The sequence below is a fragment of the Manduca sexta genome, chromosome 19 (assembly GCF_014839805.1).
Source record: "Manduca sexta isolate Smith_Timp_Sample1 chromosome 19, JHU_Msex_v1.0, whole genome shotgun sequence".
NCBI classification, from domain to species: domain Eukaryota; kingdom Metazoa; phylum Arthropoda; class Insecta; order Lepidoptera; family Sphingidae; genus Manduca; species Manduca sexta.
Window position 1 is genome coordinate 584,285 of NC_051133.1, and position 57,644 is coordinate 641,928.

The following is a 57,644-nucleotide window of genomic DNA, read 5'->3' on the forward strand; positions in this document are numbered from 1 at the left end:
ATTGCATTACCGAGGCACGTAAGAACATGGAACAGGTAAGTATGTTAAAAAAAACCGTGCCTATGTCGTCAAGGCTCATTACCGCATATAAGAAACCATATTACGTTAATTTGTTATAAGTAAGACCGCCAATTATGATCATAAGAGAACAAAACATTGTAAATCATGAATGGCGTTTCCTGCCACATTCGAAGATGTGTCACTCAGTGTCAAGGCTGGTTTTTGTTGCATATAGTTCAAAAGAGATGATTATATTTTTTGCTGTTATTAAGTCTTATTCATTTATTAAATAATTTTGTTCTTTTTATTATGCATGCCTTTCAACAAAGATCGAAGTTCCTTTAACGATAAGCGAGGAAACAGCAAGGAGTGAAGCGAAAGAGGTTGGTCGCGAGATGTATTCCTGTGGGGGATAAATTAAGATCTGCAAATGTTTCAGGTTCTCTGATTCCTAAAGTCTTTTTGTTATATGATCACGGCAAAGTAACTCCATAGCACCTAATGAAAGTAGAATGGGGTCCAATAGGATTTCGCCTGACGAGAGATTTTGTACAGCTGGTCCCCGCTTAGCTCGGACTTTGCCCTATCTTTTCCTGAAAACGAAAGCAAAATAGGAGACAGAACAATCAATGCCAAATTTTTTGCCAAATTTAATTACATTATTACTAACATTATTGGTAACTTACGGATATCGGGCCAAAGTTCATCGTTATATCAAAGACAAATATTCATAATAACTGTGGTTTTTTGAAATCTAAAAACTCATATGAATTTTAATTGTCCAACCCGGTAATCAGACCCAAAACGGATCCAAACTGCAGTATGCTGCAACTTGACAAGTAAATCAAAATTTTCAATTATTCAGGTCAGGTAGAAATAAAAAAAAAATCCAAAATCACACAATTATAATGAATAATTCACTAAATACAATCTTTAAGATTCCTCGTGATTTTTTTTATAAATCTAGTTTAAGACCAAAATATCACAAAGCTGCTACAACTTGACACATTGCTAAAACTGTAAATGGCATGAAAGGACAAGGGCCTACGTAAACAAAACCATCATATTACTCACTACGTGTACCGGAACGAGGAACCGGCACTTCTGTGAATGTTAAGGTTTAAGTGAAGTTTTATTTTAGTACACTTTAAGAGCAGACTTCCAAGACCTATCTGATCCTTCAGTCTACAGCAACCATTAAATAATTAATCTCTTTATATTGATGTCAGAATGATGGTTTCTAATAGTAAAATTTGTAGCATGGTAGCGGGACCAAAAAATAGCACGTAAGCAGTAAGCACTTTAAGGTAACGTATGTATATTTTGCCTAATTGAATCTATGATATGATATGATATAGATTAATATCTATTTATATATTATGATAGATTTAGGCCGTCGTAATAAATCCAGTGCTCTGTAATGTATAAATATTTAACATGGTCGTTTATTGTCATGTTTATTAAATGCATTTCTTTAGCAGTATTTTTTTTCATTTTTCAAAGATGACGGGCACAATTAATTTACCTATAGTTATAATATTTGCATATTTTAATTAACAAATCAGGTATTTATTGTTTTAGGTTGGTGACGGAAAATATTTATTTGAACCCTGCTTGAAATTTGATGCTAAATTAATTTCCAGCTAAATATTTAAAGAGATCCATTGTCATTATGCGATTAAGAATCCATGTTCAATAAACAAATAGAGATAACGCAGGTGATCCTAAATATACGTTTCTACGAAAGCGGAATATTTATATGAAGCTGAAGAGTTTGTTTGTTGAATATTGTGTAGTAAGTATATATGAACGCGCTAATCTCAGAATCTACTAAACCGTTTTATTTTTCTTTTTTGGGAAGCTATATTACTTCTGAGTGCTATAGCCTACTTTTTACTTCTTACTTTTTCAAACAAACAAACTCTTTAGCTTTATATATTAGTACACACAAGCAATGAATAGTGTCGACTACGCTTGACGAATCGAATGACTCGGCACGATTCGATTCTGTTCTAGTCGACGCCAGCCTCTACATTTACTGTCTTGTACCATATTAATATTATTTAATATTTATTTATTAGCGATGGTATAATGCAGCAAGTCCTGCATGACCTCCCATGAGAACCAACTGTTCTCTGAAACTATTTTCCTTATACTCCGTGGAGACAATTGCTAAGGTGATAATTTTATTGCAATAATCATAACCGGTCGTCGTTAACCGTTCAAAGAAACTATTTATATTAATCATGACACGCGCCGAGTTATTTTAAGATCCATCGATTATGATGGCGATTGAGCGAACTGGGACTAAGACTGTTCGCGTAAAAAATATCAGTTAGAAAAAGGAGGGCAACGAAAAGTTGAGAAACCTGATATTGACTTCCACTGCCGTAAACACCTAAGTGCAATGGACCAGGGCCGACTTTTTTGACGAGTATTCGGCATGCTCTCTCTTAGGCCCTGATTTGGATCCCACACCCCCCAGAAATCCCGGGTAAGGCGGTCCTGCAATGGACTCGTGGCGGTGTTACTGATTTAGGCAGAGATATCAAGATTGGAAAGCGTTTACCCTTAGTAGGTATTGTTTTTTTTATACGTTCTACTAATATAAAAGAGTAGCATATTTTTAGCTGATCAATTTAACGTTTATATATTATGTTTCTTTTGAACATCCAATGTCCTAATCTTCGTGGGGATGTACTTGCATTTTACATATTCCGAAATCATTTATTTTTACGATTGTCAAATATTGGTGCAACGCTTGCAAATGTACTAATATTTTTGTAGTGTTTACACAACGACATTTTATTTAGATATTATTTTGCACCAGCATAAACCTCGTGATGGAATTTTGTAATAATGGCTCAAACCTCACTGCATTAAAAAAGAACAGAATACCTACAGCAGTAGTAAGACAGCAAGATTCGCTTTTGAATGAAAGATGAGACAGGAAATTATTATTGAACGAATTTGAAAAACCAGATTTCTGAACTTCAAGGAAACTATCATCTACAAATAAAATTTATCAGTAGTGATGGCCAGGCTTGGTGCTTATCATCAGATAAAGGAACTGTTCGAATCAATTTCTTAAAAAACAACAATATTAAGCATAGCAGACGATGTATGTTTGTGAAAAATATTGGAGGCAAACAAACTGCTGCCTGCGGTGAAGGTGTCAATTGCGTAATTGCCGAGTTCTGTTTGATTCATTTATTCTCAGCTGTACCAAGTTCAAGATCGTCACGATAACATGGTGGGGGTCGAGTAGCTTATTTGGGTTTGGGTACGATGCTGGAATCCCTAATTCCTGCATCGGAAATATCAATATCTACCTCCCGTAGTGTAAAAAGTGAACAAAAGTGACAACTTTGCTGGATTGTGGAACAATTCTTTCGCTTTTTCCACATTCATCACACTTCTTATGCATTCCTGCCAGTTCTGTGTACTTTTGCCTTATCCTTTACTTTTGAATGTCAGATATCTGACATTGAAAAGTTTAGTCCGGTCAACCCCTACCAACTCTTCGACTTACAGCATCCACTCATAAAGTCCAAACCACCTTAACCCGATAATAATAATGTTTGCAAATATCTGATTGATCGTGGTTATATTATGTGCAGTCCATTACTTTTGACTACCCTTTCGGATATAAGGGTGTGATGATATACCTGTACGCCTTAATTCGGTAAAAATTGTAGTGTATATAAAAATGGTCAATAATATAATTCCGTATATAAATTGGTATTTTGAATTAGTCTTTTTTCATATCACTAATCGCTGCAATTTTCCGATCAAGTCATTGAATAAATAACATTCGTAATAGCATGAATAATTGTGAGACATTTCAATAAAATTAGATCTAAATTGAAAAAAAAAATATAATTGCGATATTATAGAATTTAAACTTTAAATGGAAAAATCCCAACACCCTACCCAACACGCGGAAAAGCTATGTTAAAGGGAAGTTATGCACGAAATTGTTCTTAGAGCCAGTAAATCTACGCTAGACGTCTTATATGCGGGAGTCAGTGCAACACTACTTTATTTATTTTTGTAGCCTAGCAGCAGTGAGTGGAAGTATGGTCATTTTTGAGAAAATGTTGTCTGTGTCATTACTTGAAACGTAAAATCTCTTGACTGAGAGTGACAAAGGCAGTGAATCATACAGTCATTTGGATTTCAAAGTCCTAGGTGTGGATAACTTACGATTGTCCTAAAACAACACTGACGGTAGACGAATCGATAGATGCTGTAGTGTGTAAGTATAGTGTGTACTATAGTGCTTTAGCCATCCTAGCTGCAGAATCCCTTAAACCGCCCAAGAATTATACAATTTTCTGAACTTACCGCCAGTTCTCGTTTTTTATTTGACAACCAAAGAAGCTGCTCCTTAAACCTTCGCAGAGGATCAGACAGCGCTTCACCTCAGTGTACATATAATGTGACGTCACAACGACGCCGCATATAAGCCCGTACTGTGGAGTTGCGCGTCACAACTACCGGTCACTCGCAACACACAACATGCTGCGATACGCCTGTTTCCTATCTGTGATACTAGCCGTAAGATCCGCTTCGGGTGAGTTCCAAATTTGAATTTGAAATTGTCTTCCATTTTTACATTTTTCTCCTTTTTTAATATCCAAGGATTAGGAACTGCATTTCGGAGATTCTTTTTTTTAATCGATCTGTCGTGTTTCTGTGTAATTAGAATATTTTTGCAGTTTTGTTGTTTTATATTTATCATTTTACTACAATGTTTATTAAAGTATTTTCCAAAGCCTAACATTATATTAGCACAATTAAGAATTATGCTATTTTTTTAATTTCTTTCTTCGCACATTTAAAATTATATTCAGAAATAAATTCATATAGATTAATATACTTTTTACCATAATTAGTATAGAATATAGGTACGTATTTATTGTGATACTTCATAACTGTTAACATGTTTGATTTATTATTAGCACCATTATGATTATTAAATTAGGACTGCAATAAATACAAACACTAGCCAATTTTCACTGGGCTTTGATCATTTTTTTACTGCTAGACACATTTCATTTGCACTTTAAATTTGTTAATGTATTTTGGCAGTTAAAATAAAAAAAAAACTCTTTTGTACTTTTGACATTTGCAAACACAATGCACGAATTGAACCCTCGACCTTATACTACCAATGCACTCTTCACGTAGGTCAATGTCACGTTGACATATACTGCAGGCTTTAACGAATAATTAACCTAAAGTACATTTTCGCGGTTTTTTCACTGTGCGATAGCTGTGCAGTATTTATATCTACACTAGATAGCGTTCACTACATTAATATCAGTGAATACCTCTAACTGTCGCTTATTACAAGTAATGAGATTTAGGTTCAGCTCTACATCTTTCGCCAATTGACTCTAGCTTCTATTATACTTTTTATTAAGTCCAGTGTACTTTAACAGTACTAGAATTAATATTATCTTGCTATCTAACTCAGTAAATATTTTCCTCTAGCCCCTTTTATCAAGCCGTGTAAGGACGCAGACAATGCCTGCACCCTTGCGTCGGCGCAGGCGGCGTTACCGCATTTCGCGCCAGGAATCCCTGAGCTAGGAGTGAAGTCCTTGGACCCATTGTATTTCGACGTCATCAAGGGCGACCAGGGAGGTCTCCAACTGACATTCAGAGACACAACAGTGACCGGCATGAAAGGATGCACGATTGAGGCTATCAAGTGAGTTTCGCAGTTATTTATTTATTGCGAGGGGCTTGGAAGGTAAGAGGTTATTATAAAGAATACCTGATAAATTTATTAGAAAAGATACTTTACATAAGAAACCAGTGAATGAATAGTATTCAAAAATGTGTTAAGCGGAAACCAAATTGTTACGTTTAATATGTAAATTAATAAGGTTCCAAATATGTAAATTAAAAAAGGCAATAAATAGTTTGACCAGTTTGAGGATCAAGAGAAAGACAGTTTTTCAGACACAATACACTGTCTTTATTGAAGCAATAAGTAAATTTTAAGCCCATCCAACTGTTTTGTAAGATAATGAAGTTACATACTTATTATGTCACTTCTTAATATTAAAATTAACAAATACGAAAGTTTGTTAAGATGTTTATATGTTCGTTAGAAGTAAGTAAGCGAAACTGTTCAACAGATTTAGATGAAATTTACCACATACAGAAGCTATTTTCTTACTGCCCCACCTTAGAATACACCCTGTATAGTCCACTTATCCCAGGAAAGAACGCAGTGGGAATTTTATATAAGGAAGAAAAGAGGTAGAGAGCTGTTTAAGAGATATTGTAAATATCATTTAGTTTATGTTAATATTATAACATACATTATATCATAGACAATTCTGGACATGATAAAAATGCGGAGAAAAAGCTGTTTATTAGATTGAAAAAGCTATATCAGTGATATAAAAAAACACACTATCATTAATAAAAAAACCGGCTAATGGCAAAAAAAATATTTCTATATTATTGTTGGTTAAATTCTAGAGTTACTCCCCTGTTCTTCTCTGGTGAGAACTGCTTTCCGAACTGGTGGTAGAGTTAATATTGACCGAACCTAAACAATGTATAACATTTTACGGATTCAAATAAATAATTTCATTTCATTTCGAATGCCTCAGTAGCGTAGTTGCAATGCGTAATGGGAAGGGGAAGGTCCATCGTATGAGCACCGAGCAGCACCCACTACCTAATATATTCTTTTCTATAATGCATGTTGTGGATGTCAGCAGTTAACATCTTATTTAACTATTATTACCTTTTTATGACAACTGGTTAAGTTTAATGGGCCATTGTTATGGTTGATGTTGTATTATCTTCATCGAGATTGACAATAATTTATGACATTCAGCGATTACTTGAGTCCTGGGTGAGAAAGGAGAGATCGTAAGTTCGATTCCTGTATTTTTTATGGTCCGCGATATATTTCGTGCATGGTGTGTGAGGCGAAAGTCCTTCGTAATTTGACACTAGATACTTAAAGTAGAGTCAGAGAAGTGTGAGTGCTGGTTCGGTTTATTAATGCATCCCTTTTGATCGGGTGAAATCCTTTTCTCGAAATAAAAGGTCTATAAGGCAATTTTATGGAAAAAAAGTAGTTTTTAATTTATAACTAACCTCGCGCCCCGACTTCTTACAGATGGCACATATACATAAGCCTACATGTTTCTTCTGTCACATAAAACATTAATTAATTAAACACATAAACCTTCCTTTTGAATCACTTTGTCCCTTGAAGAAACCGTATTAAAATCTGTTCGGTTTTTGAGTTTATTGCGTTCATACAGGCACGGCGGGGAGACTTTATTTTATCATATGTAAGAATATCTTTTTATTACAGCTTTATTCAATCTTTTTTATTACATGTACAAAAATACTTTTTTCAATTAAATTGGAAAACTTAATGTCCATGTGTCTGCCTACAATCTTAACTGCACTGCTTGGAGACAAATAGACGTACCTAACAAGTACCAAGTGTAGTAACTAGACCGTATATACGAGTCGAGATTAAGGACATCGTTTAGTGGGACAAGGGCATTATGTTTCTGTTAGTGTCACTAAGTGCAACGATGAGTTAGAATAATATTGCCATAGATTATAATACGGTAGGTAATGCTTATGTGTAATGTGTGTTATAAGTATTGTGTAAGATTAAAAATAAAGAGTTTTTATTATTTTTAGGCAGTTGACGATACTAGTCTCTCTTGTTTAGTGACAGAAGTTGGGTTCTGTTCGGTGAGGTCCTGAGTTCGTGTTTCAGGTCCGGTAAATATATAGGTTTTTTCTTAAAAAGCTTGACCTGCATTGAATCCTCCATATTCATAATGTTACAGATCTATCAATAGTATATACTGTGTGGTGGTACTGATTTTGTACTACCTTATCGTCTTGAAAATTCTATGCCAATATTAATATTAAATTAAAGATCACTGGCTCACAAATTTAAACCAAACATTATTGTATCTCTTTAACACTTAGCTTCAAGAGAAAATTCTTTGCGATCTCTAAATTTTGTAGCAGATAGACAATGGACAATTTCCATAGACAAATAATGAACAGAAAGAACGCTAACTTTATATCTAAACATCTGTGCAACTGTGACGTCAGGAATATGAATGTTGTTCTTAGGGAAATATTCCACACTTTTGCAACATGCGTTTACTGCTGATAGAACTGGTCTATGGTTTTTCATATGAATAATATTGTCTTATCTCACCCACCTTTATTTTTTTATTGATAATAGAAACAGCGACACATGGAAATTATAATAATGAATATTTATTTATTAGAGGAAACGATCAGAACAAATTATGACAAAAAATTAAAGAATGAAAATTAAGGTTCTTAATCCATCATAGTTTTCACTAAGAAGTAATACGTGTTTTTATTACTCTTATTATGTGTTTTCTTTTTCTTTTTTATTATGCACCTGCAACCATCCTCTCTACACCACCCCAAGGTTGACTGGGACAGAATGCCCATGGCATTAAGTCCGCCTGTATACCATGGGTACAAAGTGTAAATAAATAAGATATACATACATAGAAGAGAGTAAACGGAAATTAATTTGCAATATTACAAAAAAAAATGCATAAAAGAAACAAACAAACTCAATCAAATGTGATAAATATTATGATAAAGAAAATAAATGCGCAACTTACACCGTTCGTTATGCCATATTAGTTTACCGGGTACTATGAGACCGATTCTATGAATTTACTAATAAATATTGAAATTCTTTTTTGTTTCTGACTTTTTGCATAAGCCTACTAATTCAGTGATTCCCAAAGTGGCCTATATCGACCCCTAGGGGTCTATGACAACCTGCAAGGGGTCTACGTCAGCGAAAAAAAAATTTGGGGGTTCATGAAATGAAAATGGGGGTCCACGATAGTGGATCTCAACACATACACTGATAGTACCTATTTACTTACATAATACTATATTATAATATCAATACATATATATTATTTATAAAAATACCTATGAAGTAAAAAAAAAATATATATGTTTATAAAATTGTGTAAACTAAGTTGTAGGATGTTGGTATTCGCTTTGTGGTCGCAATACATTTTGAACTTGTGTGTCGCAGTCTCAGAGCTTCGCTAACTTGCACTGACTTGTTCAATTTGTCACTGTTACCAATCTCCTAACGAAAAAAAGAAACAGACTGGACATAATTAGCCGAGGAGATTTAAGATTAACCCTTACAAAATTGACGCCAAATGTTGATAATTTATTATTAAAGCATCAGGTTCATCCTTCTCACTAAAAATATTGACTTATTGCTTATGTTATTTTATTTATAGTTTATTTTATGTTTATTTAATGTTACGTATATTTTACATAACAGACACAAAAAATTATTTTGAATAGTTTTAATTTAAATTCAATTAATAAATGTATAAATTAACATGTGTTTTTACTTTAAGTTTTTAAAACTAAACTTCACTACAGTTAGAAATTTACAGGAAATCAATATCAGGTAAGTAGGGGGTCTACCCAACACGGAAAAACATGGCAGGGGGTCTACGACACAAAAAAGTTTGGGGAACTCTGCTACGATTGATAAAAATTGTAGTTTATTGATGTCATGTAATTATATCAGTTTAATCGATTTTCGAGTTTAACATGTTCAGACTGGCGTGGTAGGTGACTTTATTTTATAATAAGTATGAAAGGTCCAAATTCACGGTTAAAATAATTAAACAAGTTTTAAAATTTTTGGCCACAGAAATATAAAATTACCATTGAGCATAAGCTAGTAACTATTAATTTGACACAATTAAAGTAATTTCATGCATCCATGATACAATTTCCGGTGTATACATATTTTTTTTATAAAATGCCTTGGCAATTGTTAGTCGTTTGTGATGATTATGACATCATGACATTATTTGTCATTCCATATTTTTCACTGAACATACGAAACGTTACAAGATAATTGTTACCTACGTATTTTTAGTTTTCTGTTAGAGTCACTTACTTGTTGTTCGTTTTAAATATGCTTGAATGTTCGAGATGGCTGTAGATATAATTAATGGGTACCGTAAACCGTTTATACCAATTTGTTTTATTTTTATCAAGAAAAAAAAATATATTTTACAATAGGACCTCCAGTTTTTCCGTTTATTAAAATATTAATTAATTGAAGCTTTTTATACATCGTTATAATACACATGTAATTAAATAAAAGTAAATGAAATGATTGAATTTCTCACAATCGTTATGATTATGAGAAATTCTAACGTTAATAGAATCGCAATTAGGGTTCTGCATCCGAAAGGCAATGGCGTTTGATTATGGACAGTCACCTCATTTTTCGATAAAAAGTAACTTATGAACTCATCGTAGTAAACTATTGTAGTTATTGGACATGTCATAACTTAAATAGATTGTTTGACGGAGCAATGGTTTCATGATTTGTTTCGCTTTGTATGGCCGTAAGGTCAAAAGGTCGGAAGGGTTACTGCCGAGGACAATATGTAGGAAGCGGTGACAAACATTAATTATAATGTAGGTTATTTTTCCTTAAACGCGTGCCTTTGCGAGCATCATGGCCGCTTTTTATGACTTGAACTGTTTTTATTAATTAACGAGCAATCGGTTGCCACTACGTTCTCTTGGGTGCCTTTCCCGCTACAAAATTTGGTACAATACTATACGACGCCAGCGCTATCTAATAAAAGAGTCAGATAAAAAAAAATCATTATATCACATGGGGACAAATTACCAAGACAAAACGCAGATCTTTGTAAGGCCTCTTTACCCAATTATTGAAAAAGGCTTCTGATTTTTTAACTCCTTGCAAGATCTAGGTCTGGCAATAGCCAATTACCCCGTTCACCACCTCTTAAGGCCACCACTAACTATAAACTAAGTCAATAGATTAGGCTTGTGTTAATATAGGTTAATTGCTTCTATAAGAGGTAGCTAATATATTGCGCTATTTTAATGTTTCAGATCGGATCAGAGCAAAGGTAAGCAGCAGTTAGCCGTGAAGTGCTCGGTGGACCTGACCGGAGACTACAAGCTGGACGGACAGCTGCTCATCTTCCCTATCAAGGGTGAAGGGAAATACCACATCAACATCCGTAAGTGATTTACATTTTTGAAATATATAATATTGTAGCCACGTGCTTGTCATACATGAGTAGCCACAGAGATATGAATTGTGTCTTAAGTTGTAAGTTTTAAATATCATGAATTTCACCAACATTCGCCTCGGGCGGGATTGAACCAATGGCCTTTCGTTTTATAGATATCTCAAGGACCGCTATGGAATGAATCAAACTTTAAACTTATAAGTTACGTTCTATTTGACACTGAAAATATGATTAGATACTGTTTTATTTCTCGTAGTAATATTTATTTTCAACTACATGTAATCTATATTTTATATGATTTTTAGTCAGAATAGAAGTTAACCCAAGATATGGAAAAATATCTACTGTACCTACCTTTATTTTTGTTCGTGAATAGGAATGTTACATCTTCTTATACCGATGCATCCACACATTTTTTTTTCTAGGCGACATCATAATTAAGGCACACACGGATGTAGTTACGGTAACAGGAGCAGACGGCCAGCCACACTGGCACATCAAGGCATGGAAACACACGTACGAGACCAAGACTGGCGCTAAATTTAACTTTGACAATCTTTTCAACGGCAATAAGGTTCTAGGTAAGAAGGTTATAGGTGTAGTGATATGAATGTCGGTCTGCTTGGAGAATTAATAATTGTCATTGTTTATGGTAGTCTTGCTTAGTTATTGAATAACGAGGCGTCTGCGATACTCCTCTCATCATTCGAAGGCAATTAAAAAGGTCTTTTAGTAAATGCCATTAGAATGTGCGCCTCAGAACTATTCAATGAGAAAATGTATGTACTTACTGTGAAAATAAAAAATCATAACTGTTCGTAATGTACCAAATAATTTAGAAGATAATAATTCATTATGTCCTTATTTTGCACATTTTTAAACTAACATAAATATCTCTTGACTTTATTAATAAAAAATTATACAAAAGCGCATACACGAGTAAGTATACAAAATGTAACAATAAAGATATAAAATATTCTATTTTCATTTAGCTCAACCTGTGGAAGAATTTGTGAACAATAATTGGCAAGAGGTGATGAAAGAAGTCGCGCCGCCAATCGTCCACGCCATCGTATCCAGGGTGGTGGAAGCGGTGGAAGCGTTCTACAAGGCGATACCAGCTGACCAACTGTATATTCAATAAGTGCAATGTGATATAATATGAGGGTAGATATTATTAAAATGTGGTTTCGTTTTGTTCAGCTCATATTTTATTTCATTCCGTAATTTTAATTAAGTAGGTATGTTATTAGATAAGCAAATGTAATTTGTTTATTCTATAAGGAAAAGATATTAGATAGCTTCTTTATTCTTTATTTCATACTATCTGACCCGACAGACGTTGTCCCGTCTTAGCTATGAATTTGCAGCGCGCATTCTGTCAATCGCCGACAGTACCTATTTCAAACAATTGACAGTTATATAAAATTAATATTTTTGTTAAGTTTCCTTTAATTTTCTAATTTTCCGCGCAATTTTTTGATTTTTTTCTTACGTAAGAACCTTCTCCTGACAATATAACAAACACAACAAAAAAAAAGTGAAATCGGTCCAGCCGTTCACGTGTGATGGCGTGACCAAGGGAAATAGGGGTTCATTTTTATATAAGTAAGTATATAGATTTAATGACTTGGAAACATTGGTAATAAAGTACAATTTTAATTTTGTAAGAAAACATAACAATAAAACTAAAGTTCACTTACTCATATTATTCTGTTATCTCATGCATTTGGGTATATGCAAAAGCCAATGTGTAGGCAGGAACGACACATATTCTCTTCCTCGGGACCTTAAGCTTACCAGTCACATGGAGCAAGTTTGTTTATTTAGAATCTCAACTCCCGTTTTTTTTTAAATCATTTTATTAATATTCGTTCAATAACCGGCAAAGGTCAAGGTCACCATATTGCCAAATCACAAGTGTCTTCAAAAGAGTTAAGTTTCAGATAAATTCTTCTTGATTCATCGAACCATAGGATATTCAACCCAAATATGCTGCACTAAGTCAACGAGAAAAAAACTTAAAATTATCTACGTGTAATGGGACGCAAATGTCAAACGTTTGCTCATGTTTTGTATCAAATTTGAGGTTATGTTTACGTTGTTGAGTGATTAATGCTGCATTTTATTTTGTTTTAATTGTTCCATCTTTAATATTATAAATAATTGTTAAGTGAAAAAGTATTAAATATGTTAGCTCCAGAAGTATGGGATTTTCCGCCGCCAAAAGTGATGTGTTCATATAAAGAAAAACAAACCTATGATGAAGTGATTAGAGCATTGAACTTGAACAATTTCTACGAAAGTGTGATAATAGCGATCCCTGATGAACCGCGGGTACCAGTTTTCATTGAAGAAATAATATCAGGAGACACGGATTACTATAGAATATGGAACTGTCCACTCACAGAATTTATTCAATCAGTTTTCATAGAAAGTTTCGTGCAGCACGGTAGCTTGCACTGTATATCTTCCGAAAGAAACTGTGTAGTACAAAACTGCTTTGCAGTAACCCCCGATGGGATCTTAATACTGCATGTGTTTGACTTTATATATAGAAGCCTAGGTCTTGATGGTGTTAAACAAAATAATAATTATTACCGTATAAACATTGATTTAAAATCAATAAAACGAGAAAAGTATGTTAAACTTTTTGAAAGTTTGAGCAAGATAGAACCATTTGACTTTTATGTTTCTTGGGAACCAACCAATCCTGAAATATGTCCCTCATCTGTTGCAAAATACTTTCATGATCGAAATATTAAAGTCACATTGGAATCGATGCAGGTAAAAACATTTTTATCAACAGTGCCAAGCATACCGTGGATTGAGGATCTGGATATTGAGGAGTTGGTGGAATGGGTGGGGCTTTTGGCTCACAAAGCACCAATTAACACTAAGGAGGGGTACATAAGTAGATATGTTCACCCAGAGGGAGAGAACTCCTTGAGCAGTACCAACATGGCTATACTTATAGGGAAAGGATTTTTATCACCAAAAATAATTTGCAGTTTATGTGACATGGTGAAGAAGCATACAGAATTCAGACAGCTGGATAAATACTGGGCATCTATTAGCATCCAGAGTTACGACAACAGCCTCTGGTGTTGGGACACAAGTCATGCAAAAATGTTCCAGCCACACAATGCTTCAACAAACATATTTTTCACACATAACAACATATCAGTTTATTCTGCTGGTCAAATAAATTATACATAAATTTGTGGGATTTTTATTAATTTACCAGTTGTAAATAAATTTTAATAAATGTTCCGGACATGTTAATTAATTGTAAAATCAGTTTCATGATTGCAACCTTTACAATAGTAACAATTTCTGGCTATTTAACTTCCCAATTAAAATACAATGTGTTAATTTGATTGTTAACTCAAAATATATGGGTTTTCTAACTTTACAGAAAGAAATAAAACCCCCAATTTAAATAGTTATTTATTAAAAAGCCACAGCAATAATGAGATACACATCCTGCACCATAGATACAATTTGTTCACTGGATATAGCCGGGAATGCTATTGATAGAATAATTTATATAAACTTACTAGCTACGATAAAGTAACAAGCACGACCAATGCTTCAAGAATTGGTTGCACCATAGGAATATTTAATCACCTAATCTACAAGCCCATAGCAGGATTAATTCTTCAACATATATTGGCTAATAGATGTGCAGTGCCAAAAGTTGGGGCTAGTGAGGTGCAAGCCGTTCAATACAGGGTTCTTCTATATTTTAGCCAGTCCAATGACTCCGCAAGCAATACGGGCGCCAGCGTTTCCAGTAGTCTTGCTGAGCTCGTGGCCTCCGAGGCCAAAGTCATCAGGGTCAGCGTGAACAACCAGAGTGCGACCGACGATGCTGTTGGCTCCTACCAGGGAGATTTGTGAGTCTTGGATGCATACCTGAAATTGGAAAAAATATTAAACTGTAATAGTGTATAATTTTTGTAAACAGTAATTGGCTCATTTATTTACATTTTATTGGCCGTTTCCAATAAACTATCCCAACGGCCAACCTATGGTTAATGGTCAGAAAAAAACAATCAAAATAGCTCATCTGAAAGCAAGTTAAACAAACTTTATTCTGATTGATCTATTTTCACTATTGATCCCATGGTAAGTTTTCAGATAAATTATAGCTGTTATACTGAACTGGCAGCTGGCCAGACACTTCATGCAGCCCACGGAGCTCTTGTGTCTTATCAAACTTTAAAGATTTTACTAAACTACAGAAGCTTTTCCTAGATCACTTAAGGTGTAGGCTAATCCTATAATAATGAAACATTTAAATTTTATTACATGTTTAGACACGTAAGTATGTATATTAATTTACGTAGTACAAAGCAACTCGGACTCTTGTTGCCTCGTATATGCCAAACAAAGGCACGAGTTTTGGTCGGTATGCCGGTGCGTATATAGTGGTAAGGAATCGGCTCAATGTTTGTTCCGATGATGCTATACTCCCAAGCCTTGACATTGGACCGTAAGACCAGTGAAACCAACACACCATTTCACAAATCTCTCCAGTGGCTGTATCAATACACATTTTTCTCGGCGATTTCTCTCGTAAAACTAGTCAAGTTTGTTCCAATATTTTATTTATGTTGACTAATGCAATAAATTTAGAAATCTTGTTCTCTATGGATTGCTTAAAATATAAGACCAAATAATTTATAGTCAACATTTTTGTTATGTATCATAAAAATGGGTGAAAACTTGCTGTTATACCTTGGTGACGTCGCCGTCAGCAGACGCCTCAATGTTGCCGAGATCACCGACGTGACGCACGGACGCGTCGGGGCCACCGTGCTCCTGCTTCAGCGGGTTAAAGTGCGCGCCGGCCGATGTGCAGCCGTTTGTGTTGTCACCGAACTCATGCACGTGGAAACCGTGCTTACCCTGAAAAAAAAAAACAAATTATTCAAGAAATAATAGAAATATACTGGGTACACATGACTGATTGTGGTAGGTATTATTTTGAACACTAATGTTCTAAAAAATATGCTAGTTTTCAATGACGTTTTACAAATAGACGTGTCATACACTAACAAAATGGCACATAAAAAACAGCACACTATTTGCTATAGTCACGTACCTGTACATATAATTACAAATTGTCTCGAAGAAGGAATAAAAAAATGCAGCATACATTCGTTAGAAAAGGATACATATACATCGACAGTTACGTAACAACGTAAGTGCTGCACGCTCATTGGCCGGTGAGTCGGGCAATTACCTTACTTTCGTCTTGCCAGTATTGAGCTCGGACAACGTATCTATGTAATGAAAACATCTTAGCTAGTTTTGTATTATATTAACTGTTATGGTGTTAATATATATGTATAAATAAATAAATAAAAAAAAACTAAATAAATAAAAAAAAAATATTCGGTGCAATACTAATTTATGAACTAATTGATGCTCAATAGTAATAGCGTAGCTTGCCAAATAAAGGCTTTATATCAAAACTTGGGGGCCTTCAGGGCAGTTAAAATTTTTGGGCCCCGGCTTATTTTATTGAAGGTATAGGCCAAAAGTAACCCCTAACGTTGCTATTTATATTATTAGAACAGAAAATTGTATACCAATCTTAAAATACCTTGTTATAGATTTAAGAGTATATTGTGTACAAGAGCAGTGAAGCAAGAACTGTTTTTTAGGCCCATTTTTTCCCTTTGCCATTGAGGTGTTTACTTGAATGATAATGCGATCCTGTATTATAGAGGTCTCGAATTTACATGATTTATTCTGAATATATTTCAAATCAAATTGAAAACATACCAGGTATACTGTTTGTTGCTGACTACCTAATAGAGGAAGTGAACTTATTTATTCTCAAGTGTTAAAGGTAGGTATTTCTAGAAACCGATTAATGTTTTGTAAGAAATATCTACTTATGTGAAAACTGCCTAATATGTATCATGTACTTTCTTAAAAATGTAATGCCTTTGTATCAAAAGGACTAAGGTCTTTTTATGACGACTAAAGGAATAGTACCATGGTACTATTCCTACATTCAATCATGTTGAATGTAGGATCTGTTACTGTTTTTATTATTCAACCAATTTATTTAATAAATGAATAGTATGTTGCTGCCTTACATATATATCAATCTCTAGAATATATTATTAACCTATAATTTGAAGTATAGTACAAGTTTTGTTATTGAAATATTTATTACTGATGTAACACTATGATGAATAAAATCAAGCAATAGTCATACTCACTGAGCATGACTGGCATTATATATATGTCAGAGAAGCATTATTCCACATATATATGATTTTATATTTCGATAAGATATACTTTAAATTCCTAGATCATTATACATTCCTAATTTGGGTCGGGATGTTTCTACACAGCCGACACCAGCAAATTGTAATATTATATTATTCTTTAACAATAATATGATTAATTGTTGTAGTTATATGTCTACCTAGCAAAAAGATTTGTTACATTGACACACATTCTTTTTAAACAAACATACATTACACGTTTATTCCCGAAAAGGTAGACAAAGGTGCAACCAGGATACCCACTTTTGCCCATGTGTATTCCATCCCATGGTGGGATAGAAGCGAGCTTGTTGTTATATTGGGCATAAATTCCAGATCCCAGTCTAAGAGTGAGCAGAAAACTTGAAATGACTGCCCCAACGAGAATTCGAATCCAGGACCTTAGACCCGTAGTCAGACCGTGCACTCAATACATCTACGCCACCGAGGTAGTCACTCAATTCATACAAAAAGTTGTTAAATAAAAAATAACAATAAAATAGTGAGGACAACTTGCATGTTTTATAAAACAGATGCTACAATTTACTTTCATACACATTTCTCAGCGAACAGACCGAGTGTGGGATGTCTTTAACAGTGTGCAACCATTTGTTTTAGTAAAATTGGGTTTATGTTACTTAATTCACTATTTCGTAGAATTTGAATGTTTCTATTATTAATTCAAGTATCAATTTTAACATGGCTGCTTCTTACATGCTCTTAAGATTTACACAATAATGCACACAAGGGGCCCATATTTGTAGAAGCTCGAGTGGCGATAAGACTATCGTAATGTTTATATCTACTGACATAAGGGTCACTATACTATATTCAGTTACTACATAGTTGCATTACAGGTAGTGTTTACATAGTCTTTACAATGGAGCTATCTTGAAGTCGTTTAAATTAGTTACTTGAGTGGGACCAATTGTATCATATACCTATACAATGAATTGTATATTACTAGAATGACCGAGCACTTTTCCGATATTGTGACGTAATTATCTACTTATGTGTGAATCAAGGTCGCGACGCACGTAACATATACAAAGTCAGTTAATTAACATAAAAACACAAGCAAATGTGTTACTGGGTACGAATTAAGTATTTTAACATCATAGTATTTTGTAACAGGAAAACATACTAATACTTATCAGCTTTCAATAATCATATCAATAGCAGTTTTGTAATATCATTTGAAGTATGACGGGCTCTATAATAAATAACAGTAGAGTAATTTAGTAGGAAATAGTTATTATTGTAATTCCATAATGAAAGATTACATAATAATTATAACTTGCTAACATAAGGTTTCCTTAAAATAAAATGTAAGAGTATTTTTGCAGGATTATAAGTAAGTAACCGATTACTGACCAATTTGCTTACCAAATAGGGCATGATCTACAGTCATGAAGAAAATGACATTGAAGAATAAGTAACCGATAAGTATGTTGTTTTACAGACTCGATCTTCCTCTTTAAAATTGAACTTATGCAAGTTATGTACTTGCAGTAAGTTACCAAAGGAGGAAAATAAACATTTTATTTCCACATAAGATATTTTATAATTGATGGTTAAGCATTAACCTCCGACAATGTCATTAAGATGTTTGGATAAGATCAAGATCTCTGTGCAATTTCTTTTTTGATGATTCTGTAGATATATTTTTTAAAAAGCCACTACTTCCCATTTTTATTTTATTATACCTAATATCAAATTGACATTCACCTTACATGTCGATGATTGAGGCCATATAGTTTTTAAGATGAAAATTTTATTAATTAATAAAAAAAAAACCCTTAGAAACTCCTATTGGCTATAGAAAGGAGTTTATAATGACTAAGGATAAATATGTTATGATAAAAGGGAAATTTTACCTTTGACAGTCCTTTGACTTCACCGGTCACAACAACAGGTGAGCTGTCATCCTGAAAATAGATTTGAAATATTTTTTAATACACTTCCTTATAAATTATAAAAGATAATTGTAGGATGATGTGGTTACTAAGATTGAAAGAAGTACGCTGAGATGGTTCCGGCATGAGGAAAGAATGAGTGAAAGATGTGTTACAAATGGTATTTATGGAGCTAATCTGAATGGTGCAGCAGGAAGGAGGTGCATTAGCAAATGTACACAGATTAAATAAATTATCTTCACCAAAAAGAGTAGGTAGGGAGTACCATTAAGTGGTGCAAATGTATGAGAACTATGTATGTGGAGGAGGTGTGTCAAGATTGTAGCATGTGGTGCTCAATGTCTGCCTACCCTTAAGGGATAAGGGGGCGTAAGCATGTACAAGTTTTTTTTAAATCCAGCACACAAAAAATTCAGTATATTCAATAAGGACAAAAAATGATTCTAGACTCCTAGTTTGCTTAAATAATTTTATTTCTAAGGTCTGTTAATTACACATAATACAATAGATTTTATTGAAATATGGGCAGATATTTGTTTGCTTTTTATTATTTCTTATCTGAATATGGCACAGTATCACTTAGGGTTGTGTGCACCAAAAGCATTCACCCATAAGTCTGGCTTGTTTGTATTTAAAGCTGGCTCTTGTATGTCTTTTACTTATAACATAAGTTTACATTACCATAAAAGAAATACATTATTGCCTATCAAAGATTTCAAGAATCTTAAAGATAAATTGCTATACAAACTCATTACATCTATACAAAATAATGTATAAAATGGATTTGTTTAATCATGTTTTTCTAATCTCAGGATTTAATCTTATAATTGTGTCTTAAGATTGATCTCTGACCGCACCCTAAGAAGGGAGGAGTGAAGGTCGATAAATGCACTCCAATATTTTCTAACAACCCACCTCACAATCTACATACTAACCTACTTGGTTGTGCTCAAAGGTGCTAGTTAATATGCATCTTGTGTTACGTATAATCAATGTTTACGTTTAACTACATTATCATTCTAGAATTATCCGCAGTCCGCACCCGGCACGTCTATCAAAGTATCAAGACTATACAAGTATTGATAACTACCTACAAAAATTGAGATTTTTTTATCCTTTCTCGTCATTTCCGCTGTGTGCTGGTCTTTTATTTAGTGTAATCGAATGTACTGTACAATGAAGGGCAAAAAGCGTGTAATTAAAAAAGTACCTTTTGATCGAAGAAAACGGTTCCGCTTACATCCCCCTGAAGAACGCACACTGCTTTAGCCGGCATTCTATGTTAGTATTAGATGATACTTTGAACCCACTTTTTGCTGTTATGCAATAAAATCTATAATATTTTATTCTTTTCGCTCGATATTTCTTTCAGCACGAAGTGTTTCCACGACGAACGTTTGACAAGTGCAAATTGTCAAAGTCAAACTAGTCATTACTCAATTAATTTGACGTTTAGGAGTTCATAGCGTAGAAAAAAATGGAATTTGATCGAGGTTCTAAAGATATCCATAAATGTCATATTATTTTCTTTTTGTTTTATCAACATATTTGCGTATTATAATTAAAATCAATTGGATTGAATTATAACATAAAATATAAATAGAATACTAAGTTTGTAAATAACAATAATTTATGCAAGCCTGTGATAAATGTGTTCCATTTTACGGTATCCTAAATGTCATATTTTGTTTTGTTATTGTTTTGATTGGAACGCCCATGGGTAACCTATACAATTAAAACAGTCTGTTGATATTTTTGTGAAAAAAATCATATAAGGCAGTGCAATTAGTGTAAAACGTGCGAAGTTAAAGTATTGTTGATTGTTTCACAGTGCACAAATAATGGATGAGGCTAATCTCTCAGCCCCATATGTAAGTCCAATAGATTTATTTGTATCCGATATATTTATACTATAACTCATAGTATTTTAATTCTTTAAAATCTAGATTATTCACAGATTGCGTACTGTGTATCTAATATAGTAATTTTAATGTAAATAAGTTTTATTCATATGGCATGTAGGTACCTAGTTTCAATAAAACGAGTTTGAAACAGAGAAAACCAACTTACAACAAAAATGATTTGCTAAAAAAAAATTACATGTACTAATGAGGATGTAGTATGTCGCCACTAACATAGTGTATGTGTATGTTAGGCCGCAGGAATGATCTGAGCCCTAAACCCTTATAGTAGTATAGGAGGCCTGTTCCCACACTGGGATATTATAATATAATGCTAGTGTAATTAAATGAATGTAAGTGCTGTTTAACTATTCTTGATTAGTGTAGTTTTTATATTCATCAGTGGTGTGAAATTTTCTAAAAAGGAGTCGGACACAAAATATAGTTACTAATATGCATGGATATGTTTGCAAAAGGATCTGGTGATAATTAAATTCTATATAAATTTTATATGAAAGCGAGCCAAAAGGTATATGGACCCTTAGTCACTATGATATTCATAGAAATAAATTTTATTGTTTCATTTTATTAAAATTATAATTTATTTACAGGAAAATCCTGATATCCCTGAATCAGCAGCTAGCTTCACAGAAAGACCAAATGTGAGTTTATAAAGTAATTTCATATATAAATATTATTTTAAAAATTGCAACTGAAAATGTGACTTTTGAATTTCAATGTCTATATTTCAACACATTATAATGAGTATTTTTATAAAGTTTTGGGATGGCTGCTGTGATGTTAAATTAATCACTATAAGTTTTATTTATGTGTTAATATTATAATTATTACTAACTTTGGATACAACAAAATTCTACTAAATTTATATATTTTTTTATTATAATTATATTTTCAGACATGTCCACTCTGTAATTCAACAGTGAAGCTGTTCTACATAAATTTTACTGAGAAGATATTTATGTGTGAAAACACAGACTGTGAGTATCCCTTTGGTCATGAAGACATCAAGTTTTACAAGTATGGCCAAGATCTCCAGATAGCTGACGATGTATCTAGCAATAAGAGTAGGAACACAGCATCAGTTGCGGCATCTACAATATCATCATCAGCATGGGCAGACATTGAGCAAATGAATAAGATATATGAATCTGAGGAATGTCAGTTTGATACAAAGGCAACTGAATCAAAAGAAAAGAACATTAAAACAAAATTGGAAAAAGAAATCGAAGCACAGTTGAGCAAAAATGTTGCAAATATAAAAGAACTTACAAAGGAACTGTCTGAAACAGCAGCGGAGAAAGGCCATTGTATTAAGAATGAAAAATGGCTTAAAAACCTGATGAATAAACAGACATCGGGAATGAAACTGTTAAGGCAAGGGGAAATAACAAAGCTCAAGAAAACAGAATTGGCTCTTGGTGCAACTGAATTGAAAATTGATATTGATCCATCTAAAAATAATGTTTCATCAATTACAATCAATCTGACTAACCAATAGATCACCTTAAATATACTTTTATGTTTTAAATTTGTGATACTAGTTCTAATATATTTTTTACGAATATGATATTGTTAAGTTATATTGTTTTGTATTAAAGTATTTTTTTCATGCTCTACTGGCATGATTTTTTGTATTTTATTGATAAGAAAAGAAAAACATTTTATTAAGTACAAAGCACAAAATGCTATGTCTATTACTTTTTCCTAGGGTGATTATGTAATATTTTATCACTAATATATTTTTTTATCTATAATCAATGATATGAATAAATCATTGTCTATGGTATTAGTGGGTTTTTGTTAAATACAAGTGGTGCTAAAATTCAAAATTCAATTTTGAGTATCAATAAAGTCTGTGTAAACAAACTTATAATTCTCAATACTCATATGGTGTTCAACATTGGTATGTTCTATATACCCACTTTCCAAGTCATAGACAATCTATAATTGCTAGCTATGTAAGGTCTACTGAATAAAATTTTGGAAATGTTTTTATAAGTTACTTAATAATAATTAGATATTTTTTGTAAGTACCTGATAAATAAAATAAATTAAAAAAATACTTATGTGCATTGACCTAAGTAATATCCTAAATATTTTAACTAAGTATTACTTCTTTGCCATTTTTTTAAATATTCTTTTCTGATTATGCATTTAGATTGATGTACTGCGCAACAACGACTATAAGTGTAATACGACATAAATGTGTGAGTATTCATAAGAAATAAAAAGATTCCCGCCATTTTTATTTATGGTTTTTGTTACGAATTAAAAATGGCGGGCGCGGAAGGTGACTGCGTTAATTGAAAGTGAAATGAAACTGTTTACACACTTGCATCCGGCAATGCAGTGATATTACCAGATTTCTCCGCTCTCAATTAGGGTTCATTGCGTGCAGTTGATCTCAGAGGACATAAATACTATGATTTACATAATTGTTAACAAAATGCGGGGCGGCACAAACTGAGTGGCCTAAACTTAGCAAAAATATATATCCTAACTACTGTACACAATAACGAATTTACTGCCTAAAGTGCTGCTCATCTAGAGAATATGATTTTGGGGGCTTTATAGATCCAGGAAATAGGACTGAAAGTCGTCTGTTCTTTGAGTTATTGCACTATATTGCAAAAGCAAGTATTGTCTAAAGACGTCAGAGGTTGCGCAAAGCCCTGTAGTATCTATGTACTTTATATTGCAGAGTTCTTGATGGTGGTGTTGCTATTGTTTTGTGCAGGCGCAGAGCTTAGGTACAATCAGATAAGCGGCTCAGCTTGTCATTTAATTGTATAAAAGTCGAAAACTTTTTTTAAGTAATTTACCTTTATTATATTGCCTAGGATAGAAATTCACTGCGCTAGATTTAGAGGAAAGTGTATGGCGGGGAAAAAAATGTTTCCACGGCAGTTTCTCCCTGGGCGCTAAAATTTTATCGGTTGGCCAAGAACTTAATAGCTTTTCAAAACACAAAATAGTTTGTATTCATATTTTGAGTTTATTTCGTTGTAAAATTATGTTTTTTCGCTGTACCTAGTGTGAGTACCTATTACTGTTTTTAAAAGAGTTTCTTATCCGTTTTTTGGTGGAACCTTGCTTTTTGTATCTTAGCGGTAGAGTAAACATTTATAAATCTAAATACCTAATCGTTTTATAAACATAAAAGTCTTTTACGAATTTTATGGCGGTGTTTATATTATAATTTTTTCCCGCCAAAGACTGCAGCCTAAATAAGTCCCCCTCGTGACCATGAATAGTTTTATTTCAACGTTCGTAAACATAAGAAATCACGATGAGATATCATTAATCATTTTATAGGTTCACTATATTATTTTTATTTTCATATTTATTGCAAAATATTGCCAAGTAAATTTAGAGTATGTTTACCGAGCAGTTTCATTGATCATAACTAAGTACCTATTCTGGTCTAGATCTAAGCATGACTATGTGTTGCAGGAAGGGGGTGCGCCAGGATGTATTGCAGTCACTTGAACTTGACTTTCCCTGCGATACCTGATGCCGCACCGGCTGTATGCGTCGAATTTATTGCTTTATCACTTATTTGTTTTGCTCGCGGCTCTGCTTGCTTAATATACTTTTTTCGAATAAAGTTCCCGTTGTGTTAATTCAGGTAATGTTTCATATGTGTGGCAAATTTAATCCAAATTTGGTATACATTTGCCACACAGATATGATTTCATCTATAGTATTGGCTAGCAAACGAGTAACTAAACTAGAAATCAAGGAAATCAGGTGTACCAGGTTTAAAAAAACCCTATAAGATTTCTGTATAACTTACTCATTATAAAAAGCCCAAAAGACAGTGGCACTACCTCGGTTGACCACAAATACGCATACATCCCGGCTCTACGATGTCTTGACAATTCGTCGCATACGGCCAGAGTTTGCAATCGAGTCAGGCCCAAGTCCCCGTCGTAAGCAAAGCTTATATATGATGCCGCGGCTCGCTCTCATCTTACTTTCGTTTTGGTTTGCCCGCAGATGGGTTTTTAGTGTTCTGTGATGTGTGTTTGTCTTTGATTTCAAGGTACCTACTTTTTATGTAAATTCCCGGCATATCTAAACAAGTTCGATCGTCAGAAAATTAAAAAAAAATTATTGCTTTAACAGAAGATTTAATTTATTGTGGAGTTTTTTATATTAGGCTAAGTCGAAGGAGTGCAAGATATGAAAAAATAATTTATTTTTATTTAACGATAAATTAGATAATCAAGCCAATAAAACGCCTGATAGTAAGTCATCATCCGTGCTCATGAAAAAGTAATAAAAAATAAAAAATAAAATAAAAATTCTTTATTCATCACGTAGGCGAACATAGTTGCACTTATGATAAGTCAAGGTACATGAGAATATTTAATTATTACTTAATTAGATTAGCTTATATAAACAAAGACAATTTATATTGAAAATAAAATAAATGAAAAATATATAAAAAAAAAATAACAGCCTATTACCCGAGGAATCATGAAGTGCGGACTTAATTGTAAGGCTTGATACCAATGATTATATTTTAGAATCCAACAATTTTCATACTATTAGCCAAAAGACGTTTTTAGTTTAGTGTTTGTGACTTTCAGATGCACTGGTTAATAATTTGCATACTCGTGACGTACATTTCCGGCGGCGGTGGAGTTACTAAAGCATCAGGTTTGTTTATTTTTTAATATCTATATTAGTGCACCGAAATTTCCCCGATGTATTTAGCACCTAGACAACGTACACTTGGTGAAAATGTCGCTGCAGTTCCAACAGTCACACTTCGGGATCAGCCAGTGTAGGCAGTCAGTAAGAATGTTAAGATATCCCGACGAGTTTTCACAGCTTAGTCAATATATAATGCGATGCCAACCAGGTTGACTTTAAAGTCTTTTCTTATAAGTCCGTAGTTACTATACCTCTAATCTCTATCCTTAGAGTTTACTATAATTACTGTCTATGCACTTACGAGAAAATTGTAATCTGCTCTGTAATAAGTAGTAGGTGTAATAAGTAACATTCAAATTCAAAAGTTATAATAAAAATATCTGTAAATAGTTATAAATAATTTACAGAAAAAGGGAGGAAAGAAACATTCGATGTTGTTAAAAAATTGCCTATCACTTGTTCATAACTTGTAGATACTAGACACAATAACTAATTATATATTTTTTATGCTCTGCAAACTTAAATAGCAACGTATAAACAATGTTTAACTAGTTTCCTTGTATTTTCTCTCACAGTCAAGTGCGGAATACTTTTTAGTCTCATTGACATAACAAGATCTAAACTCACGCCTTCTAGTGAGAGAAAGTCCTGAGTTTTTGCTACTCAACTAACCAGGTCTATAAAAATATAGTAGGAGTTTTAGTTAAAGCTGATGTAGTTAGTGAAATTTCCTTTGAAATCTTTAGAACATGCTAGTGGTAGGATATATTTTATATCCGCCCGGAGAGCGACCACCATATACAAGGTGTTAAAACCCGCCATAGTGGCCCACGTAAGTGTGTCGCGTTACGGGATAAGCCTGTGTATATCTGGTTCCAATAGGTCGCCATAATTGTATAGACTGCCGAGGGATAGTTATCTCTCGTCAGTCGATGTTCTATTGGATCCTACCCACTTACTATCAGATGCAGTGGGGTCATATTTCCATGCAAGTATAAAAAAGGATTATTAAGTTCCATTGCCTTTAGTTTTAAATTACGATGGATAAATGATCTTGTTAACCTTTCGAGTGGAACTGATTTTATCATGCCTTTCAAGCTTTTGGTTGAACTAAGCATTAGGTTCCTATAGTGAAGACGTTAATGGCAGTTTCTAGAGACGGTTTTGTGGGAGTCGAGAACTATAAACACTATCAAAGGTCTCGAAATATGTATTGAAATTATGATTTAGAAATCATCCTATGATTTGTGTCTATGTAGAGGTAGGAACCAAAGCGTCTCGTTGTTACTTCCCAAGTGGTTCATCAAGCGCTACGTCAACGAAGCTGTGAATCAAATTAGGTAATATCTTATTTAAAATACTCAACTATAATTGTATATCATAATTGTTTGATAGCATATTAAAATTATCAATATGTTGAAAATTCCTGAAATCTTAAACTAGCATCAGGTAGCCGACGATTTCTAACTACAGACTGAGAGGACATTATTTATGGCAAACTGTTGGAATTTTCCGTGATTTGAAACCAACAAATTCCGCTTCTGCTATACTGTTCAAATTCTAACGTAGTATAAAACAAAGTCACCTATTACGTCTGTTTCTCTAAACGCGATAAACTCAAAAACAACAGATATCAATGAAATATGGTATGGGGATGGTTCAAGTCTCTGGGAACAACATAGGCTCTTCTTTATCCGTGAAAAATATATAGAGGGAGTTTCACCAGGAAAACTTTTTCACGAAGGCGAAGCCGCGAGCAAAAGCTAGTAAAATTATAAACATTAACCCCCTTATTCATAGACGTTTTTTATCTAACGACCGAGTAAGGCTGTGATAACAAGTCTGTTTCTCAGTGCTGACGGCATGGCAGTCTTCGCAGTGCGTAGACGTAGGGCCGTTTTGATTGGCTAATATTGAAATACAACAATAATAACCAGTCTCAACGGCCCTATGTCTATTTCTCAGTGCCGTTGGGCACTGAGAAACAGGCTTGTTATCACAGCTTTACTCCGTCCTTAGATAAAAAACGTTTATGAATAAGGGGGTAAGCGTATAAACATGGTTACGTATATTTCATTACAAAAATGTATCTACGCCGTAACTCTACCGAAGCTTGTGGAATAATACAAGGTAAAATCGTCTCTACAGATCATCAAGCATATTCCCCTACAACAATACGACTGCCTCAGTGGCGTAGTTGTATTACGGTACAACTGTAGTTCGAGTTCTCGGGTTCGATCCCCGGGTCGGGCAAAGTGATATTGGGTTCTTCTACTCAGTGTCAGCCCAGGCTTTGGAATTTATGTCAGAAATGGCGATAGACTCGTCTTCAAAACATGGGATAAAATACGCGCGGCGAAAGTTGGATGCACCAGGTCCGTCTTAGCCTACTCTTGCTAAGAGGGGTGAGTGTGTATGTGTGTGTAATATGACAGGAGAGAGACCTAGCAACGTAACTCTAAATTGTCATTTTACGACACATGATCGTCTTTATGATACAAAGCATACATGCGTATAACGTAACCGATACTTGTTTGTGCACTTTCTTGCGGAGTATCGAGTCATCGTAAATTCTTTTATTACGCTGTGGAGTATTGAGTCTCATCCGCGTGGAAAGCGATTTTAATAACACTTTCACGTCAACGTGTCTGAATTTTGCTCGTCATTCTTATTTAATAGGATTTTGCAATTGAAACTATTGCGTAAGTTTTGTTTTTTATACTAGCTTGCGTTCAGAGATATGTTCGCGTATTTTTCGTTATAAAAGTAGTGTAAACTATAGTAATAGAATTTTGCGATTCGTATAATTTGCCGACACCGACAGAATCGAACCTGCGCGTTTTACCAATCGACTAAACGGCCACTGCGCCACGGATGATAGACACTATCGATTTATTTTCTGAAGTTTACTTGCGATAACGCGAATAAATATTATAAAAGAAATATGTTACATTATTACGTGTATAAATAAGAAAATATCGTGCTACCAGTCGCTAAAGATAATGACTGCGGTTTTGTTTACCGCAGCGAGACAAATTACTTATCTGTTATGTCACTAAACTTGATTGAGTTAGAATTTAAAAAAAAAATGCACTCTCAGAGAAACATTCACGCGTTTTATTCCCAAATAAAAAAAAATATTTTGTGTATATATTAATGTAGGTAAAATAATAATAAGTATTTCATTTGGCACAACACAAAATTTAATAACAATAATTTTATTTATTCTTATTCAGTTACAAACAGCACAAGTCTTTTAATACAAACATATTGTTACTTAATAGTTACCTATATACTCTCGTTAAAGAGGACGTTCTTAATACAATATATAATCAAGGATTCGAAGAAAAATTAAACTTATTTTTTATTATTTTGAACAGATGTTCAAAATAATAAAAAATAAGTAAGCTAAGTTAGCTGGTTCACAATAAAAGCCATCTGGCTTTTATTGTGAACCAGCTAACTTGCACTACAATTTTGCGGCGTAGAAAGTAGTATAATTATATTATCAAATACAGATTTTTATCTTCGTGTGCCTCCCTAGAGCGCTCTATGTGTAACGAACTAGTAAACTGCATCACCATCTTCTACATTTATAATATTATTAGGTTTAAAAATAAATAAATAAGTATTTCCCCCATAGAGTTTGCTAGCGTCCACTAAGCTGGTGTTGTCTTAAATCTAATTTAGACGGAGCAATTATTGCTATCAATAATCACCCGGAGAATATTGCATCATACTGCACAGACACATGCGAGAACTAAAAAAACTCGTGTGCGATTGTCATACAAAAACCACCCGAGGAACTTTTTAAACAATACTTTTATACGATTATTGTTAGTAATAGTTGATCCGTCTAATTAGGCTTCAGCATTTTAGATAATAAATAAATAAATAGAATGTCTTAATAACTAGTATATTATAATGCTCAATGTACGGTTGTACCTATAAAATTTTTATTATTCCAGGAATCGATCAATTTTGGACCGATGACTACAAGGTGTTCGACCAAATCTACGGGAAGACGTCAGACAAAGACATCTATGGAGACTCCCTGCCGCCGAGCATCACGTTCCCTGGCCTGCAGGAACAGGTGACAGACAAAAAAGAAACATACAACCTCGACTACGACAAAGACTTGTACACACTCGAAAGCATCCACCACGACTACTCAAGTAAAAGTAAAACGAAAAAGAAACCTGCATCGTCATACAACTTTATTAGCTACAATGACTTTAAGCCGATAAGTCAGGAGAATGACCCGGAAACATACAATTATTTGAAACACTTAGAAGATTTTGATAAAGAAAAGAAATCTAACCAGCCGACGTACGGTGGTTTTAAACCTTTTACTAACCTTGGAGACCCTGAAGATACGGAAGGTTATAAAAGCATTCAAGACATTTTAGATGCGCATGAAACAAAAAAAGGGAAGAAAGGAAATGATGTGAAATACTTGACATACGGAAGGGATAAAAAGAAGAAACCCTCAAGATACCGAAATGTAGCTTACAGTAGCAAACTATGCGTGTCTGGAAGATGCAGGAAGAGGAATAATGTACGTGTGACGCGACCGTATGTGCGAAGAATAAAACATAGGACTTATGGATAAACATTGTTATTTTAACCTTTTTGATTTCTGTACAATTTTCAATGCGAATCTTCTCATTGCTAATAATACTCCTGAATGAAATTAAATAAGAAAATTAAGAATATGTATTACAGAATAATTGAGTTTTAAAATACTACGTCAGTAGGAAGGGTATTTCCTTTGTCGCTATACGTAAGATTTTTTGTTTATGATAATTAGTCGACTATTTATTTCAATTGTAAGAACGATTATTTATTATTGACCATTGAATGTATGGCAGTCATGTCCATCTTTGCTTTAAAAAAACTAAGCACTTACAATGTATAATGAATAAGTACCTGTTTGATTTACGTTTAGTTATTTTTTTTATAACTTTTGATAAGTAAGTATTGCAGAGGTAACATACGCCGCTGAGTAATTTTAATTTATTGTGAATAAATTATACTTATAATAAGCATACATTTTGTTTTACTTTAATTATACGTACACGGACAATTGTTTTTAAAATAAATAACATACAATAATTTAAAGACTATTATGTTTTATTCCCAATAAGTTATTTTGGACGTTAAAATTAATAATACGCACGCAAATCACTCAGTTTTTTTATATAGTCTGGTGGACTAGATCTAGTGTATAATTTGTTGCTAAAGCGTCATTTAGACGGGTCAGTTATTACTAGCAATAAGCGTACGCAATTATTGCTTTATAAAACTTACTCGTCTTAAGAGCATAACGTCAAGTTAATTCTCGCCCGCGAGTTTTGACAGAAATTAAAAAAACGATTACAACTGCGCATGACTATTGTAATCATTGCTCTGTATAAAGAGAGTTTAGCTTTATAAATAGTTTTTTGTCAGTTCCTGTATCGGATGGGGCTATGGCTTCAATAAAAAATATTTTGATATCATTAAAAGTGATAAGGCACGGGTAAAAGCAAACGTACGGAGCGGCAAAGTCGTGAAATAACGACCAAACCCCTTAAATAAAGATAAAAAAGATGCTGTAGGGTAATAAAGGAATGTCCTAAGATTATAATCAAAGGCAAAAATATCAAAAAGCCAACATCACGCGGTGTTCCCAGGCGGTCACCCATCCAAGTACTGACCGCGCCCGACGTTGCTTGACTTCGGTGATCGGACGAGAACCGGTGTTTTCAACGTGGTATGGACGTTGGCGAATGCCTTGTTCTACCAACCGATCTCTATGTATAATATTACGTCATAAAACAAGGCAAAGGTAAAAATATCAAAAAGCCAACATCACGCGGTGTTCCCAGGCGGTCACCCATCCAAGTACTGACCGCGCCCGACGTTGCTTGACTTCGGTGATCGGACGAGAACCGGTGTTTTCAACGTGGTATGGACGTTGGCGAATGCCTTGCTCTACCAACCGATCTCTATGTATAATATTACGTCATAAAACAAGGCAAAGGTAAAAATATCAAAGAGCCAACATCACGCGGTGTTCCCAGGCGGCACCCATCCAAGTACTGACCGCGCCCGACGTTGCTTGACTTCGGTGATCGGACGAGAACCGGTGTTTTCAACGTGGTATGGACGTTGGCGAATGCCTTGCTCTACCAACCGATCTCTATGTATAATATTACGTCATAAAACAAGGCAAAGGTAAAAATATCAAAAGCCAACATCACGCGGTGTTCCCAGGCGGTCACCCATCCAAGTACTGACCGCGCCCGACGTTGCTTGACTTCGGTGATCGGACGAGAACCGGTGTTTTCAACGTGGTATGGACGTTGGCGAATGCCTTGCTCTACCAACCGATCTGTACGTATAATTTTACGTCGTAACGTGAGGCAAAGGTAAAAATATCAAAAAGCCAACATCACGCGGTGTTCCCAGGCGGTCACCCATCCAAGTACTGACCGCGCCCGACGTTGCTTGACTTCGGTGATCGGACGAGAACCGGTGTTTTCAACGTGGTATGGACGTTGGCGAATGCCTTGCTCTACCAACCGATCTGTACGTATAATTTTACGTCGTAACGTGAGGCAAAGGTAAAAATATCAAACAGCCAACATCACGCGGTGTTCCCAGGCGGTCACCCATCCAAGTACTGACCGCGCCCGACGTTGCTTGACTTCGGTGATCGGACGAGAACCGGTGTATTCAACGTGGTATGGACGTTGGCGAATGCCTTGCTCTACCAACCGATCTCTATGTATAATATTACGTCATAAAACAAGGCAAAGGTAAAAATATCAAAAAGCCAACATCACGCGGTGTTCCCAGGCGGTCACCCATCCAAGTACTGACCGCGCCCGACGTTGCTTGACTTCGGTGATCGGACGAGAACCGGTGTTTTCAACGTGGTATGGACGTTGGCGAATGCCTTGCTCTACCAACCGATCTCTATGTATAATATTACGTCATAAAACAAGGCAAAGGTAAAAATATCAAAAAGCCAACATCACGCGGTGTTCCCAGGCGGTCACCCATCCAAGTACTGACCGCGCCCGACGTTGCTTGACTTCGGTGATCGGACGAGAACCGGTGTATTCAACGTGGTATGGACGTTGGCGAATGCCTTGCTCTACCGACCGTTCTAAATAATAATTCTCCGCGGAAGGAGTACGGGTCTAGATATAACGCAATATTTTATTCTCAGTTTAATTATATATTATGTGATATGTAATCTATATCTATACTATTATATAAAGCTGAAGAGTTTGTTTGTTTGTTTGTTTGTTTGTTTGTTTGTTTGTTTGTTTGTTTGAACGCGCTAATCTCAGGAACTACCAGTCCAAACTGAAAAATTATTTTTGCGTTGGATAGCCCTTTGTTCATGGAGTGCTATAGGCTATATATCATCACGCTATACCCAATAGGAGCGGAGCAGTAATGGCTAATCACAGGAACTACCGGTCAAAACTGAAAAATTCTTTTGCGTTGGATAGCCCTTTATTCGTGGATTGCTATAGGCTATATATCATCACGCTATACCCAATAGGAGCGGAGCAGTAATGGCTAATCTCTGGAACTACCAGTCCAAACTGAAAAAATCTTTTGCGTTGAATAGCCCTTTATTCGTGGATTGCTATAGGCTATATATCATCACGCTATACGCAATAGGAGCGGAGCAGTAATGGCTAATCTCAGGAACTACCGGTCCAAACTGAAAAATTCTTTTGCGTTGGATAGCCCTTTGTTCGTGGAGTGCTCTAAGTTATATATCATCTCGCTATGACCAATAGGAGCGGAGCAGTAATGGCTAATCTCAGGAACTACCAGTTTGAACTGAAAAATTCGTTGTGTTGGATAGCCCTTTATTTGTGGGGTGCTATAGGCTGTATATCATCACGCTATGACCAATAGGAGCGGAGCAGTAATGAAACATGTTGCAAATACGGGGACAATTTATTAGTTTTGAGAGCTTCCGTTGCGTGCGCTGCGTAAACGGTTAAAGTTATGCAACAATGATGTATGACGGGATTATTCTTCTTAAAAAGTTCTAAAAAAATATATTACAAAACAAAGTCCCCCGCTGCATCCGTCTGCCTGAACGTCTTAAACTCAAAAACTACCCAACATATTAAGATAGAATTTGGTATGGAGACAGTTTGAAACCCTGGGAAGAACATAGGCTCCCGGGAAACTACTACTTTTATAATGGAAAACTTTAGCCTGAAAAACTTTTATAACGCGGGCGGAGTCGCGAGCAAAAGCTAGTATATATATAAAAATGAATCCCTATTTCCCTTGGTCACGCCATCAAGCGTGAACGGCTGGACCGATTTCACCATTTTTTGTTGTGTTTTTTATTGCCTGGAGAGGGTTCTTATGAAAGAAAAAAATCAAATAATTGTGCGAAAAATTAGAAAATTTAAAACAACTTAAGGAAAATATTAATTTTATATAACTGTCAATTGTTTGAAATAACTGTTAGTGATTGATAGAATGAGCGCTGCAAATTCATAGTTAAGACGGGGCAACGTCTGTCGAGTCAGCTAGTGTTTTATAAAACCATTCAAATCTTATTGCGCAGTCGTGGATGTAATCTCTATCAGGTAGAGCGATTTTTTTAAGATTACTTTTTTTAATACCATTCGAATCAGTAAAATTCTTTATTTAAGTATGCTCTATAAGTGTGATTCAGGCGCCTGTGCGTATAGTACTGTTTTATAAATTTTCAAGCGGCCAAGTAGCAATTGTACTTTTTTATTCTTGCTTTAATAACATTGTAATTACATTTACTATGCAAAGCGTCATTATTTTAAGTCCAGAGAGTACAGACACTGGCATTTAAAATCAGTCAACCAATTTTCTTATCTTATAAAATTTACTGTTTACCATAAATATCATCCAAAATGTTCAACATTATTCGACGGAATTTTATATCTGGTACTCTGCTTGTCAGTAAATTATTGTACTTCAAAGGTTAATTCATGCAATGTTTTACATCGTATAAATGTTAGTCATTATCAATAACCATAGTGATATAGGAGTGAAACACCTCGTTAAGAGCTTGGCTCAACGATTCGTCGTAGCTCCGGTGCCTCTGACCATTGGAAGAAGCCCTGAAAAATATAATTCTAATGTAAGCAGTAGGAATTGATTAGATGAGGACTAAATTTAAAATGGTTATCGGATAAGCAATTTTTAACACTATTTGCCCATTGACATCACACAGGCTGATAAATAAACTAAATATTTTTGTGTAAGATGAGTATGTACCGACGCACAAAGGAATGGCATCGGGGCAGACGAAAAGCTGCGAAAATAATTTATATTATGTAAATATTTGATAATAGTAAAGAAGAAAAATGAGTCCGGTACCCTATTCCTGTCGGCTTCCCTTTATATAGAATCTAATTATCATAATAACAATTTGCAGACCGCGTTTATGTATATTAGTAACTATACGTTGTGTCGAGATCCTTTTCGGAAAATTTCACCTTTCGCTACTGCCCTACAGCAACGCTAATGATACACCCGTCTAGTGTGCCGCCTGTCTCTTTTTAACCGACTTAAAAAAAAAAGGAGGAGGTTATCAATTCGACGTGATTTTTTTTTTTTTATGTTTGTTACCTCAGTACTCGCTCATTTATGAACCGATTTGGAAAATTCTTTTTTTATTCGAAATGATTTCTCTCCAGATTGGTCCCATAAATTTTTTTCAAGATCACTTCGGTAGTTTGGTTTTAAAATTAAAAAAACTAGAATAATTATGTCGTCCAAGAAAACGAGATCGCAAATTAAGCTTTCCTGTGACGTATTTAGTTATGTTTTTGCATTGAGTTTGGTTGACTGTACTTCTCATATACTTATACATATAGCACAACATCTTTTCCCCGTGCCAGGTGTAGGCAGAGGCGTAACATTTCATCGCGATAGTCGTACTGTGTGTGAAACATATCAGTTGTGTTTTTGGCTTGGGTTTAATTGATCTCGACACAACGTATAGTTACTAATATACATAAACGCGGTCTGCAAATTGTTATTATGATAATTAGATTCTATATAAAGGGAAGCCGACAGGAATAGGGTAGCGGACTCATTTTTGTTCTTTACTATTATCAAATATTTACATAATATAAATTATAACACAGAAGGAATTATTGAAATCCGGTATAAAATCGACAAGTTATGTCTTTGAATTTCGGTGGAAGGGGTAATTAACAAGAAACAGTAAAGGGACGAAATACCCACATGTGACGTCATCGGGAATTACGACGCGTGCAAAAGAAAGAGATGAAGCGATATCCCCACATCGCGCCCACTTCTGCACATTAGAATATTTTAAATATGAATTACTCGTTCATTTTTTAACCAATATTTATGCAGTTTTCGCAGGAGTGCTTCTTTTTCGTATTATTAACCATTACGTATAGAATAATTTACAAAATCAAGCATAGGCCGGTCCTCTATTGGGTTATATAAACTTTTCGTCACTGCTGTATCGGCAACAATTTTTTTGTGTGTTCCTGGACCCGTTGCGTTAATGAAAGTAGTCGAACAGTGACAACTGATTAGGGTCCCTAAATAATTACTGTCGATGAGGAAATAATTGGCAAGAGGTTCTATGTGCTAAGTGATCATTATAATTGTTTACTCCCTAAGTCTTAACCACGTTAACATTTACCTTGTTATTTTGATCTCTGATCTTAAAGCAAGCCGTAAACCTATTAGATACTTAGAATTATTGTAATAAATGTTAAAACGGACGCTGTTGCTTTGTTTTGCTGTTAAATGTAACCTGATAGATATCTTACTTAACAACTTAAGATCGGAAGTATTCTACAGCCCATATGCGCTACCATTACATAAAAAAGGCGAAAAGGGAAAAAAAATATGGGAAGGACTAAGGAGCGTGATTGTGAGGACATCCTAGGGTCAGATTTGCAAATTCCCTATCAACTATCATTTGGTATTGTTTGTGGGATTTCTTATTTATTTATTTTGAGAATTTACAACAGAGAACACACATTACATTATTTTGACATATTGCAGTACAGCGGCAGAATATAGCTGTGTTTCTCTACTTACAGTAACCTACAGCATGCATCATAACTTACATGATATTAGTAAATTTTGAATTTAAAAGATTATTACCTGGGTCCCTCATTGAAAATCAGCGCTACAGTATCAGTCTTGCTGGTACTGCAGCAAGAAAAGCGAATGAGGGTTCCCATTGTTGGCACAATGGGTATAATTTTGTATTTTTATTTAAGTATATGTTTTGTTTGTCTCTGCTTGTATTGTACATGTTATACTGTTATTGTCCCAATAATAAATCTTTCTTTCTTTCTATTATTACAGTTATTTTTTAAATATAAGATAATGCAGATAATGCATCTAATATTCTTCCTTTACGACAAAACGACAGAATTTGAATAGTAGAGCATATACACCTGGCATTTGTCTCCCGGTAACTCCGTTGCACTGCCACCTGGGTCCGCATAGACATGAGCAGCAGCTTCGTGTCCATAACAGTGCTCAAGAACGTCGCCAGAAATAACGTGATCCAGCAGAACGTGTCGAATGCGATGTATATATTGTTTTCGGGTTGCTAGAATTAAAATTTATGAGAGCGTTATTAAATAGATTTTTCGCGACATTGCAAGTGAATGAAATTATAATTGTTATTGTTTCTATTAATGTAAGTATAGCAGAAGTCATTTTGTTTATGTTGATCGTAATTATCCAACAAAACAAAGGCAAGTTAATTAAATTTACAGTTGTACAGTCCCCTCTCTTCTATTCGTTGTAATGGACAGATAGTAGGTATTTTGGTTTATTTTTTACTAGCTTTTGCCCGCGGCTCCGCCCGCGTTATAAAGTTTTTCAGCCTAAAGTTTTCCGTTATAAAAGTAGTATATTTCCGTTATAAAAGGAGTAAAGAGAGAGAGTAAAGAGATGTTCTTCCCAGGGTCTCAAACTGTCTCCATACCAAATTTCATCTTAATACGTTGGGTAGTTTTTGAGTTTAACACGTTCAGGCAGACAGATGCAGCGGGGGACTTTGTTTTATAATATATTTTTTAGAACTTTTTAAGAGGAACAATCCCGTCATACATCATTGTTGCATAACTTTAACCGTTTACGCAGCGCACGCAACGGAAGCTCTCAAAACTAATATTTTTTCCCCGTTTTTGCAACATGTTTCAATACTGCTCCGCTCCTATTGGTCATAGCGTGATGATATATAGCCTATAGCACTCCAGGAACAAAGGGCTATCCAACACAAAAAGATTTTTTTAGTTTAAACCGGTAGTTCCTGAGATTAGCCATTACTGCTCCGCTCCTATTGGGTATAGCGTGATAATATACAGCCTATAGTACTCCACGAACAAAGGGCTATCCAACGCAAAAAGATTTTTTCAGTTTGGACCGGTAGTTCCTGAGATTAGCCATTACTGCTCCGCTCCTATTGGGTATAGCGTGATGATATATAGCCTATAGTACTCCACGAAAAAAGGGCTATCCAACGCAAAACGAATTTTTCAGTTCAAACTGGTAGTTCCTGAGATTAGCCATTACTGCTCCGCTCCTATTGGTTTTAGCGTGATGATATATACCTAGTCTTGCCATAAATATTGTAATAAAGAAAAAAGAAAATTGTTAACTGCAAATAACATTTATTACTTTTACAGTGTGTCAGTTTAATACATAAATATAAAACAATTAAAAATATAAAAAGCTTATTCGAAGTGGTCTCCATTGGCTGCAATACAGTCCTTTAAACGATGAGGCCAGTTATCAATAGAAGCACGCACTCTTTCCATGGGAAAATTCTTCACTGCCAATCGTATAGATTGTTTTAGGGACTCAAATTATCATGGCGTTTAGAGCAAGCTGTACTCTCTAAAACTGACCACAAATCATAATCCAGCGGATTAAGATCGGGACTAGACGACGGCCAGTCTTCAGCTCTGATGAAGTCCGAAACGTTCGATTCCAACCAAGACTGCGTGGACCGAGCTTTATGACCCGGCGCCGAGTCTTGCTGGAAGGACCATACTTGGTTATTGAACATGGTGATGTTAAGGGGCTTAACTACCTTCTCAAGAATGGTATCTTGATACACTTGTGCCGATGTTTTGATACCTTTTTCACAAAAATATGGCTCAGTCACTCCTTCATAGCTAACACCCCACCAAACCATCACTGAAGTCGGATAATGTCCACGTTGCACTCTGTCGACTAATTGGGAAGCTTCCTTAGAGCTTTGAGCATAAATACGGTCATTTTGTTTGTTAAAATGTTGCTCAATTGTAAAAATTTTCTCATCCGTAAACAAAATTTTTCTGTGACCTCCCTTTGCGTACCGCTTCAGTAGTTGTTTCGATTTTACCACCCTATTCTTCTTTAAATTATCAGTTAAGAAATGGCCAGTGCGTCTCTTATAGGCTGCAAGTCCTAAGTCATCTTTTAAAATACGCGACATGGTTCTAGGTGCTATCTTCATTTCCCGAGATAAAATCTTTTGCTTTCGGACAGGATTTCTTCGAATTCTTTCCCTTACTGCTTTGACCACCTTTTTCGTACGAACACTACGTGGACGGCCAGATCTTTTTCTGTCACAAACAGAGGAGGTCTCATTGTACCTATTAATAGCCCGGTACACAAACATTTTACTAATACCAAGTGTATGGAGAGTTTTAAAAATTGCATTTGGCTCCATACCTACTTTGTGTAATGCTATCACAGCGATTCGGTTCTCTTTATCACCCCACACCATTTTAATATCGCAAAATATTTTACAATGTATTGGCGCCAAAATGAGAAAACACAATGAACAATCGTATAAAAATGACAGATTCGAAATTCAAATGTAATATTTTTTTATAATTAAGTGTAACAGTATTTATGGCCAGACTAAGTACATTTGAGCACTCCACAAACAAAGGACTATTCAACACAAAAATATTTTTTCAGTTTGGACCGGTAGTTCCTGAGATTAGCCATTACTGCTCCGCTCCTATTGGGTATAGCGTGATGATATATAGCCTATAGTACTCCACGAACAAAGGGCTATCCAACGCAAAAAGAATTTTTCAGTTTGGACCGGTAGTTCCTGAGATTAGCGCGTTCAAACAAACAAACAAACTTTTCAGCTTTACATAATAGTATAGAAATATAGATTACCCGAAATATAGTACTGCATTTATTTGTACCAACCACGGTTTATTAAGTTTGCTAATCCGCCCTAGGCCAGCGTGGTAGACTAAGTCACAAGTAGGTATTGGGATCGTATACATGACTGATGGTTGTTATTATTATTATTATGCTAGTTGACCCGACAGACGTTGTCCCGTCTTAACCAAAGAGAATATAATCACTACGTTTTAAGAGACAGGACTTAGTACAAAGTAATAAAATCGAATTTACATGGCGTATCAATACCAATATCACGGAAGAATACGTCAGGAACGTCAAATAACAATACTACCAACTGAACAAAATACATAGTGGTGAGCACTTTTATCGATATCGATAAATTCTACTGGTGGGAATCGACGCTAAAGCTACTTTGATAAAATTCATATAATGTATTTTCGAGTCCACATTATCAATCCAACTCGCAATATACAGTGAACATTTTAGCACTATAATTACAAGGCTGGACTAAAATGAGGACTCAAAATGAAAAGCTTTCACATGTTGAATAATAATTGTATTTTAAAATAAAATCCTTCATTCACCATGTAGGCGAATATAGTTGCACTTATGATAGGTCAAGTTACAATGAGAATATTTAATTATAAAGTCAAAGGATGGTGACACTTCTTTGTCGCACTTCTCTTGAAAGATATTATCATTTGTGCAATAATTGTTTATAAAAACATGGCACGGAAATTCAAACAACATTTCATCAGGAAGTGGATCAGCTTTCAAATTTTTCGATGGTATGGCTGACTTTCTAAGGCGATTGTTCTTTTTATTAAAATCTTTGTTATTAAAGTGAGAACCACACACATATTTCAAAGTATGCAGCTTTTCTATGGGAACATATATCAAATCTTCTTTTCCCACAACCTGAACTCACTTTCGGCATCTGGAAATATTTTTTAATTGTAAATAAATTGCTTATTAAATTATATTTAAGCCTAAAATCATAAACAGTGCCCAGGCACATTGATTGCTCAACGCATTTTTAAGTACACACATACACACATACACGAATTTAGTATTTTTGTCCTGATGATCAGTCATCAGGACTTACTATACTATCTTACTAATATTACAAAGCGTGTGCATGCAATTGTATGTTTATTATTCGTACCCGCAAAAATCTAAAATGATTGCGATTAAACTTGGTATGTAGATAGTTAGAATTACTACTTTTTATAAAAAATTTAAACAGGTATCGATATCGATAATAATGACAACATCACTAGTAACATAATGGTAATTAGAAAATGAGAATTTTTATTATTTCTAAGCTACTTTATTTACGCGATGACTAAAAACATCTAATTAATGCTTATCTGACCTCATCCAATGGAAATTTCGCCATAAACATTCTGCTTTTGTGATTTATTCGACTGGCTCGATCTCCACAAATTTCACACGTAATGAAACGTTTTTGGTGGCATGTCTTTAAAACGTATTCACTTACACCAACAAAAACACTTTTGGTATATTTTTACTTGTTTGAATAACAAATAATACAATCATAAATCAATAAAACACAAATGTATTCCAAAACGTCAGGAAGTAAACAAACAATAATAATGGCGGTGAGGAATAGAAAGAGAAACTGTACTGAGAGAGAGATAGCAGTATCCGCCATTAAATGCCATGTCAATTCCATACAAAAGATTTTTTGTTCCTTGTTGCGCTAGGCTGGTCTTAACTAAGAATTTGCTGCGCGCATTCTGTCAATCGCTGACAGTTATTTCAAACAATTGACAGTTATATATGCTTGTTCTTGTTCTGAGGTTATATATGAAATTAATATTTTCGTAAAGTTTTCTTAAATTTTCTAATTTTCCGCGCATTTTTTAGATTTTTTTCTTTCATAAGAACCTTCTCCTAACAATAACAAACACAACAAAAAAAAATAGTGAAATCGGTCCAGCCGTTCACGCGTGATGGTGTGGGAAGTAGGGATTCATTTATGTATATATAGATAGTACTTACTTGAACCGGTGTCAGAACATTTAATTCCCGGTCTATGACCGTCCACTCCAACATATTTTATTTGTAATTATTTCTGTAATTTTTCTATTAACACTGAAACGGCTCACCACACTCGCGGCTGACTAACAATTGACTTTAAATCACGTATATTTATTGACTCAAGCGTCCTTTCAAGTCCTGCACAACTTGAAATTTAGGTTTTTACAATTGTTTGCTGTTGCGGCGGTAGTTTGATTTAAAAATTATTTATCTCACCTTATTAAAGGATTGCTGGGTGTCATCGGGGGGTTTAAAGGCGCCTTAAGCGCTCACCCGAAAGTCCGGTGTATTTCTATAAGCTGGCTCTTGTCGGACTAACAAATGGACATATGTCATGTTCTTAAAAGAAAAAACATCGGGGTTCGACTATGCTCGACCCGTGAGCATCTCTGACAGCTAGTATTTCATAAAATCCGTAACACTGATGTGTAGTATTTGATAAAACTATCAGTCAATATTTTGATTTACAAAAAAAAAAAAACTGTTATTATTTTGTAGGAATTTGTTTGAATTTTATGGTGTCGTCCCCAATATTGGAACGATAAAATTTATCATGATGAGTAGATACTTACTAAAATATACAACGTAATTTAAAACCATATAAACACAAGACTGCCCCGGTGATGTAGTTGTATTGTACGACTGCAGTGCTGAGGTCTTGGGTTCCATTTCAGGGTCGGTAGAAACTACTGAATGCAGGCAGCTTTTGCCCTGGACTACTAAAGGTTGAAGATGATGATGAATCTGGAGTGCATCTCGTCAAAAGTAGCTTATAAAGGGTAGAGCGCGGGTGACACGCTACCAGTAAATTAATTCCTAAGCGGCTGGCGTGCAGAGTTAGATGCACGTGTATGATTTTACCAAGATCTCATTCCTTGGATAGCTCTGCCTTAGAGCCAACTCTTGTGAGGATTGATTGAGGATTGCGCACCTCGTGACCTTCGATATTAGGGAGAGAGAGTGGAATAGTGGGATTTTAGTTGGTAGGACGGTTTATACTGGCAAGTCCGGCAGAAATCCGTAAACGGATTTCAGTTAAAAACAAAGGTTATAAAGAGTTCTTGACTATCTATGGTTGACGCTGTCCAGACGGGTATCATTGATCAATGGGTATCAAGTCACTTCATTATTAATTTATTTAAAAACAATTGCATCGTGTACTTTATCGAAGGGTTGAATAACCTAATGTTTTTGCAATATAAATAATAAATACAGGTACATAGAAACTGTAAAAAATGGGTTGTTTGTCTTTAGGAAATAATTATTATATTTTGAGTTTAGTTATTTTCATCAAATGACATTAAAAACAACTATTTTTATTTCTTTGTCCAAGCGTATCTTTCCAAGACTTACTTCTATGATTTTTTTTTTAAATGGGAGCTAACCTAATTCTCAAAAATTAAAACATTACTGCATAGTGCTTGACGTTTGCCATAAGGCGGTTAACCCAATTCATTAAGTTAATTAAAAAAAACTTCATAAAACATCCTAAAACAATATATGTGCTTACGAGGTCAATGCAAAATGAATTAGTTTTAGATATTCCCATCTAAAGGAGTGACGTGCGCGAGCGAAGTCTCGAGCAAAAACTGTATTATTAGTATACCTTGATTAGTATGCACATTGATTGTTATCGTTCATTGAATCCTTTATAATCCGTTGTTTATAATTTTTCAAAGGTACCTACTGTCACTGTTCCACTACTAAACAAATATTTATTTGCAAAATTGATTGGACAATGATTTGAAACATATCTGATATTTAATTAATGCATATAATTTACTTATCAAAACAGGATCTATATTATTAAAACATTTTAAATTATGGGACTAGTAAAATGGAGCATAGATTCCTAGTGACGTATACCCACATGCGTGAACAGATTTTACAAAAAGATACTGAATATTCTAACTGTTGAAGTTGAAACTTGAATGATATGAAATTTACTGACAATCTTATACAAGCAGTCTCGCGAACATAAACTAATATATGTTATACGTGTATAAGTATTTTTTTTATATACATAACAATACTCAATGAAAAATGTCAAATCTGTATATAAAATCAAAGTAAGGTCATTATAAGGTAATTAAATTAAACAAAGTAATTTATTCATATGGGATTGTATGTATCGAGAAATTTGAATATACTTGAATAGACCGGAGCATACGAAGATTTTATTTAATATATTAAAATGTGTTTAGAATTTATGAGACATTTTATTAAATTGATTATGATTAGTGTTGTTGAAGGAGCTTTTTGCATTAAATTTTTTGAAGATTTCCGTTTTATTTCAAGACTATTTTTTGACAGAAAAAGGATTAAAATGCAATTTAATTAACCGACGCGTGTGGTCAGGGTTCCTATATATTGTCTGCATTCGCCCTGCTATAAAATGCTTGCATTATAAGCTAAATTGCATATTTAAATTCGTTTGCATAAAGTATAAGTAAAAGGTTTATTACCCTTATGTCGCTGTTAAAGGTTTGATGCCTTTTAGATATGCAAATGAAAGTGATAACAATTTATTGAAATCATGAAATGTTGAAATTTTTTACATCCATAAATATGTAGTACCGTCCTCTCGGAAGGTGTTTCAACCAGAGAAGATCGCATTAATACTTTAAATGAGACATACTCATCCCTCCCTCACACACCAATACAAATCCCGTAAGCCAAGGTCAGCAGTGGCACCCATTAGGAATTGGATAAATAGTGATGCAGGTAACAACGCAATAACTTCTATTAACAAATGGGCTTTATTCGCCTATGTGTAACGTATTTGGTTTAGGGGACATGTGGTTCCAAGTTTGATGCAAAGGTTTAAAAATTCTATGCGCAGGTTTGTTATAAAGCCTGAAGGCACATAAAAACTATTTCTGACTTTGAACATTCGACACGTGAAGGGCAATGTCAGTAGCTATTATACTCTGTGAGGTTCTTATATTTAGGTACAATGTAGTACTTACGGCATATTATCATAGTTCGTATATCGTTGAATTCATATTTTTTTTCAAAATAACAACTTATTGTTGCCTCAAACACTTTGGAAATAGTATTAAAGTGTTTATAATAGAACTAACAGTTAGATCTTTTACTGTGGGTAAAGTAAGTATAAGATACAATTATCTTGTGTTGAGGATAACTGGAAGTTAAAAACCAGTCTCGCACCTGCAACAAATATTAGCTGAAGAAACCAATATTTCTTATCATCGTCATCGGCCACAGAATGTCCACTGCTAAAAAGGATCCGATATCTATACCAACCTTTTGAAAACGGCTTTTAATGATGATCGATCCATGTTAGTACATATAGCACAACATCGCGCTTGGAACGATTCTTCGCTCGATGGGCCACGGATATCTACTTACATTCAGAATAAAACACTTAATAGTTTTGTTTGTTTACAATCCAACTAAAAAAAACTGTTAACTTAAATAATATGAATTTAAAATTTACAACTTAACACAATCTGTTTTATATTTTTTTTAACCTTACATTACGTTTGTTAGCCTGGCAAGGGCTGACTTATACAAACACATCAGGCTTTTGGGTAAACGCTTTAGGCGCCCGCAACCCTTGAAAATTAAGCGACCATGCTGAGGGCAACCCATTAATGGGTTAAGAATCTCGGCTCAGGACGGTCATTGGGAGAGGATGGGATATCAACGATTATGGATGCGCGTAGTCGTAGCGAACTAACAATCTAAACATTATTATAATGAAGTATGTATGCTACCTGGATTATTTATGACCGGCAAGCAAATAGCTTGGTACCACGGAGAGCATGTAAAAAGAATTTATTTGTAAAATAGTTGTGTATTTTTTTTATAATTACTGGTGACCTCATAAATGTTTTTATAACAAATATGACATTTATACGCTGTTCGACTTGAATATAATCATGTCACCTCTATGTGGTTCAACCTAGCGGACACATCAACAACACACAGTCAGTTTTAAACAGCAAAAAACACGTAGAGGTGTATACTAATAATTATGTGTTTATACAGTATTAAAACAATAAAAAGTCGAAGTATTTAAATTAATTTATTTATAATGTATATTAAAATTAAATATTATACAAAATGATCGTCTTTAAAAACTAATTTTCTCAGAAGAAAATTAGAAAAGAAGACGCTTACCGCATTTTCACCCTTATGCTAAAATTAATACGTATCATAATTACGACAGGATGCAACCTATCCATATACCAGCATGGATTGTTTCTTCGAAAAACAAAAAGAAAGATAAACTAAAAAGAAGTTGAAATGGAATATTTATTTAACTTTAAGAGTTATTATATGGAATTTACAGCAAAGCAAAATTATCACATATTTAAAAGACAATTAGCGTCCTCATGTCACATAAATAGGTAATAATTTTAAGGTATAAAAATATATAGAAACAAAAGGTAAATAAATAAGTAAAACCCGAATTTAAAGAAATGTAAAATGTCAGTCTACTTGAATAAAACAATCTATTAAATAAGAAACAATCCAATAATTTGTGTCATAAAAGCAACTTCGACTGAATCCAAATCCGACTAAACACAATTGAGAAATGTTTGATTATTTAAATGTATAAGAATTGCTATTGACTGCAAAAGAACTGTGAATTGCGAAACAAAAACCATTCTAAACTTTTATTTGACTTGAATTAATATGTCGTCTGTTTGCTTTTAATATCATTTTACCGAATAATTATTCGACAATATCTGCCATACAAGATTCTAAAGAATTCTAGAAAATTCTAGCGTTGTCTAGAATCTCGTAAGCAATATCAAGATGTATTAGTGGCTCTTGTATTATTTATAGAGCGTTTTTAGTTCCTTATATTTTTCCTATAAATATTTTTCACGTTCTGTGGAATTGTACTTAAAGTTAAAAGTAGGTATGTGATGGTATTTTGTTTATGTGTTTGGGTAAAGTTACACCAAGTATCAACCATAAAATAAATAATAAATTAATTAATTTATCATGCAAAATCAAAAACCTTACCTTATTGGTAACTATTTCCCAAAGAAATGTTAAACATCCATTATTATCGTCGTCCACACAATATCAACTGCAGACGCCTAACCCTTTTGTTTAGCAACAAATTAGTTCCACAAAACTGCGATAAAAAATATTATTTATCCAATAAACCAAAACAAGCGGTGGTCTAATCCTATTTGTTCCAATTCATATGATATTAAAAATAAAGTCATTTACCTAAAATTGAACCAAAAAGACCAAACCGGGAAATGGTGGTGTTAGATGACCTTAGAAGAACCTCAAAAATGTTAGGTATCAAAGTGATTCTGTAATGCATCCTCGACTGCACATTTGGGACTCCCTTTAACTTCATCAATAAATGAAGTTTGGATTGGTGTCACTCTGCCGCCCGTTGGAGACAGGATTGAACATATTCCTCGTCTTCTTCTTGTTCTCTTCTATGCTCTGTAGAAGGAAGGGAGGGGCTGTGGTCTGGCGGTGGTGTTTGTCTACATCCTGTCGATAATTCCTGTTGTCCATATCGTGGCGGTAGTTCCTGCTGTCCAGGTCCCGGTGGTTCCTGTTGTCGAGCTCCTGGCGCTGGTGGCGGTGGTCGAGCTCTCGCGTCAACTCCTCTACGAACTGCCCACCCGTCTGCCTAGAGGAAAACGTGGGTTATTGGTATGGAATGTAATATGCTTGAAATTATATAAATCATAAAAAGGAATTTTGCTTTAATGAACGATGTAATAAACCTGCATCTGAGAGTTAGTTCATCGTTCAGATTCTGAATGATGAGCGACATGACATCAAAAATAGGAATGCGGAACACCACCTTAAACTAAGAACTATACAATCACCGGGACTGGTTACTACGCTTAGTATTCAACGCGAGCATATTGATTGTCTTATAGATATTATGAAATACAATTTGTTAGAGTGAGTTTATAAGGATTGTTGAAGGAAATAGACAACATTCTACATTTTCATTCGATAACGTAACAAATAAAACACTTGTGAGTACAAGTTAGTGCACTTCTTTTGGCCAATTCTGTATGACAAGTTAGATATCGTACATGCACCGTGCTCGAATCAACAAAAAACTTAATAGACTTCAAAATTGCCTTCCTTGGTATTGTGGTTGCTTTTATACGGGCTGTAGACCGGAAAGGCTTGTATACCCATTTCGTTATCATAACTTAGTGAGCTACAAATTTAAAATATTCTTAAAACTTAACCAAAACGACGGTGGCAAAATTGCTTAGTGGTAAACGTAGATAAAGTATTCATACGTCTCCAGATTTTTTTAATTTTATCAAATAATGACAGTGATTCTCTAGTTTAGAACCATGTGGAATCACACCAAATTGAAGCCAAGTTAAGTTCTTGCATTATCGTGGTATACACATGCGGCAAATTTATCATGACCCCTTCCTAGTATGGCACGGGATAGCGGCTAGATATCTGGGTAATGTGCCTCTCAGTTTGGTATCTAATCTAATCTGTTCAAGAATTTTATCGTCAAGTGTTTGCCGGGATGAGTGGATGGTGAGTATACACGTGAATCACTTGTTTATTAATTTATCGTGTTGACTGTACTTAATTTTTATCCAAGTATGAAGAAATGCACTGATTCCGATGAAAGAGTACAGTGTGGTTCAAATTTAATGTCGTTCAAAGATGTGTCTCTGTACTATATGTTTCTATGAATTTTCCGACATGAAATAATTTTAACTTCATTTGTTTCAAAGGTTTTTTTTACGTATTATATTAGATTTATAAGCAAACAAATATTTTCGGTTTAATTTTATATACACGCCTGTATTGCAGCATGGGGTACATAGGCAGGCAAATAGACTTGTAGAAATACAACAACAATTTTTACGTCTCTGTCCGACTTTTAGTGGGAAAAATACATGAATATATACCACCACCTATAACCCCAAATCGCTGCAAAGTTCCACCATCTCATAAGCTTCCTTGAAAGTATGCTAGGAAGCCCAACATTCCAATCAATTCTACCGTCCTCACCGCTCGGAAGGCCTGGCGATGTCGAGGTCCGGTTCGCTGCCCATGTACATGGAGTACCCTCGACGCGACAGTTCCTCCTCAGGCACCAGGGCGGGGTTGTGGAACGCGTGGTTCTTGTCTGGGTTCATCTTCAGCTTTCTGTAATTGAGAGTTAGGAGTTGAGAATATTTTGTTATAGTGCACTTGTAATATTTTAAACTATTGTAATTTTTCTTGAAGATAAGCCAGTTTTGCGGTACATCCCCGAGTAATATGATAACTAAGAATAACAGTAAACGAATTATTATTGTTAATAATTTTGGTTGTTGTTGAACAAATATTGAACATATTTTACAAAATAAATCTCGATATTGTTTCGAGATTACTCTTAGAATATCTTGTTTACTCACGAAATTATATCTAATTTCATCGCGAATTTCTACGCATCATTTTAATTAAAGATAACATCGATAAACTTGCAAGTATTACTATCTATATGACGCATGCAGGCGTAGTGACTAATGCGTTAGTAACTGGAACGCAATGCAGTTGTTATTTAAGAGGAATCATCCTGCTAGGAAAAGTAGGAATCATCATTCTGTATATCAATACAATAACAAACTTACAAATTATGTTAATGTTAAGTGATATTCAACGTTCGTTAACAATACTACGGATCCTACTTATACTAGTACAAGTGCAAAAACAGAACTTTACAGGAGAGCGATTTAAACATTCTAAACTTTAAAATACTGAGATACAACGTTTTAAAATTTCAAAGATTTCTGTTAAACTATAACAAATTTAGAATGTTTGAATCGCTTTCTTATGAAGTTGTGTTTTTACACATGTTTTAGTATACGTAGGACCCGTCGAATAATACCTGAAGAATTTAGAATTCGCTGTTTTTAACGAAATAAGCAGAGGTCTAAATCTTACAGCGGCGATAGCCTAGTTGGGTGTAGAACGGACTGCGAAGATGAATGTCTGCAGGTTTAAATCCCAAGGGTACACACCTCTGGCTTTTCTAAAACCATGTGTGTATTCTTTGTGAATTATCGTTCGCTTTAACGGTGAAGGAAAACATCGTGAGGAAACCTGCACATCTGAGAAGTTCTCTGTAGAAATTTCGAAGGTGTGTGAAGTCTACCAATCCGCACTAGGCCAGCGTGGTGGACTAAGGCCTAATCCCTCTCAGTAGTAGAGGAGGCCCGTGCCCAGCAGTGGGACAGTATATAATACAGGGCTGATATTATTAAATCGTAACAAAAACTTGTGTGTAATGCCAAAACAAGTAATTTATTGTGTTTGACTTGAGATTTTATCATGACGAATAAGAGCATATTAAGAGTAAGTAATTAGGTCATTTCATCATCCTCATAGCTAAATGATTCATGATGAGGACATTATGTTTGTCGATTAGGCATATTCTTTGTTTAATGGATTAAGTCGACCACCTTATATGTCTTATTAACTCGTAACTAATGCGGTTTGTAACAAAAATATGTGGGCCAAGGTGCTCACTACACTGCAGTGACCAGAACAATATAAAACAGACGAGGCAATACAACTGCAGCAAATTAAATTCAACACCAACACCATAGTGGTTACTGGAGGAAGGTCTCTCATATGTGAGAGTCCGCCTGAGTAGGCGGTGTGGTAATGTCTATTTCTGCCTCCAAGCAGCAGTGTGTAGTCACTGTTGTGTTCCGGTTTGAAGGACATTGTAGACAGTATAACTACTGGGCATAATAAAACTTACCATCTCTTGTCTTAGGATGCCGAGCGCAGTGGAATACTAAACAATACTTTGTAATTAAAAGTGTTCGATGGTGTTTCTAAAACTTATGGACGGTCGTATCGCTTACCATCAGATAAACGGCAAGCTCGTCTCGTCATTCAAAGCAACAAAAAAAAATCTATGAAGTAGGATAGGGATAAATTATGTATACTAACTGGACCCGCATCCTGCCGGTGGCCTGCATCTCGTTGACCTTCTTCTTGAGGCTGGCGACCTGCACGAACAGCACCACCACTAGCACTAGCAGCACCAGGCACGCGCCGCCCAGCGTGCCCACCGCGATTATCGTGTACGTGTCCTGGAATGTCATTGGCCATGATGTTTATTTATTTTATTATGATTAATGCAAGAAAGACACTTACTGGTGGCACGTATCTTATATACGAGGGACCATCAGAGTAAGTACCACTCCGGTATCTATTTCTACCGCCAAGCATCAGTATGCGTGTATTGTTGTGTTCCGGGTTGAAGAACATTGTAGCCAGCGTAAATACTGGGCATTATGAGACTGCACATCTTATGTCTCTGAGTAATGAGCGGATTGGAGTGCCGCGCAGTACTTTGTAATTCAAAGTTCTGTGCGGTGTTTCTACTGTTTATGGGCGGTCGTATCGCTTACCATCAGGCGAGCGGCATGTTCGTCTCGTCATTCAACTGGATCGAATAAAGAATACATTACAAAGCATTACATGGTATTAACTATATCATGCTGACACGTTAAAAAATTTTTAACAGCTAGATATTTTACTAACATTACGTTACAATTAACGAAAATTCTATATATTTTCAGTACATCATCAAAATGTACAAGGAACTTTTACTTCTCTGCTATATCGTTGCCCTTTCACGCTTCACGCTTACTTCTACTCATCATCTACTATTACAATATTAACTTAATTAGCCACTACGTTATTAATGATATTTTTTTGAAAACTGGTACATTCTATTGAATTACTTTTAACTACGGCGCCTGTAAAACAATCATAGCAAATGCGTGAAATACATACCTCTTAAAGATATTAATATCACTTCAGGTATTATATCTTAGGCATTTAGATAGCACGTTTATTAAAAACTTATTAAGTAATCGTTTTTGAATACCATTCTCTGGGTAAACCCCGATTACATCGATATAAGACATGTTTGTATTTCCGATTTTTTAATGAAGAAAGTAATGTGTAATAATTAATGCGTAAATATATTAATAATTATGGTCTTTTATTTTTAACCGACCTCAAAAAGAGTAGGAGGTTCTCAATTCGACTCTTTTCTTATGTTTGTTACGTTAAAACTTTTGACTGGGAGAACCGATTTTGATGATTCTTTTTTTATTTGTAAGCTGGTACTTCACGTGTGGTCTCGTACTAAATTTTATTGTTGTTGGACCGTTAACTTCAAAGATACATCCGACAAATCTTAAAATGATGTCAACTATGATGTCCTTAACGTATACCTCCTTACCTCAGAACTATATCTCACAAGGATTTTGTTTTTGATTTTGACTGCCTCGGTGGCGTAGTTGTATTACGGTATGACTGCAGTGTTGAGGTCGGGTCGGAAAAGGAGATTGGCTTTATTATAATATTTTCTAACAGCCCGGAGACTGGAATTTGTGCCTGATATGGCTATAGGCTCGCCTCCTATCACATCATGGGACGGATTCTCCTCATTCAAACCAATAAAAAAAGGAGGCGCTGTAATCGGCTTATTTTGAGATACAACTTTAGTAGGTTTTCAAAAAAAACAAAAAAAAAAACAATGAAATTGATCCTATGCGATCGAAAGCGTTGTACGTCCTCATATTATTGTTTGTGGATAGGGTGTTAGCGTCCGTAATGTTCAAAAATTTGATTACAATATCGTACAAATCGAAACAGCAATGCAGCTTGGTGACAGTAAAAGCTATTGCATTGGTACCTACTCAGACAGATTCGCGTGCGAGATACCTCTTTCCAGTAAGGAAGAGTACACCATTGAATATTTTGAATTCAGAAATCCCGTTATCCGCAAGAATTTATTCCCAGAAATCGTTATCAGTATTCATACGTCACTTTAATCTTGAGTTTTGAGATATCACGTACGCCGTGTTATATTCTCATGAAAGTGTTTGGTAATATTGATTTTAATCACGCATATAATGATAATTGACGGAAATCTTTGTTATTCTAATCTGTATTGTTTTATGTTAATTGATGCACCACAAAGTATTTCATGATTACGATAAACGTTTATACGACTTTTGAGTCTACGATATTGCGAGTATACGTAAAACGTCCAAATACGACCAGGTAGTCTACTTCTAACGCCAAGCTATGTGAATACTGTTATTTGGGAGTACATACTTCCCACCACCATGACCATCGTCTCGTCTCAAAACGGTTTTTGGGGAATAATATACTAAAATAAGTAAACATCGTTGTTTCATCGTCACAAAATGGTTCTAGGAAATAATATATATTTTAACCTTATTTATATAAAATAAGGGTTCTTATAGACGTACGGAACCTAAAGAAATAAGATGCTTCAAAAAGATTGTCGAACCTCGGATTATCCCAACTCCTCAAGGTCTATAATGAAATTAGGCCGTCAGAATGTGATGTTCATAATAATGGACATTATTATCATTATAATCATACTTAGCAATCGCCAAACTATCGTATAATCGAGCTTTTGTGTCTATTGCTTTATATCTAACAATTACGATTCATACTGAATTAAAATACGTCGTAATTTGTCAAGGCCCAAGAGGCTATTCAAAAACGTTTTAATTTTATATATCAAAGTTGGACTTCATCAAAAGAAAATGCGTACCTTCATGACCAGTTGGTAGGTCCAAATAAACTATTCTACTAGCTGCCACAATGATAATGATTTCGTCCAACCCTACACAAACTTCACTACACTGAGTGCATTTTAACTATATTCGTAGTTGTATTGTAACAAGCAAATAACATAATTGAAAATCACCAACAAATAATAGGAAACTGAATGTACACACAGGTGGCACAAAATAAAAATGAAATTACCGTTTACATTTTAACTGTTGTTTTTTTCGAAGTACCCTCATTTACCTCGAATGTTGTTTAGTCGGTATTTTTGTATATTAAACCGAAACCAGGTATGTTTAAATTTTTATTCTATAAATAGACTTATCTATTTTGACCTGTTATTCGATCACCACACATCACGTAACAATAATATTTACAAACCCATATCATTTCACTAAAAAACAAAAGAAATCAACTCACCATTTTAAGTTTTTATCGCGCACATAATTAGAGGCGGTGCGGTCGACGTCGCGTACAAAACTGCCTTATCACACGATATGAAGTGATAACGCTCGGCCATCTCATCGCTTAGACCCTTATCTCTTCGTCCAAATAGATTTATCCATACTTCTCAATAATATTATAAATGCAAAAGGTTGTAAATTTTATTTGAAACTTAGATGTTTGTTAGTAGTAAACGCGGAAACAGCTGAACGGCTTTGGATGAGAGATGAGATGGAGATAGTTCAAGACCCGGGGAAGGACATAGTTGGACTTTTATACCGGATTTTTTTTTCACGCGGGTGGAGTTGAAAACAGTTGATGATGATGATGTTTTTAAGTCCTAGAGAAGTGAGCTTGATTATTGAGTTACCAGGTTGGGTGTTACTGTTTTTTTTTCCTTTATTGAGTTGCCAAGTTGGTTATTTGGTAGTTTCAATTTTTAGAACAGTGTACCTTTTTTAGGCACTTACTACATTTAAAGCAGGCAGTAAACCACTGTTGATTTATCAAAATATACTAATTATAGTGTTGAGTTATCCAACCTGATTTATTCTGACATAGGTACAAACTATAAGTTTCTATATCAGAGAAGATAGATTTACATAACCCGTAATGACCGCAATTCCTGTTTCTGTAGGCATACCTTCCCCAACAAAATATATGCTTTAATCATCTCATCTCTTGCTAATAATATAATAGTATAAAAATTATTTCATTACGCTGTATTCCAAATTGTATGTTGCCTGACAGAAAATTTATAGTATATCGACACAAGAGCAACTTTGCTGCAAGTTATAGGTGTATCTTGTGGAATTTTAATATGGTGTTGCCTATGAATATTTAATGTCGAAGGTAAGCAGTAGTCATTGGAATCAATGAACATCTAGATTATATTATAAGAATCTTACGTATGTGCTGATCTAAAGAAAGGCGTGGTATATCTTAAAAAATTCTGAGGGATTATAATGCTACTATATTTGTAAAGAGACAAATTTTACAAATTTGCAACTACGAACAATAAGTAGATATATTTCATTTACATTTTGATAAATTTAAGTAACCTCTCATTGTAATTAATTTTAATAGTAATATTTATAAGAAAAATTATCCGGATATGAGATTTATTATTATAATACGTTTATATAGATAAAGTTATGATAACACAATCTTTAAAACGTCATCAAACTGTTGATTTATTTGGTATTTTTATCTGTTTATATCCTGAAACACAAACAAGTCTCAAAATAATGATTACTAACAACAAGCACTTAATGAAGGCTCCAAAAAGCTAAACAGGCCATGCACTTTACGACTGTCGTACGGACTGTCGCGTCCTTATAAATACGGTGAAACTTTTTTTTATACGTGTACAGCATAGTGACCCCTGTACCTGATGATAGATGGCGTTGGGTCCAATAAAATGTCGACTAACGAGAGATTATTATCCCTCGGCAGTCGATATAATTATGCCGGCCTGTTGGAACGGAATATACACAGGCTGATCCCGGAACGCGATATACTTATTTGGGATACTATACGGGGTTTTACTACCATGTGTATGATGGGGACTAACCGGGCGGATATAATATATATCCTACCACCAACTTAGGTATCGTACCATTTTTCATTTGGTAGAGAAGGCTAGACAGGTCTCGACAATAGACTGTTCAAACTCAATAACGGAAGACAATGCATATAGAAACAATTTAATAATAATCAAAGTGATGGTCGTATTAAGTAAAAAAAAATATTGTAAAGAAAGGAATTTTAGGCCTTCAAAAAACGACCTGCAAACCCACGTTTTCTGGAAAATTCATAAACGGTTTATACTAGTCATTAGTATGCTCATAACAATTTATTTCGCAATTTTACTGGTTAGTGTAACTAAAAGAGTAGGTATATAATATATAGGCATACATACAGTAAATACATAGGTATAAAGATACTTGAGTTGCAACAGTTAGTCTTATATTATAGGAAAGTATAATTCAAAAACAAATAATATTGATTTTAATAGGTCATACTGGCCATATACGGAATAATAGGATGTATAACAAAGAATCCGTTCACGACTTATAAAATTTCCATTGCATTTTCAATCTTATTCACTTCTAATAAAAGTATTTTTAATGGTGAATATTTATCTATAACAATGCCTACTTTATCATCTTTGACAACGTTTTGTGTAACAAAAACTGTATTTGAGACCTTAACCTTTGTAACAAAGATGCCATGAATCTTGATAGGTAACATAATTTTGATATAACAATTGGATTGAATGCCTTATTGGTAACTCGTCCAAACTAAAGTTTATAAGGTCTAAAATTCTGTGTTATACGTAAATATAACCGATTTATGGTTTTCATATTGTGTTTTGGCAACACAGACGACAATTATATAATCGAGTGGTAAGTATGAATTCAGATGCTGACGGATCTTAAGTGTATTTCTTTGTCAAGCTAAATCACAGTCAGTTTTAGTGTCAGTAACCTAACAGTTGATTTAGTAGAATATACCCTCGTTTCAGTACAAACTAAGTAAATTAAACAGTCCAAAGCAGAACTTTAAATTGTAAACTGTATGACGCTGGAATGCGTCCTTAATATTGACATATTATATTTTACATAATACTTCATAATGCATTGGCCTTATCCTGCAATACCTCATCAAACAACCAAAATTGCATTTTCAGTTCACCTCATTTTAGTATATTGTACTCCGCAATTGTTGGTCTTTAAAAAAACTTGGTAGGTACTTAATCATGTTTCCTGTCGTGCTGAGCCTTGCATTCAGGCAATTATGACGCAAGATCAAGCCAAATAGCTCATTAACAATGCGTGTTCGCACTCATCCAATCAGCTCAATGCGGGTGCCAATCAAGCGGTCGTGCTACTGCCTTCAACCTCGTGACCTGACGCTTCGCTTGACGCCTGACGACCTTGGCTTGACATCAGAATAATAGCTGATTTTCGAAGTATTTTTAATGACTTATAACCTGATTCGAATGAAGTGGACACGAAAAGGGATATTAGAAGTTGTAAGTGGCATGTGGAATGTTTCGCTATCGGTGAGGCCGGTGGTATTTTCTCTTTTAAATTTTTTATACAATAATATGAGGAGAAGAATATGTCGTTCGTTAAGATAGTCCAGGCTTAATTCTACTACTAGCAATCTCGCTGAAATCAACTATTACAGCTGCCACATCAAAACAATTTTCTATAAGGCCATTAAACTCCCACGATTGAACTGATCTTTCCAAGATGCAAATAAAATTGTGTTTACTATGCCGCAATTATCATTTACTTACCCACAGTGTGAATGACGGAACACAATGTACAAGTGATTAGTACGTATCGTTTATTAATTTGTTAGTTTAGCACGTGATTGTGGAATGTGTGACAATGGTCACGGACAATTGTGAGGAGAATAACAATAATT

The 57,644-nt window shown here is 34.6% G+C and overlaps 7 protein-coding genes and 8 non-coding genes across 17 annotated transcripts; 4 read left to right on the forward strand and 11 right to left on the reverse strand.

Moving 5' to 3' along the window:
* Positions 1 to 4,330: 4,330 nt before the first annotated feature.
* Positions 4,331 to 12,322, forward strand: LOC115441186 (circadian clock-controlled protein daywake). The gene is made up of 5 exons (XM_030165864.2): positions 4,331 to 4,576; positions 5,500 to 5,719; positions 10,978 to 11,108; positions 11,546 to 11,701; positions 12,113 to 12,322. Exons 1-5 carry the CDS (start codon positions 4,522 to 4,524, stop codon positions 12,262 to 12,264), a joined length of 714 nt encoding a protein of 237 aa, XP_030021724.1. The 5' UTR covers positions 4,331 to 4,521; the 3' UTR covers positions 12,265 to 12,322.
* A 403-nt stretch (positions 12,323 to 12,725) lies between these two features.
* Positions 12,726 to 14,342, forward strand: LOC115441168. Its single transcript, XM_030165827.2, has one exon. The coding sequence runs from the start codon at positions 13,311 to 13,313 to the stop codon at positions 14,337 to 14,339; it is 1,029 nt and encodes a 342-aa protein (XP_030021687.1). The 5' UTR covers positions 12,726 to 13,310; the 3' UTR covers positions 14,340 to 14,342.
* Positions 14,343 to 14,557: 215 nt separating this feature from the next.
* On the reverse strand, positions 14,558 to 20,771 carry LOC115441231 (superoxide dismutase [Cu-Zn]). The gene is made up of 4 exons (XM_030165940.2): positions 20,537 to 20,771; positions 19,288 to 19,338; positions 15,864 to 16,034; positions 14,558 to 15,038 (listed from the first exon to the last, which is right to left on the reverse strand). The coding sequence occupies exons 1-4, from the start codon at positions 20,600 to 20,602 to the stop codon at positions 14,862 to 14,864; spliced, it is 465 nt and encodes a 154-aa protein (XP_030021800.1). The 5' UTR covers positions 20,603 to 20,771; the 3' UTR covers positions 14,558 to 14,861.
* Positions 20,772 to 20,961: 190 nt separating this feature from the next.
* On the forward strand, positions 20,962 to 23,496 carry LOC115441218. The gene is made up of 3 exons (XM_030165910.2): positions 20,962 to 21,197; positions 21,839 to 21,889; positions 22,144 to 23,496. The coding sequence occupies exons 1-3, from the start codon at positions 21,168 to 21,170 to the stop codon at positions 22,744 to 22,746; spliced, it is 684 nt and encodes a 227-aa protein (XP_030021770.1). The 5' UTR covers positions 20,962 to 21,167; the 3' UTR covers positions 22,747 to 23,496.
* A 2,203-nt stretch (positions 23,497 to 25,699) lies between these two features.
* Positions 25,700 to 30,960, forward strand: LOC115441203. The gene is made up of 2 exons (XM_030165886.2): positions 25,700 to 25,913; positions 29,879 to 30,960. The coding sequence occupies exons 1-2, from the start codon at positions 25,844 to 25,846 to the stop codon at positions 30,520 to 30,522; spliced, it is 714 nt and encodes a 237-aa protein (XP_030021746.1). The 5' UTR covers positions 25,700 to 25,843; the 3' UTR covers positions 30,523 to 30,960.
* Positions 30,961 to 31,560: 600 nt separating this feature from the next.
* On the reverse strand, positions 31,561 to 31,679 carry LOC115441552. The gene has a single exon (XR_003938480.2). It is a non-coding gene; the product is annotated as a 5S ribosomal RNA (ribosomal RNA).
* A 76-nt stretch (positions 31,680 to 31,755) lies between these two features.
* LOC115441545 lies at positions 31,756 to 31,874 on the reverse strand. Its single transcript, XR_003938478.2, has one exon. It is a non-coding gene; the product is annotated as a 5S ribosomal RNA (ribosomal RNA).
* A 76-nt stretch (positions 31,875 to 31,950) lies between these two features.
* On the reverse strand, positions 31,951 to 32,068 carry LOC119189865. Its single transcript, XR_005112643.1, has one exon. It is a non-coding gene; the product is annotated as a 5S ribosomal RNA (ribosomal RNA).
* Positions 32,069 to 32,143: 75 nt separating this feature from the next.
* LOC119189866 lies at positions 32,144 to 32,262 on the reverse strand. Its single transcript, XR_005112644.1, has one exon. It is a non-coding gene; the product is annotated as a 5S ribosomal RNA (ribosomal RNA).
* A 76-nt stretch (positions 32,263 to 32,338) lies between these two features.
* Positions 32,339 to 32,457, reverse strand: LOC119189861. The gene has a single exon (XR_005112639.1). It is a non-coding gene; the product is annotated as a 5S ribosomal RNA (ribosomal RNA).
* A 76-nt stretch (positions 32,458 to 32,533) lies between these two features.
* Positions 32,534 to 32,652, reverse strand: LOC119189863. Its single transcript, XR_005112641.1, has one exon. It is a non-coding gene; the product is annotated as a 5S ribosomal RNA (ribosomal RNA).
* Positions 32,653 to 32,728: 76 nt separating this feature from the next.
* Positions 32,729 to 32,847, reverse strand: LOC119189862. The gene has a single exon (XR_005112640.1). It is a non-coding gene; the product is annotated as a 5S ribosomal RNA (ribosomal RNA).
* A 76-nt stretch (positions 32,848 to 32,923) lies between these two features.
* Positions 32,924 to 33,042, reverse strand: LOC119189864. The gene has a single exon (XR_005112642.1). It is a non-coding gene; the product is annotated as a 5S ribosomal RNA (ribosomal RNA).
* Positions 33,043 to 34,401: 1,359 nt separating this feature from the next.
* On the reverse strand, positions 34,402 to 42,485 carry LOC115441327. 2 transcript variants are annotated; one of them, XR_005112623.1, is made up of 3 exons: positions 42,363 to 42,485; positions 37,373 to 37,530; positions 34,402 to 35,038 (listed from the first exon to the last, which is right to left on the reverse strand). XR_005112623.1 is itself a non-coding variant. In XM_030166078.2 (3 exons), exons 1-3 carry the CDS (start codon positions 42,159 to 42,161, stop codon positions 34,933 to 34,935), a joined length of 318 nt encoding a protein of 105 aa, XP_030021938.1. In that variant the 5' UTR covers positions 42,162 to 42,319; the 3' UTR covers positions 34,402 to 34,932. The 2 variants fall into 2 exon arrangements, 1 of the variants encoding a protein (XP_030021938.1); XM_030166078.2 differs by lacking the exon at positions 42,363 to 42,485 and adding an exon at positions 42,108 to 42,319.
* A 3,696-nt stretch (positions 42,486 to 46,181) lies between these two features.
* On the reverse strand, positions 46,182 to 54,379 carry LOC115441061. 2 transcript variants are annotated; one of them, XM_030165661.2, is made up of 4 exons: positions 54,183 to 54,379; positions 51,090 to 51,232; positions 49,155 to 49,292; positions 46,182 to 47,781 (listed from the first exon to the last, which is right to left on the reverse strand). In XM_030165661.2, exons 1-4 carry the CDS (start codon positions 54,183 to 54,185, stop codon positions 47,496 to 47,498), a joined length of 570 nt encoding a protein of 189 aa, XP_030021521.1. In that variant the 5' UTR covers positions 54,186 to 54,379; the 3' UTR covers positions 46,182 to 47,495. The 2 variants fall into 2 exon arrangements, with proteins under 2 accessions (XP_030021521.1, XP_030021512.1); XM_030165652.2 differs by lacking the exon at positions 54,183 to 54,379 and adding an exon at positions 53,746 to 53,986.
* Positions 54,380 to 57,644: the final 3,265 nt, after the last annotated feature.

Coding starts and splice junctions, on each gene's coding strand:
- LOC115441186 (XM_030165864.2), top strand. CDS start 4,522: ATGCTGCGATACGCCTGTTTCCTATCTGTGATACTAGCCGTAAGATCC. Junction 4,577..5,499: donor AGCCGTAAGATCCGCTTCGG/GTGAGTTCCAAA, acceptor ATTTTCCTCTAG/CCCCTTTTATCAAGCCGTGT. Junction 11,702..12,112: donor CAACGGCAATAAGGTTCTAG/GTAAGAAGGTTA, acceptor ATTTTCATTTAG/CTCAACCTGTGGAAGAATTT.
- LOC115441218 (XM_030165910.2), top strand. CDS start 21,168: ATGGATGAGGCTAATCTCTCAGCCCCATAT. Junction 21,198..21,838: donor CTAATCTCTCAGCCCCATAT/GTAAGTCCAATA, acceptor ATTTATTTACAG/GAAAATCCTGATATCCCTGA. Junction 21,890..22,143: donor GCTTCACAGAAAGACCAAAT/GTGAGTTTATAA, acceptor TTATATTTTCAG/ACATGTCCACTCTGTAATTC.
- LOC115441203 (XM_030165886.2), top strand. CDS start 25,844: ATGCACTGGTTAATAATTTGCATACTCGTGACGTACATTTCCGGCGGC. Junction 25,914..29,878: donor TGGAGTTACTAAAGCATCAG/GTTTGTTTATTT, acceptor TTATTATTCCAG/GAATCGATCAATTTTGGACC.
- LOC115441061 (XM_030165652.2), bottom strand. Junction 49,293..51,089: donor ACCGGCAGGATGCGGGTCCA/GTTAGTATACAT, acceptor TCTCAATTACAG/AAAGCTGAAGATGAACCCAG. Junction 47,782..49,154: donor ATCGCCAGGCCTTCCGAGCG/GTGAGGACGGTA, acceptor GTTTTCCTCTAG/GCAGACGGGTGGGCAGTTCG.
- LOC115441168 (XM_030165827.2), top strand. CDS start 13,311: ATGTTAGCTCCAGAAGTATGGGATTTTCCGCCGCCAAAAGTGATGTGT.
- LOC115441327 (XM_030166078.2), bottom strand. CDS start 42,161: ATGTTGGAGTGGACGGTCATAGACCGGGAATTAAATGTTCTGACACCG. Junction 37,531..42,107: donor ATGTTCTGACACCGGTTCAA/GTAAGTACTATC, acceptor TTTTAATTCTAG/CAACCCGAAAACAATATATA. Junction 35,039..37,372: donor TACCGGGAGACAAATGCCAG/GTGTATATGCTC, acceptor TATATTTTTCAG/GGCTTCTTCCAATGGTCAGA.
- LOC115441231 (XM_030165940.2), bottom strand. CDS start 20,602: ATGCCGGCTAAAGCAGTGTGCGTTCTTCAGGGGGATGTAAGCGGAACC. Junction 16,035..19,287: donor AAGTCAAAGGACTGTCAAAG/GTAAAATTTCCC, acceptor TTTTTTTTTCAG/GGTAAGCACGGTTTCCACGT. Junction 15,039..15,863: donor CTGACGGCGACGTCACCAAG/GTATAACAGCAA, acceptor TTCCAATTTCAG/GTATGCATCCAAGACTCACA.